The sequence below is a fragment of the Ostrinia nubilalis genome, chromosome 2, assembly GCF_963855985.1.
Source record: "Ostrinia nubilalis chromosome 2, ilOstNubi1.1, whole genome shotgun sequence".
NCBI lineage: Eukaryota > Metazoa > Arthropoda > Insecta > Lepidoptera > Crambidae > Ostrinia > Ostrinia nubilalis.
The window spans coordinates 18303964-18364911 of NC_087089.1; the positions used below are offsets into that span (position 1 = coordinate 18303964).

Sequence of the window (60948 nt, forward strand, 5' to 3'; positions counted from 1 at the left end):
GCCATAATCTCTACGCTTGGCAGGCGGGTTGGAGATCGCAGTTTAAAAGATTGATGTTTTTCAGAGAGCGCTGCTGCCCATTCTCTGTTTGATGTGTAGTCCCTAAGTCGCCTCTTGCGACACCCTCAATTATATTGTAGCAGTAATAATATCGAGTATTACATACTGTGATAAATTAAGAAGCTGACTAAGAAGCTGAAGTAATTTCTGAGAAAGGTGGTTCATACTAATAGAGTCATAACATTATAAAATGTTTTCTTTCAGGTACTGATTGGCGATGGCAGAGCAGGAGTTGTGAGCAGTCAAGACTACGGTAGCGTCACTGCACAGGTAAGTGGCTTATATATTTGTAAAACATTGTAATTTTTACGTGTTCTTTTCAGGGATTTTTATCATCTTCATCTATTTGCAATCAAGTCTAAAATCTAAGCTTGACCGTCGTGCAATGGAACCCGACGTGACATAATTGAGTAGGTTAAAAATGTCACGAAATTCTCAGTGATATTAGAAACATAATATTTTTCAGGAATTAAAATTTTCAATAATTTCAATAAATTCTAAAATAGGCAATGGCTAACTATATTTCATCAGAAGCAAATTGAAAGAGTAATGCAAAGCACAGGGTAAAAAATGTGATGAATACTTTTTGTAGTGATGATCACATAAGTAGATATTATGTTTTATGTAGGAGACCTATCACGTGAGCCGTGAAGTGGAGTATCGTAATAGGCGTAGCGTGTAGTAACATCCAGAAAGCACGGAAGCTCCGCTTGTCGCGACAAGATCGGGATAATGGCGGATATCAGTGCTTGATCGCTAATGCAATTAGTTTTAAGATCGCGCTCTCCTTCTCAAGATCAAGATGTTAAAGGTTCATTTTATCACAATTTTATTGAATTGGCAAATGCATTATACCTATTCGTTCTGCTGCTTTATTTATACATACATAATACATGCTTTATTTATCTTTGCATTACTTCCATGTTATTGTATTAAGGGAGGATACGACCAAACAAGAGTAAATATTAATCTCAGAATAAATCGTCAGTTTTGATATATTTCCCATATTGAAACTGTCAGTTATACCAGGAGTTATTCTCAGATAAAAGTTTGGTCGAATCGGGCCTAATTTAATTATTTTTTTACTTTGAAATGCACATTTTTACATACTAAACTAATGTTGATTGGAGTCCACTTTTTCGTTATCACAAATGACACTTTAAGCTTTGTTATGTTAAAACAAAACAAAACTAACTTCTAACGTAATTAAAAGCTGTAGGTACTTATCCTTCTAAAATAAATAACTTGAGAGATAGCTTATTGAATGCCTGAATGTCTTCCACCAGACACCAGTAGTCTAATTGAGGTGTAATTAATTACCAATGCAGTTGTAATTGGTTCCCGTAGCGCTCGCGGCTACGGCGTAGACGCTACACGCTACGGGTTCCAAGCGCTGACCTTTATAGGCCGCCCTACTTTGTATGTAGGCTACGGAGGCGTTAGGATGATAGGCACATGTGAAGCTCGCTGGAACAAAGGCAGATGTTACAATTATGTATGGGTTCGTTTCTTCTCGGTTGTTTCTGGTAGCTATTTATTACATCATTAATTTTGACTTTATTTTAAATTTATCTTTGCATCTTTTATTCCACAACCTTTAAATACCCCAGTGAGTTTGTCCCGACAAACTTGACCTTCACTGGTTGGTCAAGCTGTAGATCCTGGCTACACAGGATTTGCAGCGGTGGGAACGAGAGGTGGGAATAGTCCCGTAACCTTTAAATACAATATCTTTGTACTCGTGTCTGAATTTTCAAATACGAGTATAAATGATAATGTTCTGATAACTAGGCTTGAAATTGGCTACTACGTACGTTCGTAGAGATATTGAAATATTTGATACACTTCAAAAACTTCGTATTTGCTGTGAGCTAAAGTAAAGCTTCATCGATGCAATAGAGTATTGTCGACTTTAGACACTTTATGCTCTTTTTTCTTCGTTTGTTTCTTAGATTTTTTTTTCAAAAAATAGGTATATAGTGAACACTACGATCTTTGTCCACAAGTACTTTACCATAATCTCACGGTGTAGATGGGAAGTGGCAGTCCCATTGCTGGCATGAGTGCTGCGCCCGCGCGTATAACTTGCTCTTGATTGCGCTCGCATCCTCCGCTTAATTGGTGCTTCGTGTTAAACGGCACTGTCTGGTATAAATATTTTATATGGGACTCATAAAGTGCGTGCGGTGGTCAGGCAAAGAGGCGTATAGCCTTTGGTAGACATGACTACGAGTAGGCACATGTAGTATCAGCCTATGGTGGAGTTATATCTTTTTGGTTGCTTGAGACAGCAGCTAACATAAAAACGTTTCCGGAAGCTCCAAATTCCAAACATTATGCTATAGCACAATGCTGCAACATTGTTGTAATCAATTCTACTCTTGTACGCAGACGCTTGAGCGAACATGCTTTTTGTAGCAATATGTATGTATATTGCGTTTTAGCAGAACTGCAAAAATTCTGCATCATATTCTTGGTTCCGAAAAAAATGTGCTTTTAGTGAGCTGCTTGTTATAACTTTGTATGTGGCTGATAATATTATTATACCTATAGCTGATCTTCTATGTGAAACTAACAAGTTTAATCTGAACTCTAGCGCGGTGCGTTGGATCTTAAATTAGACAATATTTGGCGCGAAACATAACTTAACCTTCGGCAGGCAACACTTTTTTTGTATACGTAAAAGGCAACAGGGGTGACCAGTCACCCCACAAATATAATTTGAAATAAAATAGCTTTGTTATGAAAAATCAAACTTATTAATGATTAGATCTATTACTTTGTTTCGTTATAAAACTAAAAATGCTTTCATTTAACAGTTTATATGTTTTTAATAAATTAGTTTTTAACATAAAGCACAGTTAAAGCAAATATCTTTTCGATTTTCAGGGCATGAGGGTAGTTGACATTTTATACGAGATTTCATAACTTTTTTGTTCAGTTTTCTTTGACACAGCACTCACCTTGCCTGCTTCTATAACTTTGCTGAAGGTGCACCCTCAGGAGGTCCCTAGTTCATATTTAGAATGCCATGTGTAATTGCCCTATAATTCTCGCATCTCTCGCAAGAGTTACTATATTTCGTCGAGGTGTTTAACTCCAAGGTGATGAAACCAAGAAGACCAAACATGTCTGTTCTTACATAGTAGCACATTTTGTTTCAATTGTGCTAGTAGAACGTCATCGTCGTAACAATTTTCGCTATTGGAAATAAAGTATTCCTCCTCCGACTGAACTGAGATTATCGTCTTCAATTTTAGAAATCTTATTATCATCTGAGCAGCGTTTATCATAGGAATTGACATCAGCAAGTCCATGAAAGTATTTTTCGATTTGATCATCCGAAAACAAAGCCATTTTTACTCCAAAACCAACCATTTACTTTAGCAACACGAAAAAATAAAGTATACGTAAAAGGCAACAGGGGTGATGAGTCACCCCAGCAGTGTCAAAATATCAAAAACATGAACCTAACGCGATTTGTTGACGCATGCAACTGATAGCTCTCCCTCCAATTAGAGAATAGACCAAACGACAGAAAGACACAACAACTGCAACTAAACGTATGAAGACTTTTTTGACCTAGTGGGGTGACTGGTCACCCCTGTTGCCTTCCGAAGGTTAAACTCAATTCGTTTGGTCATAAAAAACACTGCGTGGGTATGCTGTAGGAGGAGGCAATTAACTTTGTACTATTTCAAGTAACCCTCTTCTGAATAAGGCTTGTCTGACTTCGGAGCCGCGGGCCAGACATCGACATCATAATTCATAATTCAGCCTCAACTGCTTCCTTCTTTTTACCGTGTGAAAACTTTGTTACGACTAACTCGGTGACAGTTACGAGTATGAGCTTATAGGTTATCTAGGAGTTTTTTGGTTATCTAGGAGTAGATGAGGAGCTAAATGACTTTATGTAATACTAGCGGCCGCCCGCGACTTCGTACACGTGGATCCCGTTTTACCCCCTTAGGGGTGGAGCCTGCATGCCAAATTTCAGCCCGATCCGTCCAGTGGTTTGGGCTGTGCGTTGATAGATCACTATGTCAGTCAGTCAGTCACCTTTGAGCTATACAGGGTGTTACTTTGCATTCTTGCCATATTTACAGAGGTAACTATATTACTGATACTGAACACAAATCCGTAAAAAAAAAATGCCCGAAAATTTTATTTTTTAATCTTGAATATTTTATTTTATCGACAATCTGTTAAACACATCACTAATTATCGTAACGCATGCACATCACTTGTTGGCGATGGTGATGAAGACTTTTTTACTTTTTATTGTATTTTTAAATATCTATTGCAATCTATTGTCTTTAAAATATCTTATGTAAATAACTGAGAAATCCATCAATCACAAATCACGTTATAAATAATACAAAAATGACTGAAGTGTATTCAAACAACGAATAATTTATCAAAATGGTGCTTGGAGTGTCTGCAAGACGTCTTAGACGACATGCTTGATGACGTACCCATAGCGTTACACCAAATGCTCTACTACCAGCAGGATGGTGCTTCCCCACAATAAGGACGTCAAGTGCTCGAATAATACGTTTGGTGAACAGTGGATTGGACGAGGGGGTCCAGTAGCTTGGCCACCACGACCCTCGGACCTAACACCAATGGACTAAGAGTGACTTGAAACGAGTGGTATGCGCAGAAGTGATAAACAGTGTAAACGTGTTACATGAAAGGATTGTTTCAGCGAAACTGTGAGACAAAACGTTTATGTGTTATGAAAACTAAAGCGAAATACCAACGCTTCGCCGTGCTAGACTGTGCCTTCATCGGAACGGAGGACACTTTGAACATTTGCTTCGCAGTACGTAAACTTTGTAAGTAGGAACTTATAAATAAATAATTAATTGTGAATAAGGTGATTTCATTTCATACTTAATTTATTAATTTGCAAAAATAGGGAACAATGTTATAAATTAATTAAAACCCTAATAATTATTACGTATTTTTGACGGTCATAAGCCCGTAAAGTAGAAAGGAAAATCTGAAATCAACTGAAGAGTATTTTAAAATAATTATTATGACTGGATAAAAAGGCTGGTACCCAGAGCCATAAAACATCACAGATTTATAAGAACTAGGCCACGCCCTCTAGGTTTATTCCAATTGCACCTGTAGAACGTGCGAGACAAAATTGGTTTATTCCAATTTGTACTGAAAAACCAAATTTACTAAAAACTTAGTGTACTTTCTTTATGGGAGTCTCTTGTTTATCTTAAATAATAGGTATTGTTCCCTACTTTTATCTCTGTGAATATGGCAAGAATGCAAAGTAACACGGTGTATATGTATATTTAGATTATTTCATACTCATTCAGAAAAACAACTTACTTCAAAACTACTAGACATCTAGTCTAATAGGATGACTAATATCGATGTTAATAATAAAGCCGAGTTAATCTAACAAAATTGTTTGTAACAAGTATTTAATTAAACAGTTACTATCACAAAACATGGGTATTATGTCAAGTTTAAAATTGGCTGGCAGTTGTTATACTTGTATTACCAAGATAAATAATTGCATTATGTTTGCGAAAACTTTGTATTACCGCAAAATAGTATTTAATTTTCTTTATGATACACAGTCTCATTTTCAGTTTGTGAAATTCGTAAATCTTTGTACTCAAACCTTCACATACATCACAATAATACATGTCATATGTTTTTTTTTGATTGGGTAAAGTCTCTTTCACATAAGCCCATTGTCTTACGTCTATTTCTCCTTACAGTTAGAGTACAATAGTGTTGTTGTTTGTACAGGAACATGTTTTATTTAGGCTTTGATTTGAGCTTGCTCCAGAAGTACTCCTATACTCGTACCTTCACTCTACGCTACAGAGCAGTTTTAATAAGTTCCTAAACACTAAAACCCAAGCACCACCATTTCATTGGCAACATACACATCGCGGATGTAGTCCACGCGGCCGATCTGTGCCAGTGGCCCACTTTCCATCGCGCCGTCTCGCTCGCACGCCCGCCGCGCGCGCAGAGGTTATTGCCAAGGTTATGGGTTATGCCTTTATTGTCTCTGATCGAGTGTCAAGTGGAAAGAAATGGTTTGAGCGAAAGTTGAGCTGGTTTTTGCGGGCTTTATTTAATGAAGTTAGGTGACTGCCGGCTAAGAAGCGTGATGGTTAGTTAAATGTACGGTGATACCTTTCGCGAGTATTATAGTTTTTCTTGTCTGTTAAAACTTTGAGCCTAAATGACTACCTTTCCACATTAATCTTATCTGATCTTTAAAACCTTAAAAACTGAAACACAATAATGATCTATTAAGACCAGACATATTTATTAAGGAGGTAATTGTTAGGATATTTTTACATAGATGAGAAGTATGATTGTGTGCATAACATGATCATCCTGATTATCTTTATTATGTAGGCTTTCAAGATAATAATTACTTAATAAAACTTAGCCTAGCTGAGAGAGTAAAGATAAGACTTGAATATGTACATATCTATGTACCTAATCTTCCATTGTAATCCAGTACAGTAAAACCAAGCCTAAAGGATGTAATTGATCCCACTTTCACCCCCACCCCCAGTAGCCTACGCCGGCGATCATCAGTCACTATCGCCTGATGCTCGGGCATGACGATTAATCTCAGCCCAATCTGGGACGAGGAAAGGTCAGGAACAGGCGGGTTGCGATTTCTCCTACAAATTATATTTTGGTATGCTACATGTAAAGCTGTGCTGGAAACTGTGATTAATATTGTTGTGCGATGGTAAAGTAATTTGGGACTTCTGTAAGGAGAAGTTTAAGCCCATAATAATAGATTACAACAAGCCAGTTTAAATTATTTAATAATTAGTTAACGAGACATCACAATTTTTATGCAAAATAGTACTTATTGCGTCTACTGTGATGAATAATTTTGATCATCTGTAAACTTTTTTACAATATTTCCTAACATGTTTATTAATTTAGTATTCTGTGGTATTTCTAAAATCTTTTCAAACCTTAGCAGTAGTATCCTGATGTGAGGCAACATCTCTGAAGATTAATATTCTGTATTTTTTAAGCATAATACTTGACTTGGGTTAAGCCTAAGACAGTGACTTTTTCAAGTGAAAAGTCATGTTCAAAGTATTTAAGTGGATCTGACATAAACACAGTGTATTACTAAACTTCTACTCATATCCTACTCAGCTAAAATACTGTCCAGCGCTATACCATTAAAGTGTCCATTTACCTGACATTGACATTGACATTAAGTAACACGTCGTACACTCAGCTGCGAATTGGCCATCAGTCGCAGTAGGTCACGTTCAAGTGTACGCGCCTTAAGACTTGCTATGTTTAATACTTACGCGATAGGTTATTTCGATGGCAACACCATCAATCCTCTATTGAATATTGCCATTTTGCACTTCAATACATGAAAAGACATCAACGCGTCAGACACAGAAGAACATCTTCCATTACAAACATTGTTTATTTATAAACCCACTTAATACTACCGACATTACAGATTAACTATAAGGCATATACGAGTAGTACAAGCATCAGTATATTGTGTAATTAATTACTTGTTTACCTACTATCTTATACATCATATTATTATGATCGTATTATTATGCCTAGTCGTATGCTCTGAAATTGCACTCAATTCTAAAACTCGTGACAATGCTTAGATTTGAATATCTACCTGAACGTAAATTCAGAGCCACGCCTTTACAGTAATAAGAGCTTGCGGGAGTCGAACCCACAAAACCCCAGCTTTAAGTTCAATAACAAGTTTTACCGAAAAAAGTTTTCGTTCCGGTTAATCGTCAGTCATTGACAGTGACATGAAGTTCACACACATACGGCGGGTCGCGGGCTGGTTATCAGGCGCGGTGGAAAGGTCACGTGCAAGTTCGCGGATGAAGGGCGAGGCGTGTGCGCGCGCAGGGCCGGCTCAAGGAAGAAAGTACGGACAGCAATGCAGTTAATCTGCAATATCTTAGTTTTTTTGCAATATTTTTTTCTTAGTAAGCTTTCTTGCATCCAGGCATTGGCCTTGAATGAGCGGTGCAGGACCGGTCTTTGTGGAAATCCTTGGGGGAGGCTTTTGTCCAGCAGTGGACGTCTTTCGGCTGAAACGAACGAATATGCTGGTGTTACAAGTGGATTCACCATAATAGTTCAGTGGCAGGATTCGGCCAGTCAGACATAGACACGATGGGGCTAATTCTCTCTTCTTTTCGGGCAATATTGCAAAACATTTCAAAATCTAACGTTGTATTTTACGATGTGATGCTGATTGTCCATGGTGCATTTCAAAACAAATAAGAATCTAATTTTACACTTAATTGAAAAAGTAATTTAGCTATCAAGGTTAAAATGAAATGCTTTGGGATTCAATGTGCCTTGGAATCTTTTATCCAATTGGACCAAGTGGCATCGACGTTTAAACATTCATTTCAAAACATACATAATTTACCAACGTACTGAGAAACTATCAACTTAATCGCTTTATAATTCAGATGAGCCTGTTCTCGATTACATCTAATAATCAATCCATAGGACTACTGATTAAATTTCTAGCTTTGCTAATCTGAAATTGTGTTTGTAATTTAATAACTATAATTATTATTGGCAAAAGACTTGTGCTAAATTAATACATACTACTAGAATAGTTAACGTGTCGTAACATATCGTTGTCGTGTTTCATGTCAGTTATACAACAAGCCTTTGTAGTTTGTTGACTGTACACGATTGTAGTATACTAGCGACCGCCCGCGACTTCGTGTGCGTCGATCCCGTTTTACCCCCTTAGGGGTTGAATTTTGCAAAATCCCGTTTTAGTAAGCACCTACGTTCTAAAAGGAACTACCATGCAAAAATTGAGACTTCTAGTACTTGTAGTTTGTAAGATTTAGTGATGACCGACTCACAGTGACCTTTCGTTTATTTAATTGTATAGGTACATTGCTAGTAAAACCCTATCTGAGTAAGTACCTATTACTGCAGCGACAATGACTAACTTCACTACTATCACTGTCGCAGCACACAGCATCGTATCCAACTTTTGACAACCCTGGCCGCGAGCATTTCACTTGATCTTCGCTGCAAAGGTCGCCCTGACCTTTCTTCATTCACATTCGAAGTTTGTGGGAGTGACCCCTTAATAAACTGTGTATTATAAATCTTGCAATGCAAATGCCACCATGCGCATTTGCAAACCTTTCAATTTGACTTTCTTTGTAAGATTATTTTATATTATTCTTGTTTTATAAAGTGCAGATTATTATTGTTGGTAAATGATGGCACAGTCTTTGCAAGATATGATTATAAATCCACGCCATTTCTAAGGACTTATATCAACAAGAATCCATTGGCTGTACTAGTACTCTATCTTTACTCAACCTTTGATCAGTTCTTGAGGCAGGCGGTCGTAGCAGGGAGCGCTAGTCAATGTTCGTCTTCATTCACGATTCTTTCATTGACTGTCAGTAGTGTCAATACTTCATGATTTGTTGTTCCTTGGACTAACAAAGATAGAACAGGCTACAGTTGATTCTACCTTGTATCTGTTTTAATTTCTGTCTATTTCTATGTTAACTTTATTCTTACCTTACATTACACAGAAATTAAAAAAAAAAACGAGTATTTCAAAGCATATTTGAGTAGTTTTGGAATCAATGTGCTACGTGATATACCGGGCCTCATTCTATTGTGTCTGAGAATTATTCAAAAATTCACATAATAATTTACTTAATATCCGTTGTATCGCAGTCCGTTTAAGTTTCATCGGCGCACGCCATCAACTAGGATCACTAATTTCATAATTTAGTAAGCCATTAACGTTATCACCATTCAATTATCTTGTATTGAAATTAAATAACTTTTAATATTCATTCATATAAAAAAGCGGTGCACTTTGACTTACTCTATTATTAATTTTATGTGCAATTATACGAAGGAAGTCCTATGATGTAGGTTGCAGTCGTACGATAATCTCATATTTTTAAAATATGGGTGAAAAACATCTATCTATTACGTTTTATAGTTGATAAATATTAAGGGCCAGTTTGTGGAAATCCGTGACTCAATGTAATAATTAAAATTACTTTTTTAAAAATAACTGCAGCAAATAGCATTTACCAACTACTCTAGGAACCTGCAGAGCAAAATACAATATGTAGGTTGCGCCACCTGCCCCACACTAATAACATACGATCATGTTTAGACCTTCGACGCGATTTAACACCCAATAAAGAGCATCCTTTCTAATAGGGATGTTTCCTGGGTCAAAAAGCAAGAGTTTTAATTAGTCCGTCAGTTAACTTATCAAAAAATACTCTACACGTATTTTTCACTTTTTCAAACTAATGAAAATTTAAAGAGATAAAGCGCGCCAAAGTTCATAAGAAGAGGCCCGTGACGTCAATGCTTGCACAAAAGTGCCGCACGTTGTGACGTCGTGCGGAACTTCAACGCACCATAACTATGTAATTATTTGTTAGATTGACAAATAAAAATATATGTGTCCAATATTTTTTGATATTATACATGACGGACTAAAAAAATTTTTTTAGGAAACTAGCCTATTACTTGGAATAATTGGTTGATTACGATTTTTACGAGATCAATATTTTCCAATTAATATACCTAACACAACGGTTCCGAGTGGTCCATAGATTAACAAAAGATAAAAAATGCACCATAGCAATTTCTTCCAATGGTCAATCTTCTTTGCCTGGCCCATTCCCATTTTATTTGGGGTCGGTCCTCCGCGTCATGCGTCTCCAGGCGACTCGGTCTTGGGTCGTCTCGCTGTTTATTTGGACTTCTTTAAGGTTCTTATTTACTATGGACATCCATATTATAATTCTTCCAATGGTCAATATTATGGCAAAACTACTCCTAAGCAACCTAGGCTATAGTAGATCAATATCGATGTAGAGTTACTGTTTGCTCCCCTATGGCGGTTCATAAAGTCTTACAACAGAGCTGTTACTGTCCATACGATCTGAAAGTAGACCTGTTTGATCCCAATATTCAATCTGATATAATATACACCGTAGTATATTATCAGTTATTGCTATGCCACTCGTATATTTATTGTTGCTCCGTTTGACCTGTGGAAATTCATGAGCCTACGCATTTACTGATTTCAAAATGTAACTTGCAATACCGTTAATAAGAACAGTTAATATTAACCTAACCTGCCTTAATAAAATTAATTTCTGTGCTCGTAAGTTCGTTAATAGGTTTCCTGAAATTTTCTTAATTTTTCTTTCCGTAAGATCCTTTTTCAAAGTATTAGAAAAATTAATTGAAATTGGTAGTTATTCTCAAGTTATAGCGTGACCAAGGGAATCAGGAGTTCATTTATTTAACCGATTGCCTCCTAGCCTGGTGCTTGATCAGCTCTCCAAAGCCGTCCAAATTGGGATCTTCTACCGAGTCTGTAACAACTGAGGTCACAACCCTGGTTCAGGCTTAATGAGCCGCCCATAGGCGTCTGACGTGGCTCAATCGGATAGACGCGGCTTAACGTGCACTCCGAAGCACGAAGTTGGGATGGTCACGAAGATTACATCTTTTACTTGGAGTCATGGGTGTTTATTAAAATCTGATACGTAGTTACTGTGATACGAGCTCGTATTTTGATTGGTCTACCAGTGAGCAGTAGATACTTAGTTTGTATTTTGTTATTTCACCAAAACTCTTTAATTTCTTATAACTTACCAACTGCTACAGTACTTACCATTGTTAAATGACACTGCGATCGCTCCTCAAACTCGTCGAGTGTTCTATCTGGCGTATAAACAAACCTTGGCTACACAACTAACACTGTAGACTTGACACATTTTCCCATTAATTTTTATTAATTATTAAGCCTCTTTATTTTTTTTACATCATTTTGTAGAATTATTTTGAAATGTATAATATAGGTGCGTTTACAATTTATTTGCACTTTCAATTCAATCAATCTTTTAAATTGACTAAATTAATTAATTAACTGAATTCATACGAAGTTAAGCAAAGTAGTATTTAAATACTTAACATTCAGAATTCATTCTACTAAATGACTTTTTTTTTACATCTACTAGCTACACGCAGGTTGAAGGTTTGAATATCTAGTATTTTACGAGATTATTTTAGCATGTCAATCTGTAATTCATTCAAGTAATTACAATATTACTGATCCATCTTTACAATCTCATGCAATATCTGAACTTTTTGTCCTAAGTTCGCACAGTGCGCGATCGCTGCGCTGTTGTCGCTGGTGAAATCAAACCTCTCTATGTAAGTGGGTTGGTGAAAGAATCTGCGGTAGCGTGCGCAAAACAACTGGCAGTGCCCAGTTTTTGTCTGACGCTACTGTCGCGTAGGTTCAAGTCATCGTGGAACGAGTTTTTTATGACGCTAAAGTGGTACAGGGGAAATGAAAACTCAAGTTTTATGGTATCTCTAATTTTTAATATTTATATCAAAGATGCATGTCATGATGGTGTCGTTTCTAGTTTCCATGTGTTCTTCAAGAGAAGGTGCCCGTATTGCTTGTACTCATTCGCTTGAAAATTAGCCTTTTAAAACTTACACTAAATAAAAACGCCAAGAAGTAAACTAAACTAAAACTATGTATACTAAAGCTTGAAAAAAATCGAATTGCCTAAGGTGAGAATCGGATTTTTATTAAGTTATTTAAAATTTAGATCGAGAGGCGACTCAAAAAAGTACTTATTGAAAGGCATGTCATAAATGACTTCGACATAATCTTTTAATAATAACTATAAAAATGGATGCCTAACCTAAAAAACAAAGGTTAAACACGGTCTGCAAATAATTTTTTTTTTTTTTTTTTTTTTTTTTATGCATAACAAGGCAGGTATTTGACCACAATCGCACCTGATGTTAAGTGGGATGCGGTCTAGGTAGTCTAATTTGCTTCGGTGTCAATTACATAAAGCGTCTGTTTAAATGACAACCGTTGCTAACTAAGTACTTAATTAGCAATCATTTGAAATTAATTAATTCGCTGTTTTGCAATTTTTTGCTAACCATACTACGGCTAGCTTGAGTGAGTAGTGTTTAACACTTGGAGAATGCATGAACATAAAAGAGTTATTATTTTATAAAAATGTACCATGTACAGATATATTTTTTTCAAAACATGCAATGAGTTCTAGTCTTTTAACCTTTTTTACATTATTTCATATTAAAAAAGCGCTAATCTCTTCTTCTGATTCATAAACAAACAAAAATAATAAACAATTATTTGCGTGTGTTTTGTTTCTATCATTTATACTGACGTTTGAAATTATGAACAAATGTAACACTTTTTAATTGATAAAACTAACATAATATATCTGAGCCGGGTTATATTTCAGCAAATATAAGTGGTTCAGTTGACAAAACGGTCGTAATCGTCTCAAATGAAGTGGGTAACTCTTAGTGACGAGCGAGTAGAAAGTGACGACGCTTTGTGTGTGTGCGTCGCGCGTCGGGTACGCCACTGGCTTCATTAGATATACGTACTACTAACGCCTCTGAGATCTTGTAGGTAGAATAGAGAGTTCCTAAGTTCGATGTCCAAGAGCAGCATACAGTGGCAAAAAGCTTTCTGGTGCTTTCAGGTACAAGCCTTCAGTTTCAGTCAGCCAAGTTTTCAGTTATAAATCCTTTGTTAACTATGGTATATTTCAGAGGGATGAATGTAGAATCGTTTTTAAGTCTTCACTGAAATGTAAAGGAGTCAGAGAGTTGCTATTCACAGGGTGTAGGTTCCTTTGTGTGTTTATTATCTGTTTGGCTATGACATATTTAGACTTGAATCCACCTGAAAAGATATCTCGTGCTTTTGAGGGCACGTTAGTACATCTCTCATCTTTCACGCAATAAAAGGACAACTGTTAATGATTCTAAAAATAATGACAACGGTTTAGGTAACATAATGCAGGCTTTTTTCCGTCGTAGTATCGCTGAAATCTATAGTACAATACTAGTAATATCACAAGGTCGCCAATGTTTACCTTACCCGAGAAAGCGCGTTCGCAAAAAGCCGCGTGCGCACTATGTCAATTTTCACATCCGACTTTCATCCGCTTGTGTGAACTCGGCTCTCTCACTGTGTTCGCACCTTTGTTCGCGATCGACTGTGACCCAGTTGTGCCATTTTTAGAAACGCGTGTGAACCTACGAAGGACGGGCCTAAACGTTTGTTATTGTTTAGAAAAACACATGACACCTGTTGATTGAGGAGGTTATTAAAGATGATATCGCTTTATTTGGGTTAAGCACTAATTAGAGGCATTAAAACTCTCCCAAGTTTATTACTCACCTTTATTTTTATCATCAAGATGGCAGGCTACTTCAGGCTACATAAGTAGTTTTACCACTTTTATCCTATGAAAGGCGTCTTTAAAATGTTTAAAACTGTATTCAGGCTCTGATCTATGTGAGATGGGAGTATGAACTTCAGTAAAAATGATCCAAATTATAAAGATAGTATCGCTAATCCTAACAATTTAGATAATTATTCAATTTATTCATTGGCTCAGCCGTCGGCACTTGGATTAAACATTTTCCAAGCATTACAAACGACGTCTTCCTCTGCTTTCCGCTTAAATCAACATTTCATGTACACAAATAACACTAAAAGAATACTTACTTTCACAAAAAACAGGCTAGGAGGAAAAACTATCAAGAATAGCCGTCGTCGCAGAGCTACATACAATGATGCTGACATACATTTAAACAAGTTGTTTATTTTTAGCTAGTGTCTTACTTTTTGACATTTTAAAACGAACATTGTTTCAATAAAAACAAAACAATTTAGATAAACCAATAAAACAAAAGAAGTATCGTTAACAAAAATCTCGTTTATTTTACATTAATTTACAATGTACTTAGAATGGATTGAAAAAAACCTCTAAAAATATAACATTTTCTCCTTACATTAATTGTAACATATCCGAGGGTTACGTAGTTTTCTACGTGAAAGGATTTACAGTACGAATAATTACAATAATATTACAATTAAAAATAAATACTTAGTCTAACGCCTAACAGCTAGCAAAAGGTACTTTTGGGGTCCAACTACGCACGAGTGAGACACGCCGCGGGTAAAACACTCCACCTTGACACAATGAAGAAAGCAAGAACTTATATAAATGTCTGAAAGAAAAACTGAAAATTTCCAATCAGATTTAACGAAGTAAAATAATAGAATTAGTTATTTATTTTTAAAGGAAGGTGGGTCAAAACAATTTAATTTGGGTGATTTTTGCCATCACCGTTCCTAATAAAATACCAGCGTTTTACAACCGCGCGTTTTCTCACATCGTACATGGCGACCGTTCTTACCTCACGGCTATAAACGGGCGTTTAGCCGCCGCGTTTTTAAAACTACGCAAATAAACATGAAATGGAATGTACAAGCTTTAAATAAGGCGAAGACTCGTGAAATGCATTAGTTGGAAATAAAAGCGATGAACATGAAGTAGGTGTTAATGTCATGGTTTGAGAATAAAGATTTTTGTGATGATAATTGTGATATCATGATTTCATTAATCAATACTACAATATTGATGATTACTTAATACATATCGCTATCGACTATACTATACATAGATACAAACTTTCAGTAAAAGTCTAAAAAAATAACGCACCGTATTTTGGTGCATGGATTTAAAATTTGTTATTACCTACCTATATTTCTACCGATCGGTACGTGTACAATTGATTAAATACTGTCCTAATTGTCTGACAGCGGTTGTGCAACAGCGGATTGGTACTATTAGTGCGCTGAATTTTATTTTTTTTCCGTCCGCTTCCCGGACGCGAGTTCCGCCGCTCGCGTGCGCCCGCGCATCGCGAAGGATCGTACAGCGCGCTCATTAAACAAATGGGCGATCTTGGCGTACGTATTTTGGAGTTTCCTACACCTCATAAATAAACGTTACTCTTACAGTTTGATACGTTCACAGTACAGTACAGTACAGTTCGGTAAATTCGATCCCTGAAAAACCCTGCACGCGATTCTACCTAACTCGTATTTGATCGTCTTATAAATAAATTATGGTGCAAAGGTATCCATCTTTTAATTAAAATTGCATATTTTTTTGCCATAGCAGTCTAGAGACATGCCTGTGAATGAGGATTTCCATTTCATTTTCCGCATTGGAAAAATTGACATGATAAAAAATGGTATAAATGAAGACTATTCGCACACCCCACACGGCACATAGCTCGTAGAGCTGATGGCCGCTGGGGCAGGAAGGTTCTTGAGTGGCGACCACGAGTCGGAAGACGTAGCGTGGGCAGGCCTCCCACTAGGTGGACCGACGATCTGGTGAAGCTCGCGGGAGGTGCCTGGATGCGAGCGGCGCAGGACCGGTCTTTGTGGAAATCCTTGAGGGAGGCCTTTGTCCAGGAGTGGACGTCTTTCGGCTGAAAACGAACGAAAACTATTCGGTTGTGTATGTATGTAGTTTCATAATAACCAAATAATATTTTCATTTAGTCAGGCACACGGGTATCGAATATTTTGAGTAATATAATGAAACACTTTAAAAGTAACGCCTACTAATGATTTCGGTGGAACAGTATCAATAAGTCAAATTGTAGTTTAAATCAATAACCGCCCATAAACACTTATCATGAAAAATGCCTCATCATTGAAAATTGCGTGACAGAGAAGCCATAACATAAATGTGTGAACACAATATAAATCTTTTAAAATTCTATTTACCTATTTTTACAAAAGGTAACATTTTCAGGATCGCTAACGGACAATGCAACTTTGTTGTAGCTAATTGCTCGAAACACATTCGTTTGTTTGTGTAATATTTGTGACTGTAATTTCATTTATCAATAGATTAATTATTAAAATAGCTAAATATTATGACAGTTACTAATATGAAAATATGAAGATGAACTTGAAGAACGATTGTTAATATGAAGTTATTAGTATTATAAATTATTATGGAAGAGTATTAGTTGTTATTCGATTTGACGAACAAAATGTTCAAAGTTTCAATTTAGCCTCATTTGCTTTGTCATCTTTGTTTCGCTAACATTAATTAAGTACTTAATAATATACAATTATAAGACTATATGATAATTTGACTATAAGTAGGTAATCGGAGTAACCATTCACATACAAAATATAAATAAAAATATTAAGATATATTCGTTCATGCTTTGAGAGCCTCTAAACGCGCGCAGTATTCTTACACACGCGCTTTAGTTGGCAAATGAGTACAATTAATTTAAGACATACGAAGTATGAAGATACTTAAAACCTAACCAGACGGATTAATCTATACAATAATAATAAAACGGAATGAAATACTCTAGTCACAATCGACCGCATCCATCACACAACAACATTTTGTAAACAATTATCTACATCAAAATAAGTCTGAAGATACTTAAAACTAGTTAACATTGCACTTGTCCTTAGGAATGTTATACTAAGGGTTATTAAAAATAATAATATCTGAACATCGCTCTTAACTTAGTTAGAAGACAATGAAACAAACACGACACACGTATCCTACATGAGATTCTACACAGTGAGATGCTTCTCAGCGACAACGTTCACACACACAACTAAATCTATAGAAATGCTTCGTTTGAGCTAGCGAGGAGCCTCGTCCTCTAGTCCCTGCCGATCCTCTTGTGGATCTGCTGGTGCTTGATGAGGTGCGCCTTCTGCCGGAACGCCTTCGCGCACACGTCGCAGCGGAACGGCTTCTCGCCCGTGTGCGTCCGCAGGTGCACCTTGATGTTGGACTTGTTCAGGAATCCCCTATTGCAGATGCCACAGCGGTGCACGGGCTTCTCCTTGCCCAGCAGCCCGCTAAGCTCCGCGGCCGTCGCCGACGGGAACGACAGCGAGCTACCGTGAATACTTCCCCCGTTGCTTGTTTGTTTCGTCTTCACTCCTCTCCTTTTACTTTTACTTACAGGAGTCACGGTGGTAGTGTGCGCGTGCGGATAGCCTAGTAACCTTTCTGGACTGCACAACCCTTCTGGTTTCAAGCCGAGTGCGTAATGAGAGGCATACCGCCCGTTCAAAATGCCGCCCACCCCGTCTGTTGTCGACACCGCATTTCCGGGTGGCGACGATGTCGATATAACGTCCATTCCGTAGCTGGTTGAGCTCGGAGCCTCTTGCTTGACAGGTGGCCCATTCTGTAACCGATTTTGTAGCAAAGGCATGTAACCGTGTGTAAGCAGCGACTGGAGCGTCGAGCCCGCCTGATTCAGATTCTTCTGTAGAAACTCTTGGCTTTTAACAAAGTCCTGCCCCGATTTGCAAGAGAATTCGAGGCCGTGATGGCTCTGCGACTGTGGCGGGGGCGACGTCGGCAAGACGAATTCGTTGAGATCGTGCGGCACGATTTTGTCGCCGTGCTGATTGCAGGCGCCGGCGATCCACGCGTCGATGTCCATCCAGCTGTCTCGCGAGTCATTCCGCTCGGGGTCCTCGGGCTGGGAGGGGACGGTGGTGTCTGCGATGGCGGAGCCGATGATGGCCGCGATGTCTTCTATCGAGCTGATGTCGTACATCTCCTGTTTGGGACCTTCCTCGAATAGCTTAGCGGGGGGCGAGCACGACGCGGCGCAGGAGTCGGCGGCTGACGTGGTCTCCGCGAAGGGTTTAGTGTCAGTTTCTAGGAAAGGTTTGACGTCTTCCAAATCGGGTGGTTCCGCGTCGGCGGCGCAGGTGGAGGAGCTGACGACGTCATGGTCGCCGTAGCCGCTCTGGGTGGGGTAGTTGTTGTTTTCTTCGGGCAGGCGTTGCGCGATAGCGTGGAAGTGGTGGCCGGAGATGCCGTTGATGGAGAGGTGCCCGGTGTAGCCGGTGAAGGGGGGGAGGGGTTTGAGTTCCGCGAGGGGGGGCGGCGCGAGGAGGGAGTCGAGGAGTTCGTGGCAGGTGGGCGGGGGCGAGGCCGCGTCCTTGGGGTCGAGCCAGCAGGAGCCGAGCATGAGCTCGTCGCCGGCGCCCGCGACGCCCGCGCACTTCATGCCGCGCCTCACCGACACGCCGGAGCCGAGCGACAGCCCACCACCGCCATACTTGGAGGCCGCCACCCTGGCGCGCTATCTGCAACAACCAGACGAGCTCGTTAGCATACTGTCGCTGGGAAACTAAGTTAATTGGTGGAAGACAGTGGCGATCCTATTGTATTACAAATCTTTACATATTGTATGAAAAAAAGTATCTCCTATCCTTTGAGCTACGCAACGAATTGTGACAGTAATTTTTAAAAAATAATTCCAAATCGGAAGAAAATTGTAGAAAAAGTTTAAAAAAAATTTTTCGTTTCAAATCAGTTTTTTGCTAGAATTTATTCGTTCGTTCGTTCGTTTCAGCCGAAAGACGTCCACTGCTGGACAAAGGCCTCCCCCAAGGATTTCCACAAAGACCGGTCCTGCGCCGCTTGCATCCAGGTACCTCCCGCGACCTTCACCAGATCGTTGGTCCACCTAGTGGGAGGCCTGCCCACGCTACGTCTTCCAGCTCGTCCAGAATTTATTAGTAAAATGAAATAGTTTTTCACGCAAATCAACGAGTAAATGTGACTACCTACCTACTCTTAAGACTACTAATAACCATCGTCTTTGCCTTATTTTTTATTTGAATTAGCATAAAAGTTTATTTATTTGTAATAAAAAGCATCCATTGTTGTATCAATGCATTATTTGGTGTTAAACGTATCTATTGCATTTTCTATGCAAACTAGGTTGACTCTATTTATAGTTGCTATTGGTACTACAGGTACATTACGCAAATTGTCATGTAAAAAATTGTCTTATCAATCGAAACACTTTAGTTAGCTAACACCGAATTATTATACGTAGCAGCAACGCAATCAAAGGCACCGCACAAACGTTTCCATTTTGACGGCGCGCGCGCCGCCTCGCTTGACTAGCTATCGGTGTCTATATACCAACCGCGTTATTTTATTTCTGCTTGTTTACAAGGCCTACGCCTGTTGTGCAAAACTCATTTTTGATTAATTAAAATTGGGTTTGAAAACAACAAATGCCACGATTTTGGACACCTTGTAGATAAGAGTTTGGCTTTTTTATCTCAGAGTACTCGGATTAAATTACAGATGAGATACAAATGACAATGATACTATGCAGTGGTTTTCAGTCTTTTCTGGACCGGTTTGTATAATCGGAACCCTTGAACTTGAATTATGAAACTTGATTGAATTTAAATCTGTTGTATAATTAGATGCGTATGGTCGTAAGTCTGAAGTCATAGTTGTCGCGGCCGACTTGATAGAATCAATTAAGACAGGGGCCGTTAACTTTTAATAACTCCATATTCAAGTGTATCATTACTAAATATTAAAATAACATATAACAAAGAAAATTGCCGATGGATAGACAGATAGCACAAGTGCTCAACGATCTACTTATGTATGTACGAGTACATGCACAATTAACCGAGTTACTCGAGTGCCTGACCGTGTTCTTTCTAACGATGCGCCGCAAAATTATAATGAAATCACCGTATGAAATACCTACATTACATTGTTCAGTACATGCTTGAAGGGCGGATTTGAATGATGCCTGATGCATATGCAACGGACCCCCGCTGAGGAGTCGCCCATCAAAATATACACGCCATTTATAAGAAAACGTTTCTTATTAACATACACAAATAATAAGTGTCATATAATATCAATCTTTTGTGTTCGGTTATTATCAAAAATAGCGATAATAAATTAGTCTTTTAAGTAATAAACTGCATTTTTAAACTTTGAACCTCCTTTCGACATCGAGGCAAAAAGCGACCGACCACGCACTCAGTTGGCCAACGCGGGCACGCAATAAATTGCAATAATCTTGTAAAAAATACTATTAAGATATAGATTTGTTTCGGCTACCAAGAGCGTGGCCTTGGTTGGGATTTTCGCAAAGTGTGAATAAAGGTTGATTGCTCGGGTCGACGGCCGGGTGACGAAACCCGCCGAAAAAATAATAAGTTGCAAATAGCCAGTCGGGATTGCGATTTGAACGTGCTCGGAGACAACAATAATACCGTTTTTTTCGTTGCTGGTATGTTTGGCAAAGCGGTGTTTTGTAAGGTGCCAACAAATAGGCTTTAAGGCCTAATGTTTTTGTAAAGCAGCGGTTTTTTACAAATTTTAAGTGCTTATTAGGAAAATGCTTATTAATATTATTATATTAACTTTAAGTAGTACAGTACCTACTAGAATTAGTATTCATTGTGTTTCCAATTAATAAGATTAAGTAGTGTTAAACAAACCTGTAATATTATATTTATTAGAGTATCACGCTAGTACATATTTCTTTTGCGGAATAAATAAATTTTATTTAGGCAGGCAATTTTCATAACAGTATGAAGTTAATAATTATGTTTTTATGATAACATGCTTAAGGCAGAGTCTAATAAATTAATTTGCACATTAAAGGTGAACATAAAAATGTAGTATTCGATGAAGATACTTGATAAACGATTTATAATTCGTGTTGCGTACGTTCTACAACAGATAGTATTTAAGTTACTAAGTTACTACTTAAACAGTTAATCCTTAATCGTTTCAGAATAAAATAGAGTTCAAATTGATTCATAAAAAACACATTTTGGGGTATAATCTGTGAATTTCGTGGCCAGCTCATTAGCGTGTCGTTGTCGACAATTGTTTCCACAATCCGCCGAAAATGACAATTTCTTTTGATTTTGTGGGCCACTGTCATTCGCTCTGCTGGTCGCAGTGAAAGTTGTTATGGGCAATAGGCATCTTCATATTTAGAGTGGACAGATGTTGGGCGGCATTAGTGTCAAAGCACAAAGAGTTTATTTTTGACTTTGACGCGTGCACTTGGCAGAAAGTGTAACATCGAAGCGTCCTGCCAACTTTGTAACTGCTCGTAACGCATTGAAACGCTTTTTATGAATACTGAAGACTATAAATAATCCCTTAAATTGTAAATGAAGAACATTTTATTCAATGCATATGGCGTATCAATATTGCTACCTAAGGGCATTTAAATTTTTTTTCTTGACCCAACTTTTTATCACTTTTAGGAATCGAGAAAGAAAACATTTTGTTTGTTTTGTTAGTGCGTATGATTATTCTATTAGTCTTTCTTATTTTATCTTTAGAAAATGTGCTATAAAATTGAGTTTGTCCCTTTAAAATAGGATCTAAGTAGAATCTGCATGAGGCTTTTCTTCTTTGTTACTTGCAGCAGCATTTCATTCATAAAAGATACAACGTCTGACTTTATAGAAATTCGTATCTACAAAATAACCTTGTGGTTGTCTTAAGTTTGAAAAATATTTTCCTAACTTCTGTTATCCCTATCTTCAAAGTGTCCCACAATGTCTAAGGCTGAGTTGCACCACCTTTTTTTAACTGTAACTATAACGATAACCGGTGCTTTTGTATGAAGTTTGACTTTTGACGTTTGTTAAAGTTTGTAAGATGGCACAACCTAGCCTTTAGCAGTCATAACATAATCAAAATTTTCATTGTTTTTGGATCATAAGATAAGGTTCAAAATATGGTGGGAACTATATTCCCGCTGCCTTTTAAAGGGTTAGGGGAAAGTTCCAAAATTTTTCCTAATGTTTCCTTCCCTCGAGGCTCGCGACACGCGGCTAAAGGCTAATGACTCGCGCGTCAAGGGCGTGCGTACGCGCAGCTGCTCCGGCGCGTGTCTCGCAGCCGTTGATTCGAAACAGTTCCATTAATAAGGATAGGGAAACTAATTAAATATGAGCAAAGATAGGGGAAATTTGATACTAAGGCTGGGTTGCACCATTTTTCATACCAAAATATTAAAAGTGACTTTAGATCAATGGTTCTGAACCGGTGGTCCACAGACCACTGGCGGTCCCTAGAGGTATTCCAAAAGGTCCACGAAGACATCGTAATAAGTGATGTGACGTGATGAGTCGAATCAACACAACTCAAACGGCGCACAGTGGACGAGAAATCGACCTCCCCCTTCATAGGATTTTGAAAAAAATATGTGGTCCCTGACAAGACAGAAATTTGGTAAAATGGTCCCTCGTGACATAAAGGTTAAGAACCACTGCTTTAGATGAAGTAATTGCTTACTTCTGAAATATATTGTGGTAACGATGGACAACTACGGAACCCTACACTGCGCGTGGCACGACACGCACTTGGCCAATTTTTTATGCATAACAAGGCAGGTATTCGACCACAATCGCATCTGATGTTAAGTGGGATGCAGTCTGTAAGTACCTATTCACTCTCGCCTTGAAAAGGCCCGGATTAAAGTCTTCAGGAAAGACAGCAGCAGCGAATTTCAGTCCCTAGCTGTTCGCATTATAAAAGAGTCATCATCAACTATTTTACTTTAACTTTGACAAACGTCAAAATTCTTTTAAACTCCATACAAAAATCACCGGTTATCGTTATAGTTACGGTCAAAGTTAGGTGGTGCAACTTGTACCATGTACCTATCCGATTTACTACACATGTATTCTGTGATTGATAAAAAGTTTCCATTTTATTTAGTCTATTTTAAAAGGACCTAGTAAAAATATAAGCTTTTAAAATTATTAACGGGATATTAATGTAAATTACAACTTGGTCAGCATATGACTATGTAAGAGATATGTAAGAATACGTTAGGTCGTCAAATCTCTCACATTCGTAGTTATTAACATAAAAATACGGTACTAATCTCTACATGTCTGTAAGTTTCATTAGCATATTCAACTGAAAAGAGCCAGTAACGTGAATTAACGTGAAAGTATATTTGTCATACGGGTGACGATAACAACAAACGGTGTATGTTAATGATTACAGAAATGGAAAAGTGACGAGGTGTTTTATTTTTATACTGTTGTCAACATATACACAGAGGTATACACAGACTTTACATAAAGGACTCGTTACATTTTTTTTTAAATTTTTTTTTATGCATAACAAGGCAGGTATTTGACCACAATCGCACCTGATGTTAAGTGGGATGCAGTGCATAGAACCTTTTCTGTTACCTTAAATAACAAAATCAATTATTTTCGTTTTTCTCGAGAAGTCAAGACGTCTGACGCGTTGAAGTCTTTTGAGTGGACGGACATATTATCTTTACTTTATCTTTATCTTTGGGCTGATATTTAATGCTTCTTACGTGAGGTAACTTTGAAGACTACATACAAAAAAGATTTTTTTTAAATAAATAATAATTCCTAAAATTTTTATACCTTTTGCAATATAAAAGATAAAAAACATGAAAATTTGGAGTTCCTCACAAAAGCATACCACATTGCTTTTTTATATCAACATGATAATGGTTAATGGTTCGGTTATACTAGATCACGGATCCGGTCTGTTTCGACCTGGTAAATTATTTTTAGCCGCGTTAGGTATGTTTTCCTCAAAACATCACTTTAAAAAGATATTTATTTTTCTTTTTGAAAGCATTAATTATGCAATATATTTTTATTACCATACCACTACTTATTTGTAATGTTTCTCATTTTCTGTCTAATCTGTGAAACAAGTAATTTCAAGCGCGATAACTTCAACAACATTGTAATCGTTAACGTGATTCGACGCGGACTTGACCTGGAATCTTATTTAAATACAAGTTCCAGGAAATTGAGTTCATTAATGTATCAAAATTCGCCTTATCGCAATCCACAGCCTAACGGACCGCGAAAAGTGTATCAAAAATAAAAACCAGCCTTGAGGTAGGTTTAGAACTGGACTGTCTAAGTAATCGTCAAACAGAAGCGGACATCGCCATTGTCATGAATCAGCACCGTGAAAATCGAAAACCAGATCGGCTGCCACGCGAATTGCGACCGTAAAACTGTAGGTCAAGGTTGGGAATGTAGTGAAAAGTTGGCGGCGGTTACGACCTGCCGGCGCCCGCGCACGCTTTACGCCACTGACACACTTCCGCGTGCGTACCGTTAGCCGGCCCCGTTTCGCTGCAGTCGTCTCTTTCACTCTCGACGGCCGGCTACCTCTGTCTCGCTCTGCGCGCGACAAATTTTCGATGCGGGGCCCGCGTGTGGGATGGCCTAAAAAATAAATTCGTGATACGATTTTTTAGGTACGAGGGGAGGGGTTGTGTGTCAGTGGGCCGTGGTATATGTTAATGGTCTTTGATTTTCTATATGGATAGATTATCATAGATGTATCTATCAATTACTATTGATCGTCTTTCGCGGATTTTTATTTATGTGGTAGAATTTTGCATAGGATTCAATAATATTTTCACACCGTAGGAAGAGGCATCTTATTTTTTCCTGTATGAAAATGCAATTATGTAGTTTTAAATAACATCATTAATTTTAATGGAGATTCGATTGACACTCGTCAATCAAAACTCTTTGGCAGATGTTGTCAAGCTCAATAAATTTCTTATTATTTATACTCACATAGCAAAATAACATATTGCAGGTACAATTTACATAATGTTTTTTTTTAGTAAATGGCGGTTATTGCTTATTGCACTACCTTAGAAATATGTATAACACCTTATTCTTTCTTCTTGTATTTCCCGTTATTAATACATACCTACATACATTTACCGACCACATTTTTACGAAATCCCAATACCAAATGATTCCGTTTTGTAACCGTTCCTTATCTAAAATGCCTAATAAAGATTTGAAAGACTACGGTTTTGTGTTCGCCGAGTTTATGGCGTAAACGCCATTTACACGAGTTTAAATGGTCGGTCATTTCGACCAGAAAACAAAGCAGTAAAACCTACTGCAGGGCGGCGTTTCAAAGGACTATAACAGTTACAAAAAATACAATACACAATTTGAATATCCAAAAGTATTGTTCTATTTTATGACCTAGGTTAAAGTGCTGGAATTTGAGTGTTGTACAGTTATTATTTACCTCCGCTCTGCTCGTTTGGTCCTTCTAATTGCCTGATATAAAAGTGTTTGTCTGTCAGGCAGGGGTACCGTTACCAACGGGTTTTGGGAGTGGTATGCACAAGTTTGACTCGAGTCAGGTGTGGGAAACTATTGGCTTCGTTTTGGGAGAGCTTTGTGATGACATTTGCTAATAAACATGTTAACGGAAGCCGTTGGAATTTGAGATTTGAATCTGAAGATCTGTAGATTGCTAAATGGATGTTTTTATTGCATGTTGATAGTCTATTATCTGTTGCTTTAAAGGAATACAACTCGATCATTATAATAAAACTAGTGGTAGTTTAAAAATTATTGCCGATCTGAAATTATTAAGTGGTGACGTGTATATTAAAATTTACTATGTAAGTAGGTAATACCATAAATATTCATGAAGCAACAAAATGTTAATGGTCATTGGATAATATACGAAGTCTGTTTTTCCATACTATAATAATTAAGTGTCCTTGCAATAAGTCATGCAGGATCTTGCATTGTGCATTCTATTATGCTCCTTTCATTTGCATTAAAATAACCAGTTTTTGTATTGAAACAAAAGGAAATTGAACAATTTAACTGGAATAGATATTCGTTTAACTCAAAAGGGTAAAAATGCAAATTTTATTTGTTATTCTTTCTATTCTACTCTCTGAGTCGGTTTTGACATTGTTTAGACTCAAATGCAAATTATTACATTGTTTTACTTTGTTTAGCCCAAACAAATACTCATTGATTTTTTCTGATTTGGATTCTTTTAGGCAGACCCATCCAAAAATCCTTTTTAAAAAAGAACACATTGGATTTGAGGCACTCATGTTCAAGTGTCTAATTCTATGTGTCTATTAGAAAGGCCCTTTAAAATAGAATATTATGTTATCCCATTTTTGCTACCCTGCAATGACTACGAATAGGTATTAATAGATAAGGAGCAGACAAGAAGAAAGAGCGCTACGTTACTAAGTATGTCTACCACAACCCTGGCAATCTTTTAAGAAATGGAATGGAAAGCTACAAAATTAATCCTGGCTTTTAAAAATCCATGAAACCATCTTACGTCATCTCAAAATTAAAACAAAAAATTAAATCACGAGCATTATCATCCCAAAATCAGCATAGCTTTAACAGGTTACATCTCCCGATGTTCCCAGTAATCTGCCCGGGTCGTTGCCCGTGTTTTCGGGACGTGTACAGTTAGGGTCGACGCTCGGAGCCCGACCTCCCGTCGCGGCCTTGGGCGACTCCCGCGCATAAGAATGGGACTCCTGTTACGTAACGCTTTGATTTGGTGCGCGTGGATTGGACGTTGCGAATGTTAGACGTCACTTGGTTTATACGGTATTGATACATTTATTTGTATTCGTTAGGAGTCGCTTGAAGCTATTGGTTACTTTACAACATGAATCAAAATCAAAAATATTTATTCAGTTTAGACCACGAGTGGCACTTATGAAATGTTTAAAAAGCTTCATAATAACGTTTTTTAATCTACAATAAAGGATACAGCTTACTTATTATGCTTATAACGAATAAAAGCAAAAAATGCATTAGAAATACATGTGAAATGTAGTTATTATACTTTTTGTGTACATTTAATTCACACATTGAGTGTTTTAATCATGAAGCTTTTAAAATATCGTCACTGTACCGTATTAATGAAAAATAAGTTACATTTTGCTCCCGTATCCCTTTAAAATATAGTCATTTAAAAATCCATTTCTCACGGGACTTGTTTTAAAAAGATAAAGGAGGTAGCACCTCAAGTATTTTCATTTAAATAGCTTTTTAAGGTTCCAACAAGTGACCAGTTAAGGCTTATTCCATGCCACTACCTCATTAGGATCTCGAGTTTAACTTGTGGACAATATTTACGAGTACAAAAAGGTCATTTCACCTGACTCTCGCACACATATTGACTTTAAAAGAATAGGTTTCTATGTGTGCGCGCGTTGTATGATGATGTTCTGTGTTGTAGATTGATATATTCGCATCAAATAACTACAATAGTATGAAAATATCTTGCAGTCAATAGTTTGTAGACATGCAATAATGTCATGATACTAGCAATAAAATCTTTACAAAAACTGACATACGTACAAAACAGTCATAACTATGCATGCATTATTTAGATCAAAAACAACATAGACAATATTTCAACCGAACTGATAAAAACTGAATACTATTTTAATATTTGGGTCTGTTCTCATTTGAATATCGTAACATCTGAAATAACATGTTGTTTTTTAATTGAAACAAGTGAAATGAGTACAAAAACATGACATTTTCCTTATCTGATATTAAAATTGACCGCATGATCGTAGCGCGAGCCTACACGCGTCTATCAATGTGTGCGGTATGTGTACTATGAGCTGTATCTGTGAGTCCTCTGTGTGCAGTGACGCACGCGCCGCTAGACCGCTCGTGACGTAGCGACACTCCCGCGTCTAAAGGATGTTTTATTTCACGTTTTTTACTTGTTTTATTTCAGTCCGCGGCCGTTCACCGCGTGAACTTGAGGGTTTATTTTTATCTCGTATGATATGAATGGGCGTGCGCGATTTGCGGGGGTTTGATAACGTTGGCTTTTTATAGTTTGATACTTTAAGATATGTAGAGCATTGGGAATTGTATTTTATATTGAATAATTTTTGATTTAAAGCAAATTATTTGTGATAACTGTAGCAATTAATACTGTATTAACAGTAAATAATAAATAAAATAAATAAATAAAAGTTTATTTAACAACTTTAACATTTTTTACATTGCTTACATTGCATTGTTGTACATACATTTCCTTAAAGACCCGTTTAATGCTAAGGTTGTACCGACATACGCTTCAGTCCATAAAGTAACTGAGATTTCTACGCTAGGCTAAGCCTGTCATGTAGACAATCTTTTGTCACAAGTTAACAAAATTATTTATATCATATGCGACCTCAACTGTCAGTCCACAACGAAAAAGAAAATAAATGAAAATTATAATATTTATGCATAATTGGACCGTGTTTGTGTGTGTGTGTGTGTGTGTGTGTGTGTGTGTGTGTGTGTGTGTGTGTGCGTGCGCGAACGTACTTTGTTGTATACATATAGGTAAGAAGGTAAGATAATATATTTAAGCCTATTAGCCCTACGAAGTCTAAGTCTTGGGATCGGAGTGTTCCACGTAATAGGCTTATTATACAGAAGTTTTTAGCAATTTTTCTATGTCCTCGTAAGAAAGTGTGCCCAGCCAGTCCGATACGGTTTTCTTTAATTCTATTTTGGAACAATGCTTGATACAGCATTGTGTCTGAACCTTGTTGTAGATATATGGGTGTAAGAAGTTGCTGTATTTTCTGATAAATGCGCTTTTGATAGTGGGGACCGGTACCTTAAATACTCGTTTTGAGAGCATAACTTTGTAATTATCAGATTTTACAACCGAAAAATGTACACTCATTACTGCTCTGAGCACAAACAGCCCACGAACAGTGAGAAACCCACTTTCTTGGTATAAGTCACGGGTAGGGTATCTTACAGGTTTACCAAGTAAAACCTTGATCACGGATCGCTGTGCTCTCTCTAGTGACATCATATTGGTCGATGTCGCCCCACCCCAAGTAGCAATGCAGTACGTTATTATGGACTGGCATAAGGCAACATAGACTGTCTTTAGGAGACTAATGTCAGCTGCTGTTCGCAAATTTTTAATGATGTAAATAATTTTGCGAACCCTTTTAGCAGTTACATCAATATGCGCTTTGAACGATAGCTTCTCGTCCAGGACCAAACCTAGATATTTTATTGTCGGAGATCTGGTGATGCCGCCACAAGAACAGGGTTGTTGAGGTTGCCTATTTCTACACTCGTGAATCGTAATGTCAGTGAGAGAGGGCGAGGAAGTCAGGGTCTTGTAGAAACAGAGAAATTTAGTTTTTTGTACGTTAAGAGTTAACAGATTGTTTTGCAGCCAGGTGGTGATTACTTTCATCCCCTCCTCTACGCGTTCCACGACTCTATTCCAGGTAGTATCATGGAAAATAATCGCTGTGTCGTCGGCGTAGCAGATAGTCTCGGCATTCACTAGGTCGGAGGATATGATATCATTGATATAGAGGGTAAAAAGCGTCGGGCCGAGAATGCTACCCTGCGGAACCCCATATTCCACTAGGCTGGCTGTACTTTGGTGTTCCCCGATTCTGACACACTGACTACGGCCGGTTAAGTAACTCTGAAACCAATTAAGCGGAGTGCCCCGAATACCCATTTTTTCTAGTTTTTCGATAAGTATATACGTTGACACAGTATCAAATGCCTTTGCGAGGTCGAGGAACACTCCTATGCAGGGCCTTTTATTGTCAAGGTTTTCTGTGATTATACTAGTTAACAGAGATACCGCCCCTTCAGTGGACCTACCTTGCCTGAAGCCAAATTGCCTTTCAGAGATCAGCCTGTTGCTTTCAATAAATTTTATAAGACGCTTGCTTACTAGTCTCTCCAAGATTTTAGAGAAAGCACCCAATAAGGAAATCGGTCTGTAGCTGTTCGGTTCAGTTTTGTCGCCAGACTTATAGATGGGAGCAACAGCTGCTACTTTCCATTGATCGGGGAATATTCCCTCAGATAGACTTAAGTTACAGATAGCTGTAAGAGGAGTTATTAAGTGGTTTTTCACTACTTTTAATAGCCTATTTGATACACCATCTAGGCCGGGTGCACTATCTATTTTAAGATTTATTATTATGGACTCGATTTCGGCCACATCAGTAGGTTCCAAGAACAACGATTGGACAGGTGCACCTTGCAATGAAACCTTGGCTGCTAATGACTTTTGAGTTTCATTTGTGTTTGTAAGTATTTTCTCTGCCAAACATTTACCGATAGTTGAAAAGAATTCATTGCAGTGGTTCAGAGATTTCTCTGTTGTGTCTTTAATTTTTATAAGTGCTTGAGATTTTTCTTTAGTTTTGTTTGTGTGTGTTATAGTCCTAATCGATTTCCAGAGTTTTTTTGGAGAATTTTTGTTTTTTTCTAGTTCTAATGATTCGTGTTCATGTTTGAGTTTTCTTAAAAGATCAGTATAAAAATTTCTGTAGCGGGTAAAAATTTTTCTTTTTATTTGATCATGAGGGTTGTTCTTCGCCTGTGCGTGTAGCTTGTCCCTATGTTTGGAGCACCTAACAAGGCCAGGTGTAATCCATGGCTTAAGCAAAACCTTTGATCGACTAACCTTAACTTTAGAAGTGTTGTTTTCAACAATACCAAGTATTTTCTCTGAAAATGCGGCGGCGGCAGCATTTACCGAATTGTTATTAACTACATTATGCCAGTTCACTTTGCTTAGTTCTAATTCTATAGCAGCAAAGTTTAATTTATTCACTGTATGTCGATGGCTTTTATTCGGCGTTTTTAATCTTATTGCTGTTATAATTAGATCATGATCCGTTATACTCGTCCTGCATATCACTGATACTGATTGAAATTTAGAAGTTATGTTAATGTGATCCAGACAAGCACTGTTTCGAGTTGGTTTTGTGATCGTAGGGACAAGGCCAAGCTCCGCAAGAACACACAAATAAGTTGCGCTAGATTCTGAAACATTTTCTGAGCATATATTAATATTTATATCACCCGCCATTATTACGCAAGGCGAGTGTTTTATGGCATTCACAATAGGAACAAGTGACGAAATGAATGGGCAAATATTTTCAAAAGATGGTGATCGATATACAGCCAGTAGAGTAGTACTGTGTTTAATGTTAATCTGTAGACAATTAGCCTCAATCAAATCTGGCTCCGTGACTTCAGGCATCAGGTGGTTTTTTACATATGTTACTACCCCTCCTGCTTTATTTATATACTTGTGTGTTCTAAAAGATAGATAGCCATTCATTTGTGGAATTACAGAATGCTCATGTATCCAACATTCAGTAAGCACTATAATGTCGATAGATATGCTTAATCTTTGCAAAATTACCAGAAATTGATTAAAGTTTTGCTGTATACTTCTAATATTCAGACTAAGTACTTTAAGATTATAATAATTCGAGATGTGTGTTTTGCATGCTTCTAGAGAATCTACAGTGTGGCAGGGGATTTCAATGGAATCCAGCTCCTGTAATATATCTAAGTCAGCCATTTTCAAATGAAAAGCCGTCAATATAATGATTTATAATTGAGCTGGATCCTCCCTGCCACATTTTATAGATTGCACTTGACACGTCGATTGTGTGGTGAGGTGTTGACTTGTTTAGGTGTGTATGATGTTGATGTGTGTAGTGATGAGAGTTATGTTTGTTTGATTGTGGGTCCAAAGAGAAAACTAATAATGAAAAGAAAAAAGATAACATAAAACATGAGGTAATAAAAATATGCATATTATTTTCAGAGGTAAACCTGTCAGCCCGAGGACTGATGCTGCTCATTTTTGCTTTTTTGCAAAAGTCTCTGAATGTCTTCATGCCTCCTGATTGTAAATATTTCCTCTCCCTTCCCCTCGCGCCTTTTGACGAAGATAGTTCCGTCCCTAGTCCAGCAGTGCTTGTATCCCACACTTTTGAATTCGGTTCTGCAGGTCCGAAATAACTGTCTATTAACTTGTGTGAGTCTTTCATTAATGTAGATGTTTCGTTCCGGTCCATCAATGTTGATGTTTTTGGAGGTTAGGCGACGTGTTTTGACTGCTCTGAAAAACCTGTCACGCGTCGCGCGCCGGATAAACCGTACTACTATAGGTCGCGGTGTTTGGGGTAAGTTGGGTTTAGCCGGTCCTACTCGGTTAGCGAAGTCAATGTCTGCTTCTTCCAGTTTTATCCCAGCCGCGTTAGCCAGCGACGTTATGATGCAGTGAGCATTTTCGTCAGTAGTCTCAGCGAGTCCTTGGATTTCTACATCTTTCCTCAACATACCTTGATACTGGTTGTTGAGTTTTTCCTGCAGGATTTCAACTTCGATTTTCAGGTCTGTCATGCCCGCCGCGCGGCCCTCCACGGCCTCAAGCCGAGCCTCTTGAGCTGAGATCTTGGTGGTAATGTCATCCAGCCTTTCTTCACATTTAGTCAGCGCGCAGATAACAGACTTGAATTCAGACTTCATGGACGAGACCTCTTCCCTCAAGAGACGGATTTCCTGGGTAAGTTCCGAGAGTGAGTTTGTGGTGCTCGTTGATGTACTGGTAGTTGGACTTGTGTTTCTGGGCTTCCTTATTGTGACGTTATCTGTTGATCGTACAGGTGTAGCCGAATTATCTCCCACTCTTTTAATAGTGCTGCGGCAGTCCGGGCAGATCCAGGTTTCATTCGGTTCGGTGTTTTTGAAGTTTACACAAAGGTGGTGAAAAACATTTTTGCAATTTATGCTCGTGCATGATACATATTTACTGTCCCTCATGTTGTTTTTGCATCCAGCGCAGTTCAACGCACGTCCAGACTTCATTTCTGCAATCCTTTTACTATGTTATGCAGCGATAATACAGCGACACGTATCGCTAGGCAGGCGGTACGGTGGTAGCGGGCGAAGCGGTCGACGAGCAGCGCGGTGACTCACAGCAGCGACGGCCCGCAAGTGATTGTCGAGCAGTCAACGATAATTTTAAATTCTTGTGAATAATTTTGTCTAAAACTTCACTATTTTGGGATTTTTTTTTACTGTTTTTTCCGGAATTTTATAGAAAAGGGTTTAGTCTACACTATTAACACATTAGACTTAAACGATGCGCACTTTTTCCTATCATTTTGCACAAACAAACACGGATAATAACGACGGAGTTGTGTTGTTGTTGACGGTCGCGCGACGAATACCTTTAATGTTAATTTATTTATTTAAAATTTTTATTGCACACATAATAAACAGTGGTACCTACAACAGGCGAGCTTAATGCCATGTGGCATTCTCTTCCAGCTAACCAGAAAATTAACCAGAAATTGTTGTAAAATGACACAAGATAAGTTATCATTGGATTCTCAAATTAAACGGTCGGTACCATAGTACGGAAAAAGTGGTCTCTTTTTCCCATAATTTCTTTTAAATAAGAAAATAAGGTAATCTAATAATCATTTACAATAATAAATTGTTCGACAACACCCTATATCGCGGAGGGCAGCCGGCGTCCGACCGAGTCAAGGTGGCACTGGCAGTACAGTTAGCCATTGTGTTGCGCCGCGTCTCACTCGAAAGTAAATCACGTACTCTTGTCGGTACAGACCTAGGATAAGGTTATGCTAATGCCTGCAGGAATTATTGTTCTGCTGCGCGCGCCGCCCGCCCGAGATAGGACTGGTTTTGATATTGACCAACTTTGGCTGTAAAGCGGTTAATGATACGGACGCAAAATATTGTGTTTACTAACTACGTACCTATTTTAGTAATCAAAGCTGGTATTTTCATAATGTGACCTTTATTTTAAATCCTGTGATGTTATTATTCAAGATAAACGATCGTATCTCGGTAACTTAATCTTTGTAAAATGACATGTTTCCAGATTTATGTAAATCTGTTATAAACTATTAAATAAATATACAAACTAAAGGAGCAAGTGTTTAGATTTTTAAATTGAGATACCTCTTTCGTGTATTCGTGCATAGGCTCTAAAATTTGACAGTCTTAATTACTATTATTTATAGTGAAAGAAAAAAATATTTATACTCAGGAATCTGTAAACAGTACCTTACAATAAAAAGGATAGTATTAGTTCCTATATGTAGAGTGGCAGAGATTAAACAATCCGTAAACTTTCGAATCGTAAACATAACGTCACCAATTTGCAGTATTATTCATCCCGCAAGCACTCCGCATACCTCACGGTTCCGAAGATGAGCCGAAACTTGTGACGGGAGTTATTAACGACGCTAATTAGCGCTCGGGGTCGGCGACCTCCGTAATTGTGGTTTCGGTGGGGTGCGCAGGAGCAGGTGGATTACGATTACTACTAGGAAATGCGTGCGGTGTCAATGAGGACTTTTGTGAGATTTATTGAGGTTAACCTAGCTTTAACGGTAAATATGACGATAACCGGTGCTTTTTGTATGAAGTTTGACATAAAAAAATAGCACTTAACCTATTATATAAGCATGTATAATATTGTCTAAAATGGTGTATGTCTTGTTGGTGTTAATAAATAAATAAATAAATAACATAAATAAAAAAAACTCATAAAGCTCATTTATTTTTGCAAATAGGCTTTTAAAAAGCACTTTTATACGTCCCAATATTAACCCTACCACTGCTTCGGGACAATAAATGGGCCAGTGCTGAGAAGAAGCAGCGCAAGAAACTCAGTCACTATTGATTTTTGACGTTTGTCAAAGTTAAATTAAGATGGTGCAATCCAGCCTTTAGCATGTTTATGAGAAGTAATACAAGTTCAAAGTAACGTTTATAAGATCTAATTACTATCACAGCGGCAATAAAAATAAATATACAATTAATAAGTCAAATAATTGATTAAAGTTACGGTAAAATACCCGCCTTTTACTGCATAAACTAAAACTCGATTAGTTTTTAGAAGGTTTAACTAGAAGCATGCCCGGGCTTTGCTAATAATAAAATAATACCGTACGAAATTACAACTAGGAACGTTTTATTTTAAACTGTGATAGCCATTTAATGTTTGATAGATAGAAGATTAGGTGAAAAGTTGAGCGAAATTAGAGATGACAGGCAACTATTTTTGTTATAAACCAATATTTATGATATTGATCATAAATTTTAGTGGCACAAGAGATGAAGCATTTAATATTTAATTAGGATTTATAGTTCTTTAAATATTAATAAACCTGGCCGTAAATTTTAGAAAGTCTTGATATCAAAAATTATGTTCATATTTTTTTCCGACGTTTATTGTCTTTGTTAATTTTGACCTCGTCTTTATGCTAAAAAAGCCGATAGGTTTAAATGCCCTATACCGGATGTTCATCTCGTAACGAATGGTTATGTGTAGGATTGTGAATGTGTAACAAAACTTTTACTTGGCAAATAGAAAAGTCTCCAAATCGTATTTCTAGGGACTTGAATAATATGCCATTTGTTTGCCCAATGACTTGACAACTTTTACATTTCGCGTCCAATCGCTAATACGGTCGTCTAGTCTGTAACTTTTCACTACATTTTCTGATGTCAAAGTAAGTACTTTGAAAAATTTTCAGAAAAAGAAAGTTCATGATGCAGCATGAGATCGTTTTAGTAAGCACTTAATGTTATGTAGAGAGTCAGAGAAATGCATCGCAGCAAAATTGGCAATAAATTGTCATGCAGTAGCGAAAAAATTCAAGTGGTGGTTGTTATAATTCCGCTAGAAATTTCAGCCGAATATACCTATACGTACTCGTACGTTCTAATGTTATTTAATTAGGAGTAGTAATTAGAAACATGAAATGATAAATAATATTATTATACTTAGATGAGTAAATTATTTGTTTTGTCTTATTTTCCTTCGAAAGACTTTAACGCGTTACGCTCAGACAGTACAACGTATCTTTTTGACATTTTATAAGTTTTTAACAAGCGAATTAGCTTAAAAACAGTTAAATGTAAATTTTTATAACAGCCTAAGATTAAAAATGTACCTACACTAGAACTGTTTTGTTGTAAGATTATTTTACGAAATAAAGAAATTTTGAAATTGAAAATTGAAACACTCTTATACGGTACAAAACTTATGAGACAATAATCATGCATGACACATTTACCTGCATGTTCAACAAATTAACAATGTTATACATTTTTTATAATAAATATACATTCGCCAAAGCATTTATGCAACAAAAAATATTACGAATTACATAAATGTAAATAAATTTAATAAAGATAAATAAATAAATAAATAAAAATGTTTGCTATAACTTTGAAATGGTAAAGAAAATGTAAATTAGTTTATACGATACGATATAAATACGATAAAAGCTAGCGCTCGTTTGTCCCACATTATTCGCGACGCTTTAAAGTCAAGGCTGCATCGAAGACGCACGCACTAATGATCCGTTGTAGTAGCTGCCTATCCATTATAATGTTTATGTGTACACGCCATGTGTGTGTACTCGTGCACACACGGTGTGTATGTGTTTACCACTTTCTTTTGCGCACGTCTAGCGGGTTGGTGGAGCTTAGTTCTCGAGCATAAAGACTTGTTTGCAGCTTTATTATACGATTTAGAAATCGTTTTATGTTTTGTTGTACAGGAATGAAACGTTTATAGTAATTATTGTTGCCTACTTTTAAGTACGTTGCAAAGCTAATAGTCTTAAATTCTGATGGCAAAAAACATTCCAAACATCAATGGTTCTCATTAAACCTACTCGTATGAAAAGGATGTGGATTTGCTTGTATATTGTTATGTATACGAGTATGTACAAAAGTAAGACTTGCATGAAATTCCTTATAAAAATATTTACCAAGTAACGTCAAAAATCATTTCGTAACCTTTACAAGTTGAAAAATTTCAAGCTGAAGACCTTAGAAAGCTTATCTTGACAGAAGAGGGGAGTAAGAAAGTTAGGAAACTTTGGCCTGAAAAAATTATAATGAAATATACTTTTACAACAAATTAGTGTTTAAAGGCTTTCATATAACTTTACAAATAACTCTGTAAGTTAACTGAGTAGGTACATTCATTTGCGGTATAATAGCAACGACAACTGATGTTTAAACATTGATCTACAACATAATAGGCGAGATCTATAATCGAGCAGCAGTGAAATCGATCACGAGTCGAACTCGCCCCAAATGATAAACTCGTCATCGCTAACCGCCGATGACAAACTACGTCGAGATTAATTGCGAAGATCGATCGCATCGATCTATTGGAGATAGGGCTGCCATGACTGAGGGATTAGAAATAACTTTTAGCCAAAAATATTTCGAAATACTATTATGAGAATAGTAAATAATTTTATCCTCTAAAGATAGCAAATATCACTCGAAAGTAAATATTTTTATCAATTATTTAGTTAAGTTAATTACATAATAATAAATGTATTTACTTATAAAATTATATTTAAATTTCACAAAGCTCAGGCGCTGCGTACTTTGAATGGTTTTCAAGGAAGAAATTAAAAAATAACTGTCCATGAGTTCGATACACTTGTGCCTCATTTAAATTCTTTTTAATTTATAGTTCTTGCAACTCATGAAGGCGACTGAGCTTTACTTGTGTGTGTACGTGTACATGCACATAAAGATAGTGTAATGTCTATCAAAACTTTTGAAAAACGAATAGCAGCACCACACAATGTGTCGCCTTCGTGAATTGCAACAACTATATCTGATTGGATTGGAACAAATCCGACCAAAGACGCTTTATGACCACACAAACACAATGTCACAAACCAAAAATTAGTAAATTACGACTGCGATGTTTAATGGAAATATTATTAAGACTTTTTGGACAGTGGGGCAGCCCTAGAGCGTCGGCGGATCTGTAGACCTCATTGGTGGCGCGATGCAATAAAGATAAACCGGCCGGTAGTCGGAGAGTTACGGTGATGTTTATAGCTATACGCGCGCCCTGGTTCTCTTCGCCTGATTGGAAACGCGAATTAATGGCCATTGAGTGTCGAGGTATTGTGGCGAGGGCTAGAGCAGATCTGGTATTCAATCTGTTGACCTGGTTTTGAGAATTGTTGTCATTTGTTTTATTTTTGTTTATTAAGCCATTTTTGAACACTGTGTTATTTTGATTGGATTTCAAATAAGATTCGGGAAACTCCTTATCTATGATGGTTATTGTCTGGGGTATGCTCAAAAGATTTGTAAATACATATTTTAATTAACTTCAGACCTGATTGACCAGTTGTTGATGCTTGTTATTTAATTATTCATGTTTTAATAATGTATGTTGTTTTTGTTTCAGATCAAAAGTGCTTGGTAAGTGCTAGTATGTAATTTATTTCTAAATATTTTAATAAAGTTAATATTCAATAATTTTTCATATAACATAACATTTTTTGTTTGCAATTACATCAAAGCTGCATCGTAATGATTGCGGAATGAATTCGCTACAATTTTTCCGCGTCTCAATTTTGCTGCACAGTGCGTCGCTCCCCGCGATATATCAGCCGAAAATTTCGCGTGAGAAAAATCACGGAGCATAAAAAATATAATTATAGGCTTTATAAAAACCAATAGCATAACGGTCGCGGCGGAATGCTCTGGCCACTATTTTTGTTGCCGTCACCGTTACTGGCTGGTGATAGAGTCGAGGAATTTGGGCGGACGCGTCATCGAATTTTACACATTGGGCAAGATTGCGAAATTTTACGGAAAAGATATAAATTAAATTAAAGGATAGTAATTTTAAATAGGCACCTAATTACAGTCGAAATGTGTATTACAATGTACTATTTTTTTCTTCTTCAACCAAAAAAATATAGGTGGTGATGTACTATCATTTAAAAGCATGTAATATGTCTCTCTGTTCGCATACTCACAATATTTGGCAAATAACTAATAAAAATAATCATAATACCTAGTTTCAAATAGTTTAAATTTGGCATTTCATATTCTTAAACATCAACATTCAATCAAAAATAATAATATTAAATACGAGTATTCAATGAAAAGTTTTGTTAGTCTGCTCATTCACTGCAGCGAGCCTACTCCGAACGTGATTTGCAAATTTCCAGATCTCCTGTCTTTGTCACTCAGGGTAACATGTAATGTGAGTGACCGAGATATAGTCCAAATTTCGGACAGTGCGTTGTGTACGCACAAGTGTCTGAAACGTTATCTGTGACGTCACTCATTAGGCGCGGGCGCACGCACCGCATACAAACACGTAACGGAGCCTACTCTAAATCCTATGTAATTGGGCGGCCATTCGGTACTGTTAGCGAAATATTTGGACGATGGGCCAATTTAGAAGATGACGGCTTTTTTAGTTTCATGAAGAATATTTCTTTTTTATTGAATTCCAATGAAAATTGAAAAACAATTGATTTTTCATAATTATGTTCAAAAGGACTCAGGATTGCAAGATTATCCTCGAAAAGATTCATGTAGTAAAAGTTTAATGATCCCTATTATTCATTTTTAATTGGTCAAAGATAACAATAACAACAATCTCCGTAGTAGGTATGATAATTGTTATACTAGTACCTAGGTACATACGTTTGAATTTTTTAACTATAAAAATCGATTCCTATGTGCTATTCGGTCATTTTCAAGTTTTTCAACTTTAAGTACATATTTAAATTCAATTCGAATTTCATCTATTACAACAACGGTATTCTGAATGAAATATTAGAGCCATAAAACCTACCGTTAATGAGTTCTGATCACGTACTAACATTTAAACTCCTATATTTAAATGACTACATATTTAGTTTTAAAATTAATGCCAGGAGACATACTGTATACCTGTATTATCATGACATTTTGTTCTGCAAATAAACTTATTTGATTTGATTTGATTTGACAAATATCTGTGAGTAATACCTAATTTCGTCCTTGTCTTACAACCGCAATACCGTTTAGTAATGTAGGTAACGTCACGACGTGCGCAGTCGCACGTGCAAAAGTCGCGCATCAATGAGGGTTTTCGCGAATGAGAGATCCGCTAGATGGCGGGACGTGGATGTGGGGTCTGACTGCTGCGTGATTGGTGGATTTTGACATATCTGTCAATGTAATGTCAAAAATGACCAATCATGCAGCATTTGGACCTCGCGTCTACGTATTGCCATCTGGCGGATTTTTCATTCGCGAAAACCCTCATTGAGGAAGCTTTTTGGGGTCCTTTCAAGTCTCTCACTTGTTAAAAAAATCTCTTAAGTGAAATAATGTTTAGCTCATCAACAATATCCTGCTATTTATAAAGCAGCGTTGTTGCGAAATGATAACAATAGTTCAACTACCCTGAAAAACGAGTTCGAGCTTTAATCATTTCAGTACTCAAGCGGAAAGTGGGTAAGTTTTTCTGATTACCGCAAATCTTAATGGCTATAATTGTTTTCATTCAGCTAACTAAGCTACGTTGATCAGTATAACTGAACTGCTAAGTCATAACGTCGGCGCTCCAAAGTGCATTTTAAGTTTAAGGCTTCTTTCATATCGCACCGAGCGTCCATGGTAAAACATTTTTCCATAAGCGCCGGAGCGCGTCCTGAACAGGTTTGTCCCGAGGGTAACGGTACTCGAGGCCTCAATCGGGCTTTTTGGAAACGACGATATCTCGGAATTGAGATAGCGACCGTATTTATAATGTTCATTAAGTTGTTAGGGGTTGATTGGGCCGGTTATTATATTAACAAGAAATGATTAAATTCAATTTGCAAGTGGGTATTTCGAAAATTTTATGAAAAATATAATTATGGAAACCAACAGGAAAATTACGGATCATAATATTGATCCAAAAAATAGATGCCATTGTAAGGAAGCCCTTTAAAAATATAAGTACTAGGCCGGTTTTTTATTACGTATTGAGGTCAATCTAAAATGCGCCGCATTCTTCTCAGAATCCGAATAAAATTAGCAAAACCCTAAATACAGGAGCGAGACCCAATTCAGCATCCTGCTGCGGCCGGATCCGATGACGCAACGGAGAAAGTCTCTCACCCGGATCAGATCCCCGCTACGGAATCCGCGAGCTTTGGCGTGACTAATGTTTGTAAAACTGCAAGATACTACAAATTATGTATTGTTTCAACGGAATTACTAAGATTTTCTGTGAAACATTTTAAGTTCAAAGTGCTAAAACTAGCGTTTTTTTATCAATTTAAATATGTCTGTTTTTGCTTTTTTATCAATTTGAATATGTCTGACACAGAAGTCATAATTAGTTTTTGATTGATTGTCTAAAAAACAATTAAGATCATCATTCACCAACGGTTGTTGTTAAAGATCCACCTTCGTTCTCTACGTATAGAAGATATTAATCTTAACATTTAATTTCAGCAAATAGGCGCCTTGATCGAACTTGATACTTTGCAATTGTTAGGTATCTATTCAAACCACAACGCTTGGTTAAGTATCAAAGCCGAAGAACAGTTCGGTAGTTCACAACCCACACAAAAAAGGCAATTCATCAACAAGTGTCAAAGGCGTCGATCCATCACCAACCATCGAAAACAATAATAACATGGACACGACTCGCGAATGCCGAAACACTAATTAAGAACTGTGAATCAGTCGTATACAGTTATCTTTTCACTTTCCGAGACCCCCCTTCGGTCATTTGCCCCCCTGTGCGCCATTTCTCCCCACCTTGCCCCTCAGATGAGCCTGTAGAGTTGTGGCCCCGAAACCTAGATTCACAAGTGCGCCTACGTGCTAGTTTTTGTATTAAGATTTTTGTGGTTCAGATACTTGGATGGTTTGGTCGTTTGGACCAATGCTAGTAGATTTTTTTATTGATCGGATTTCGATTGAAAACAGATTCAACCACATCATCAATGACTAACATCAATATTAGCTTTTTCTGCATATCACGGAATTTTTTTGCATAGATGAGTTTTCATAGATGTATACCACCAAATGAATCTTGTAAAAAATTTACCGTTTACTCATTTCGATTTGTACCTCGTACCGCACTGCCGCTAATTTATTTAAAAGGCAATATTTTTAGTGAATTCTTTGATTTTAATTTAAATACGTAGATTATCACAACAGGACGACTATTTTTATCAAACTATCATTTAGGCTGAGTTACACCACCTAACTTTAACGGTAAATATAACGATAACCGGTGCTTTTTGTATGGAGTTTGACAGATTTTTGACGTTTGTCAAAGTTAAAATAAGATGGTGCAACCCAGCCTTAATCTTTATATTTCGTAATAAAAGTTATCATGTTGAGCTTAACTGTAAAATGTTTAATACGACTTAAAGCTACAATACATCGTCAAGGAATCCGCTGGGAATAAACCACGCGCTCTTAATCCCATCTTATAAAGCTGTCTAACTGTATTAGATTCCTTGTGCGCAAGCGCCGGATTACGTCCTTTTGAATAATTTAACTGAACACCAAAGACATTTTTATTAATTCGAACATTCCACCCATAAACGAATATAATTTGTGTTTAACTTACATGATCTTCAACGTCATAGCCACCACCAAAATTGATGTATTACCTGTATAACAGAAAAAAAACACATGAGAACAAGAATAATTGTAATTATCAAAGTTTTTACTTGCCTAGTGGATTTTACCTGCCTTGCTCGCACTTATTGCATGTTATGTAAGCTATAAATTACTGTATTTTATTGAAAAAGAGACCGACAAAGGTGACTGAGTTTCTTCCGCCACTTCACACACAGCCCATTTATGTTGTCCCGAAGTAGTGGTAGGGCAAGCTATATTTGGGACGTGTATAAGTGCCCTAAAAAGGGCCTGTAGGTATGTACTGAATAAACTATTTGAATTTGAATTTAATCTTAGCATTATTAGTTCTATAGCTAGATTGTTAAACTTTCTTAAAATATAAAAAATCATATCAATCATTAAAATACCTTTAATAATATGATTTGGTATAGTTACGGTGAATATTAATGTTACCATCGAGCTCATGTATATTGACCGATATTTCGGACAAAAGGCAATTGGTAGTTTTAACACGGTAGTGGGCGGTAATAATAAAACTTGTAAGCGTAACAAACAATCTCATAAAACTACTTTAAATACATTTTAAGACTACCGACTGAAGCAAGTGTCATGATACAAAGTAGTTAAACTTAAAATCTATCGGATATTATTTTTAAAAGAGTCAATGTTTTTGACAATAAATATTTGATATACAGGGTGTTTGGCGCATCGTGTGCCAAAATTATTTGGCGGATAGAATGGGTCATTTCCTATATTTTCAGCCCCCATAACACGTTCCATGCCAGGCGGCTACTTTTATATGAATTTTTTTAGTAATTTCACCAAAATACCCAAATCGCATCATTTAATTTCGATTTAAAAAAAACTACTAGGCGTAGCCTCAAAGTAAATATTTTGTTTTAACGTGCATTGATGTAAGGTTGCATCAAATCAAAATTTACTGGCAAATATCATCAAGTTTTTTTTAATTCAGCTTTAAAGTTTTCCGAAAAGTTAAAAATGGACTGAACAATCAAGTTTACATGGCTATAATAAAAAAATTAAAAGAGATAGCGATCTTCGGATTTTATCAAAACTTCTTTAGTCTATCCCCATTCAAACGGTATACTAATCTTGTTTAAATAATAACAACAACTTCACAAATTCCTTAAATTAGTGCATTGACTCTACTCGGACTGATATTAAAATTTTGAATTTTGAACCTTTTTTTTTACTTTACAATAAGTTCGAAGCAGGTAAAAACTTCACAAAATATTTACTTTGAGGCTACGCCTAGTAGTTTTTTTTTAAATTGAAATTAAATGATGCGATTTGGGTATTTTGGTGAAATTACTAAAAATTAATATAAAAGTAGCCGCCTGGCATGGAACGTGTTATGGGGACGGAAAATATAGGAAATGACCCATTCTATCCGCCAAATCATTTTGGCACACGATGCCCCAAACACCCTGTATAATTAAAGTATAGACACTCCGGCACCGGAGACTATTGGAACGTATAAATACTTGGCATACTTTTATATTTTATTACATCTTTTTACCTTTAGTTATAAATTGTACAAGTTATAAGCCAATAGAAGATCGATGATGCGATTCAAAAGATAACAATGATTTATTAGCATAGAACACCTTTATGAAGTTTTTCGTTGTTTAAGTATCTCACATCCGTCATACTTCATGTGACCAGTATCGGGCGGATTAATCTGCTTAATGTGGTGAATAAATTACGCTTATTAGCGCGTACTTTCTCCGCGCGCGCGCAATGGAGCGCGGAATAATAGCGTTTGTTGCGCGGCTTTGGGCGGAATACGCCCTTAACTTTCTCAGTGTGCTTCGCTGTCGCAAGTGCTTGTCAAAGTTATTGTTTTAATTGGAATTGTGTATTATGATTTGAATTACTAAGCCTCATTTCACTAAATGAAAGAATTGTAGTTTTTTTTAATCCATTGAAATACATGTTTTCATAATACTTTGTGGTGTTTGTGCCAGCCTGAGTGATAAAACACAAATTTGCTTTGTATGTAAATACAAGACAAATTAATATTACAAAGGCTATAGTTTTGGATTTTTCTGATCCTGAAAAAGATACTGAAAAATATTATCTACTCAATGACCTTCCTAGAGCCAAGTAATGTATGTTTTCAATCTGAAAAACTATATCACGCGATCAAATAAAGCCTATAATCGAACCTAAAAGGCTATTCGTCGGTTCCCATCGTCCGTCCGCACCGTTGTCCCCGCGACGTCACGCGCTAACAGTACCGCGCGTAGCACGTGGGGTACCGCTGGGGCACGCCTGAGCGCGCGCAGCTATGCGTTTTGACAGTTACCAACCTACTCGGGTGCCGCCCGAATCTGTTGACCGGTGCGCGTGAGATGAGCATGTGTAATTGATTGAGATTTTTTAACGATGAAGAAAATTTCGAAATAAACAATCAATTACATAAACGGATTTTGATCTGCATCACTAGTCAGACTGATCTTGTTGTTTACTACAAAAAGCAAACAATAACATGACCGGTAATTTAATTACGTGTATTGCAACATATATACAAACGGCTATTGCAAAGAAGCATCTTATTCCGGGCGACTGTGTCTTCGGTATCATTTTATTTAAATTCATAACTCATCTTTGACAAGACTAAATAATTCATTAGATTGTTGTGTACGGAACAAAAGTTTTCAATCGTTGTAAAAACTGTCTGAAATACTGAAATTAACAGATAAGATAGGTACTCGTAATAGGAGATTGGTGATTGAAAATGACTTACCTAGATCTTTGTCATTTATAGAACGCCTTATGCGAATAATTGTTGTATCAATACAATATTTTGAAAATTATAAATAACTTGAAAAAATCGAACTGCCTAAGGCGGGAATTGAACCCAATTCAATTCAAGTTCAATTTCCGCCTTAGGCAGTTCGTTTTTTTCAAGTTATTTATAATTTTCAAATTAGTTTGAGATGCGACTCTTAACACTAAAAATTAAATAACAATACAATATTGTACTTTGTTATTAATTTGTACATACCTAGTTTTATTAAAAATGACATGAATTAAAATAATTAAGCTACTGAAGCTGCAGTCGCTAGGAATATGATGCTTCTTTATACAAATAATCAATAGACAACAGAATGCATAAACTGCACTATAGTGATCATACACAGTTCCCCGCGTCCTTGTTGCGCGGTGTCCGGAGCGCGCTAACTGCACAATGCTATGCGTTCGCTATGGTGGACGGAACCTCGTTCGGTTCTGAAGCGCCGACATAGGTCCGGTTTGGTTTTGGTTTATGACTTCAGCGGAGAGGCACAACCAGTTGGTTGTTCACATATGAGGTACTAGCTTTCCGCCCGCGGCTTCGCCCGCGTGGAATTTTGTCTGTCACAGAAAAACTTTATCGCGCGCGTCCCTGTTTCAAAAACCGGGATAAAAACTATCCTATGTTCTTTCCCGGGACTCAAACTATCTGTATGCCAAATTTCATCAAAATCGGTTGCGAGGTTTAAGCGGGAAAGCGTAACAGACAGACAGACAGACAGAGTTACTTTCGCATTTATAATATTAGTTGGGATTTAATTCAACGAAAATCTGCCACGATTGTGACGAGACTCAAGTAATAAAAAAAAACATTATTTTATCCTCGCTTTAGTGGTATTTTTTATAGGTATTGGCATTTCGTCAGAACAGTAATTAAAACTAGGCATGTTTAAACAAATAACATATTATATTACACATACAGATACAGGCCAAGAGCTTCCTCGTTGTGGATAATAAAAAAATTTAGTTAAACAAAGTGATGTTAATTTCAATTTGTTATTTATTTAGGGCATTTAACCTTTTTGGTGTATGTTTCTAGTGTGTGCGTTCATTACCTCTTGAAAATTAAACTAACGGCAAGCTCTTGACTTTTTATAACTTCCTACCTATATTAAGTTCAAAAACCTTAAAAACTTGAAAACCCGTTCAATTCTTTTGCGTTAAAGAGTTACAAAAACCATCCACCCTTTAAATTCAAAACATATTAGCAGTTTAATAGTACGCAAGCATACATATTTTAAATGTCAATTTTGTTTTACAATGCACAAGAATGATTAAAAACGATATGATAGGAATCTTAAGAACCTGCGCCTAAAACGCGCCTAAGGCCATAAATACGTGTGAGTTCAGAGCCGTCCGCGCTCGGACAAGGACCTCGAAAAAGCAGCGCCTACACTGCCGACAACGTTTAAAAATAACAAGATTTATACTTCAAATTATTAATTTATTTTGTTGTCAATCAATACAGTTTTTAAATATGACTACTCAAAATAAAAAAGACTATATTAAATACTGTATTAATAGCGTTTCAGATGCCTTGCAAAGTTTTAGAATTTAGTTTAAAAATTACAAAATGTTTTCGGGATACATTTTTATTTTTAATTCGTTATCTGAAACATTAGTTTGGATCTTGTATACATTTCCCAAACAGGACAAATTGTTTATACGTTGGTTTCATTATGAAATTATTTAATCAAACTTGCAATAGTTTGTATTTCCATTTTGTTCTTCTGCTTTTTGATAAATCAAGGCGTAGCGTGTGCACTATCCTTTACAAAGGTTCCTGGCCCTCTCAATGAAATGTAGGTCAAGTTTATTGACAAATCAGGACGTTGACGTCGTGCGTCTCGCTCTAACGTGTATCGACGTCTCGTTCCTTTAATCCACAGCCTCCCGGTATTTGTGGAGTTGGATCTCGTTTATAAATAAAGTTGCACGATTGTTAGGTCGATAAGAATATCTTATTGCTCGATTGCAGAAATGAGAGAAATAGTTTTAGATATGGAGGATAAAAGAAGATATTTTTGTATAAGTTTTTTGTAGTATTCAAAAAGCTCTTATAAACGTCTCTTAGCTTTTAAGCTTATCTATCAGTGCTCCAGGAGAATAATGTAGGTCAATATTGAGAATGTTCTGTTCTGTTGTTAGTTTATATAGTTCATGAAGCTTTATCCAAAGTTTGTTTTTATTTATTACGTAAAGTGTGTTCTGCAGGTGGAAATTTAACCAAAAAATTTTTACTTCATTTGAAAAAATTAAAGTTAGAATGCTTCTTTGTCTCATTACATTTTTTTCAAAAGTTTATTATTAAGTAATACCATAACCCGTTATATCCTTAGATATTTACCCTATCATTATGTTTAACAATACCACACAATCAGGTGTTTATTCAGGCTAGTTGGTAAAGGACCGGATATCGTTTTAATAAACGCCGGAAGTAAGAACCATGATGTAATTCGACGCCTCTCATCCTTAGAGATGTAGGGCTCAATTTTTTCTTGTGCATAAAAAGTGTGGGAGTTTTGAGGATTTGTAAACGGTTATTTGGAGGATGTGATTAAAGGGTTAAGTCAATAACTAACAGTGAGGCAGTAGCTAGTATAGACTTGGCTGAGTTGCACCACCTAACTTTGACCGTAACTATGACGATAACCGGTGTTTTTTGTATGGAGTTTGACAGATTTTTGATGTTTGTCAAAGTTAAAGTAAGATGGTGCAACCCGGCCTTAGTTTTACATGTTGACAGTTTTTGTTATAATTGCCGATTAATGAAAAGAAACAAGGAAACTGGGTAACTACGGGCGTTAATTTTTTTTGCAAAAACTTTATGATAAACTGCTCAATTTCTCTTAGAACACTTAAAAAAATGTTTGGTTACTGCTTACACAACAAAAATGACCACCGAACACTTTGGTTATGAGGAACAAAATGTTGTGTAAATTAAACAAATAATTCTGTAGTGAGCTAGACTTAGTTTGGTTATAGTTAACACTTAGTTCGGTGGTCACTTTTGTTGTGTAAACAGTACCCAAACTTTTTTTCAGTGAATGTGAGGCTTGCGCATTTCTTTTTTCTATAGTATTTGTATTAAATTTCCTAATACCCTAATGCTCATGTCAATGGCTGATTGGTCTCGATTGTCGCGTGTTGCAATTGTACTCGTAACATTGTTGTTAGTTGCCAGAGTAATTGCACTCGTGCTGCGACAGGCTACAAGTAGACACGAGTGTCACAACTAGTTAAGATATTGTTATTGAGATTATACTCGTACCTACGAATCTATCAATGTTGGTTTAATGTCAATCACAGATAGATTATTTATTTTTAAGAATATTTTATAAATGGAATTAGAAAATATTTTTTCAGACATTATTTAAACGTTATAATAAAAATGAATGAAATTCAGAAATAAAATGGTTTAGTTATGTGGTAACAATGTAACTGTATATTGTTTTAAACTTTCATATTACTGACGGGATTGCTATGTAAACTCAAAATTTAGGTACATGGTAGCAATCCCGTCAGTAATAATAATAATGTAACTGTATATCTATGATATAATATTTACAGTAACATTTAGAGATTACTAAGTGAAAACAATAACATTTTTAATATGCAAGAAAGTATTGAATACGACATCAATTAACTTGATATTTTTTGTGCCTTTTGACTGCTCTAACCCTTTGCCACAATCAAAGCACCACTAACCTACAAACCCTTCCAAAAAATCCACAAAAAAACCTCATTGCAGGTACGCTCCCACACAAAGTGCACATGTCGTTTTTTTCTTTTCGCGTTCCAAATTCAAATATTGACTGATTGAAGGGTTCAAGGCGCATCTGTCGAAGCTCCTTTATCGGGGGAAAGTCTTGCGATGGGAAAGCTCTGGAGAGCTTATTCGGCAACATGTGTCCATTGTTCACCCACATGTGTTATTCGATTTCAATACTGTCTTCGTAAGGTGTTATTAGTTTTTGTTGTTCGGAACCCGAATTTTTGTGTTTATTATGTAACGAAACACTTTTGTTCGATTTGAGGAAGCATTTTTGTAAAAACATGAGTCGAAAATTTTTGGAGAGCGGCCTCCATATAAAAGACATCAACGACATCTGAAGCGTTTATCATTATTTCTCTTCACATAATATAATAACTTTAAGCATGTTTCATTATTAAAATAATTTTACTAGCGTAAAAAGGAAAATTATAACAATTTGCAATCTTGATCATTGGCTATTGTAACTCGCATTTTCCTTGACAACATGGATACTATGCATGATTTAATGCAAAATATACATACTGAAACTATAACCCTCATTTAAAATCAACCAATCATGTCCGATTAGAAAATATAGGTCAAGTCAAAGGCACTCTCTAGGCTGGAATTAGGTCTAGACCGGTGGGAGGGGGAGGGGCGGTGACAGATCGGCGGCTTTCTCTTACGCACGCCGCGAGACGGAGCCCCGTGACGTGAGACTATGACTCGTATATTATGTGGAAGCCAGTTTTCCTTTTTGCATGTTTGCGAATTTGTTGAGCTACGAATATTAATTTTCCTGATGTCAATCGTTAAAATAAAATAAAGAAATGAACAGCACTTTCTTTTTCCCTATTGTTTAATTATTATTTATTTATACAATTTTGTGCAATATTAACAGTTGTTGGTTTATGTTTTGCGCAATGTCGGAAATATTTGTACACACAGAAAGCAACGGTAATGGTTGATTTATAATACAACTATTATTCAATTCGTTTAGTGGAATTTAACTGCGTTATTAAACAACATTGCTAAGAAACGAAAAACAAAAGAGTATTTTTCTGTGCAGTGATGTGGATCAGAGGCGTATATCCGTCTGAAATTGTTTCAGTATTTCAGTATTATTAGCTAGAAATATATTGCTTGTTTGGCTAGATGTTTCGATCGTGGATCTACACGACCTTCCATTTCGCAAGCCGCCGGCAGCGACTGCGATCAGCTGACGATCCGCTTTCTCCAGCGGCCAATGTCCGCGGCTCGTTGCCATTCGCGGTGCGTGCGCGCGCGTTGTATGTGGACGTTTGTTTTGGCGAGCGACGCTGGCCGGGTTTGCGAGTGCGAAAGATAAGGATGCGGTTGATATCGACTTATCATAGGTTTCGTTTTGATAACGATATCAGACCGTATCCGTTTTTTTTTAAAAGGTAGTCTACATTGATATGTGAGGACATCTTTGCTAATTTAGTTTTTTCTTTCACAAAAAAAAATGCTGAGAACAAAACTGTAATTATCACTCATGGTTATAAATTTAAAATATCAAAATGAATACAAGCCGTTATGGATGCATGAACTTAGCACAAAAAATGATGTCTATACATATTAGCAAATGTTAACATCGATTGCTCCCTTCGATTGTGTTAACTCATTTTTTGTTAGCTTCATCTTTAAACATATTTCGATACTTTTTCCTTGACTCAAAAAATGGTGTTATTCACTAATTAGCATTAGCGGAGTCACCGGCCATTACATAAACGACTGCTTAGCTATGAGCCGTGATTCAGCCGGGTGTGGTAACTTAGCATCGGCAGCAGCGTCCTTGCTGACTGGGAAACACCGAGGTTGGTTTGCATGACCCAAAATAATAATATAATAGTTCCGGAAATATGAATAAGATGTTCAAAATAATCGCTAAAAATGTCATGCATGTTGATTTCACAAACGTTATTATTTTTAGACTAGTGCCATTTGATATCTTTATAATACTTTAACTTCAATCAATGTCGGCTATTTGTTGTCGTGGATGTACTTATGTAATAATAAAGATATTAATTATAATTATTAATTAATTTGTATTGGAGGGTTCTAGATTGTTACCTATTTTTATAATAAATATGAATAGGATATTGAATATTCCCCTACCGCTCAGTAACACACACGCTTGATTTTTTCTAGAATATACTTAGTGAATGGACGTCACGTTATTGAATATTATTGATATTCTGATAAAACATGTAATAAATCTACTCTGACTAATAAGCGCTGCTAAGCAGAATAATGCATTTATTTTCTCTTTCTATTCTAATGATATAAAATTGGACAAAGAAAACAAAACGAATGATTATAAAACTACCGAAGAACGATTATTAGTACGGATACTTGATCAAAGTTTCATGTCATAAAGGAAAACTCTCCTTTACCTATGATAAATTAATATTGAACAAAAGAAAACAAAACACTGTGTAGTTTTATAACTACTGACCAATGTTTATCAATAAGGGTACGCGATCAAAAATTCATGAATCGCAAATCTATAATTAACTTTTAAAAAAAATAAAACCGACTTCAAATGCGTGAACACAAAAAAAAACTAAAAATTGAAAATATTGCGTATAAAAAAGTTCACCCCCAATTTTCCACCCTTGGGGGTGAAATATTTTCTTCAAATTCGCATGAAACCACCCTTTTGATAATACCTATTCAACAAAAAAATAATCGTTCAAATTGATTTATAATCGGCGGAGATATTATTGCGTATAAAAAAGTTCATCCCCAATTTTCCACCCTTGGGGGTTGTTTTTTCTATTATTAAATTTAAATAGGACCACCCTTGAGGTATTACCTATACGCCGAAAAAAGATTTGTTCAAATCGGTTCATAATTGGCGGAGTTATCGCGTAACAAACATAGAAAAAAAAAACATACGGGTCGAATTGAGAACCTCCTCCTTTTTTGAAGTCGGTTGAAAATAGAGAAATCTCCGCTATGCACTTGACATTGGCTGGCATGGTCATTGCCGCGCGCATCTCCGCAGTGAAAGTTGCGCGCCCCCCCCTCCCCCCTCCCTCGTATATGTGTCACTTAGACCTTTGCCGTTCTAGATCTGACGCTACTTTCATTTTATTTTTGATTCGCTATTCTCTTTGGTTGTTAGTTACGGTAATGGCGATCGTTTCATTTAGGTTACATTAACTTGTGTACTAGATGCTTTTTGTGAATTGTTTTGTCCAATCTTTGGTGAACGGTACATTTTACGATTAAAGTAAGTAAAGCGAGCTTTTTCTCAATTTGCAAAGTAATTTCACACGATATACTTACCTACCTACTTTCATTGTAAATCGAGATTAAGGATGGTGTTACTTATTCAATCTCAAACACTGTTAGCGAACCCGTGGTAGTTTTAAGTTATAGGTAGGTACTGAGTCTTTTTGCAGAAATTTCCCATAAATAATAAATCAATGAAAATTAAGATAATTTCAGAATGCTTCTATCTACAAAACGCCTGAGTCTGTGGAGTTACTGTGGAAATTTCTAAACAATATTCTAGTTTGTCGGTTAACGTTCAACTGAAGCCTATGTTCATTCAGTTTAGCAGTGTATGACTAGGGACTGAAAATAGAATCGAGTGCATAGATGCGTTTTCAATAATATTGAGAGTACATGCTTTGGAGTTGTAATATGCATGCCTGTTCAATAGAACTAAGAAAATTAAAAGAATAAATGGAATTCATATTTAGTACTTCAGATAAAAAAATATTTGTTTAAAAATCCAGATTTTTAAAGTTAACAAGTTTTTATTATTCTTAGTTATGCACGGCGCTCTTGATAAATTACTTAATGTGTCACGTGTCATGTTCATGCGAAAAGTAAAAATATAATCGAAGTTATGTAATATGATAGATAGTTGACAACTAAATAAAGAAGAATTGGATTAAAGGCATCGTTCAGCTGGAAATCATAACAAATTAATATGCTAGGGAATGAAATGATGGCGATGTTGAAATAAATATGTAACTTAACGTAATTAGAAGCAAGAAAACAATGCTTTTGAAAAACTTTGCGTGAAATAGGTACATAGCTAAAGGTGCATAACACGGCGGTAATTTAAGTTTCACTTTGCATCCAATGAAGATGTTTCCATTTTATTTTCATCCTTCACGCTTTTATTTTAATTAAGGTGTTAACTGACAATTTCAATATATTTAAACTCTTTATTTTTGTACGGTAAGAGCTGTGATGTTTTCTTAAGTTGTATTTAATTAGCAAAGCTTGCAGATAATCTAAATTAAAATATCCAGCATGACAATAGTAGTATAAATTCGTATTGCAAGCCTTAATGCTGTTGACCTCATTACCGGGCCGGATAATCAGTACCGGCCACTCGAGCGGGGTGCTTGTGGTGCTTGTCAGGGATATTGTAATGGACTCGAGCTGTCTTTGTCCGCCTTTATCGGTCTAGGTTTATAGGTCACGCTCATTTGTGTATAATAGTTTCATTATGTTCCGCCATTATAGTTTAAAGCAACATCTGTATGTTTCACAGAAGCCCGCTATCTGATTGCATATCAGATAGCCATTGTATAATGCGACACGATTATTTTAAAGCGCGAAGTATATTTTTGATATCTTAGTGTTTATCAATAAAGTAGGTGTTTAATTATGTTTGATTGTAGACATCGATACATACAAAACGATCCTATGCATGTAAGTTAATAAATTACAACACTAGTTAAAGCTGTTTGAAGATTCCAAGCTTAGTATTTTGAAGTAAAGATCGTTATAAAAGGTAGATACGTTTATTATCGGGTAATTATCGCCAAGGAAAACATTTGAATAGAATATTGGGCACTTTACGGTGTCATGTGTCACTAATCTGCAACCTTCCACCAAATAACAGTATTTTAACCAATACATCACAAAGGTTGATGATGCATAGGTTTTAAACTTATTTGTCGTTCGACTTTGACCTCTAATCCGTTACGATAAGCATGTTCACAAAGACAGAATGATTCATAAGGCTGGATCGCGTTGGGCAACGGTGGGTGGAGTGCGGAACCATTGACGAGAGTGCTCAGGGTCTACTCCGGCAACTGATTTAGATACAACAGTGATATCTGTCTCTTTCATATAAATCAGCGTCGCAGGCTGAGTGAGAGAGATAAAGTCAAATGGGAATAGTTTTGCAATGTAGAATGGTAGATCCTTTGGATGTAGGTTGTAAATTGTGCGCTAGGTTTCAGGTTAAGGTGCCGGCATAGATTGCGTTCTAAGGTCTATTTTATTTACAACACGATCTGGGACCGAGCACGTGGGCACCGATTAGGTATACTTGACAAACTAAGTTATGTTAGACAAGATATTTAAGGCAATTATTCAAGTTCAAATTAAGATTTCATGTTGATATTGTACAGCATGCAATACAATTAAAGGTAATGTAATCATTAATAAACTGAACTTGTAGTTATCAGGCAGTTTGTATCTTGATCTTTATCTCAATCAGTTTGAGATAAAGACAGGTCACGTTGTGACATTTATACAATACTAAAAAGCCTAATTTTATTATGATTACAAAACCAAATAAAATTAAGTTTCACACAATGTAATTATAATATGTTAAAATCTAAATGTAACATAATTTAGACCATAAAAAGTGTAAATAAAATATATATGCGCCAACACTATGAAATAAAACAAGCAACAATCAAACCAATAATTGGCTTTTGCAAAAAAATTGTTGCGAAAAGAATATCTTGCAAAATCCGTCGTAAACTTTACAAATACTTACCGAGCAATTCTGTAGCAAGAAATAGAGCGGTGTTCGTGTATTGTCAAATCCGAAACATTATTATAATGGTCCACTTGCAACCGTCCGATTGTCAAACTGGAGAACTATTTCGGCAACTGTCAAACACTGGGATGCCTTCAACAGCGCACAAAGAGAGCCGGGGTCGGATAGCAAGAGAGACGGGATCGGGACTAGAAACAAGAAGAAGTACTCTGAGCACGCAGGCGATAGAAGGGCAACTAATTCTGTTAGTCTACTCACCTCTAGAGGTAACTTTGGACGCCGGTAATCATGAATTGCGCGTAATTAGGTGTCATTATTAATTGCAATTGGCAAGTGGTAAATTAGTTTTTGTAAAATGTATTGCATTTACTAATTATGGTTTGCTATAAACCTATCACTAGCGAATTAATTAATTCAATATGACATCTTTATAATTTTTGCAATATTTTATTCATGACTTTACTATTATTATTATTATAGTTGGACCATAATATTATATTATATTATGGTCCAACTTAGATATACTTTGATAAAAAGTCGCATAAATATTTAGCTGATAAGTAGTTATAATGTTAATGATAAGCTTTTTTATTAGTTAAAAACATACAAATAACGTTCTAAATTGTTATTAATATCGTCTTTAATTATTGGAATTCAATGAATTAGTCCTTATGAGATAATGAAATTTCAAGAAACGTGTAAAACAAAGAAATAGCCATTAATTCGTGTCGTCGCGGTAAGTGGGCGCCGTTAAAACTGTAAAAAAACCAGTTGGACGACCTTCTAGTTATCAGCCAAAAACTGACTCGCGCGCATACTGATATACACGGGAAGACCCAGTTTTCCGATTAAGTTTACAATAAACATATCGGTAATTCTAGATACCGGTACTCGGCATTGTTTATTTAGAGATTCTACTCAGAGAACATGCAGTTAGTAAATAAAGTATTGGTTATTAGTAAAAATTAAGAAAAGAAAAAGGAAAAGATGTGATTGGCATAAATAAAGTATCTTAAAAAATATTCGTTCGAATATTTACAAAGAGGGTAGAAAGACTATTGAGAAAATATAAAAATAGAAAAAAATAAAAAAACTGGCTTCCGTAGTGCTTCCACTGCGTCCACAAAACACTGTCACGTCACTTATAAATGCCAATTACAAACATTTCCCAAAAACACCGCGTGTGCTCCGTATTTCTTTGATTTTGAAATGGAACAACGTTGTGTTTTGATTTTTGAATTTGGAACGTACACTGAATTTTCGAGCGTCACTGTGATCTCAACAGTCCGATGTATGTAATGTTAGGGCGGTCACACACTGCACTCCCGAGGCGGGCGGTTGCCGCGCGGTTCGTCGACTGACTGCGCCGCTTGCGCACCCCACTTACTTCCCACCAAAAATTTTCTACCACCACTGTGCGGCAGGGCGGGCGCAGCGCGGGCCGCAGCGGGCGCGCGCGTGACGTCACCGTAGCCTACATGCGCCGAGCTGCGCGCTCTGTGGAAATACGAGTTGCGTTTATTCGTAGCCTTGCGATTTTGTTTAGTTTAATTACGATTTATAACATTAATATTGATGATCGTGGTCATAAAATTATTTCCTTAACTAGGTGCTACATATTTTTGCATTATTTTACAACATTTTAACTTGTGAATAAAGTTGCTTTTTCAGAGTATTGCAAATTGGGTCAAAAAACAATGAGGAAGATGAGTGTAATTATTTTATAATGTAAAAAGATGAAACATAAAATATAAAAAATATTAGTGAAAGAATTTTTTCGATATCTCAAAAACTGAATTTTCTATGGGCATTCAAAGTTGGATGTTTTAAAAATCAACTCGCACTTGACCATTTAGCGCGTGACGTCACACCGCCCGTTACCTCCGCCGGGATGGCATTGCTCCTTCGCGCGCTCATAGACTCGTACAGTCATTTCGAGTTTTATAGAATTATGGAGTAAAAAATACCATGCAGATATTGTATAGTAACCCTTTTATACTAATACAATGGTTAGTGCCCCAGAAAATTACTTTTAAAGCTAAGAAAAGCTGATAAATACATAAATGGTGTAAGTTAACGAAAAGGGAGAAAGCGTTATCTACAAAAACCAGTCGATATTATTGCAAAGATCATTTTAATGCGAGTACCTACCTAAAGACAAAACACCTACCATTGTATATTTTTCATTACAAATTTTTTATAAAGTATTTTAGTGACATTTTATTTGAAACAGTAGAAAAAAAATAGAGAAACAAAACACGAGGCACGCACGCAGATGGGTTACTTAAAAAGTAAATTGAATCCTTTGAAACTTTAAAGACAATAAGACAATACTAAAAACTCTCTACCTACTTTAGCCCTTGTTATTATGTTATGTTTTATGGTGGTAAAATAATGTTGTCGCTTCTTTGAGTTATCGATAAAAATCTATACGAACAAAATGTATTAACACATACTTTTCATTCTTGTGACAATCCGCCTGTAGAAGTCAAAGAGATAATAATACTCTAGAATAGAGTTATCGTCATCATCATCGTCATCTCAGCCACAGGACGTCCACTGCTGAACATAGAACCTCCTTCAATAACTTCCACATAATATCGCACAGTTGGTAGAGGCCTGCATCCAGCGCCTCCCTGCTATCTTTATCAGGTCGTCGGTCCACCTTGTGGGTGGACGTCCTACGCTGTGTTTTCCGGTACGTGGCCTCCACTCCAGAACCTTTCTGCCTGGGGCAGAGCTGCGGCAGGTTATACAGAAAACTAAGGAAGGAGTATAACTTGCCACTATGCTTGACGTTCGTGGAATATGAGAAGAAGGCCTTCGATTCGATCGAAACTTGGGCAGTGCTGCAGTCTCTCCAGCGGTGCCATATTAATTATCGCTACCGTTGCTGACGATATTGTGGTCATGGCACTCATGGCAGAGTTGCTGGAAGACCTCGGCACAATGCTCAAAGTCCTTAATCGAATATATCGGAACAGGTAGGCATTCGGATGAATACGAACAAAATGAAGCTTATGTCGAACTGCGCCCTACTCAGTTTCGTTTCGGAGCTTGATTCTCGCGATTGTTGACAAGTATTGTCTACCTTAGACAAACGATTAATAGCCCGACGGATTAGCAAGCTGAAATGGCAATGGGCAGCTAGGGCACGTAGCGTAGTACGCCGAATAGAGTTATCTGCAATAGAAATAAAGACGAGAGATACGAAGATTCAAGTAGAACAGAAAAAGAAAGACGTAACAGACTCAAACTATAAAAATCAGGAAAAACGTTGACGACCCTCGATAGAGTTAGAAACCAGTTTTAACTGTGACAAAACAGACTGTACCTTACTTCCGATTCATGATCGTACACTGATTCCATAGAAAGTTACAAAGTGTATACTAATAACTTTTTAAAGTGAACAAAAAAAATCATCAAGCCCGATGGACTGATCTTTGTGTCAGATGGTTATGGTGGTAGTACTACTGACACATATATTTTTGATACTGCCTTGTATAGTTCATATCTTTGACTTTAATAAATTTTAGCTGAGATCCAACTTGCACAACAGTTTTGGTTTCCTCCAATAGCACGCTACTTCGGTACAAGCGGGATCTTCACTACGTCTATACATATAACCTTAAAACCAATTAATGCCATTGTATGTTTGCATTCTTCATTGCTTGCTGCACAAACTCCGCATTCCAGATTTTCCAATTTATTCGTTATCTTCAGCACAAACAAATGTACAATGATATGCCGTAGCTCTAACTTTGTGTTCAGGTGTAGTAACTCTTGTTTTTACTGTACACTGCGGATATAGTCTTTTCAAATGAACTTACCCTACGAGTATTACATTATGTCCATAATTCGATAGTTGGATAGTTAGTCTATAACACGACTGGACGTGATCGTCCAACTCTGTAAAAATAAAATATTAAGACATAACGTTGCTAAATTATTGATGGGTATTATTTTTTATCGATAACCCACAGCAATCTGACTGACAGCACTAGTACTTTTACTTTTAAACTAGATAGAACTTTTATAATCTACCTCAAATACTACAAAAAGCGTAAATACTAAATACTCAATTATTTATTGCATCCATAATAATAGGTTCACTTACCTTGCAAGTTTTAGCACTTGGATTTCTGCAATAATATAGGTACTTTGCATGTTTTCTGAAAGTATCCGCAACCATAAGTAAATCTACTTTCGGAAGATTATTTGGTTGGCATCAGATACGGTTAATATAAATAAAAAATGTATCGAAATGAACGAAAATAAGTTTACAGAGCGCAGCTAGCACCCGCGCCGCCCGTCCGTCGTTGCCCAACGAGCGGTGTGACGTCATCGCCCGTATTCCAGGGGTGCTATCAGTTTTCGCGCGTTCCCATATTGATTTGCTTATAAAATATTCAATTTTCGTGATATCAACAAAATTTTTTCACAGTTAGTCTTATTTTAGCTTAAAGTTTTTGTTAGGGCTGAAAAAGGGGAATAAATTTTGATTTACATCTTCCTCATTATATGAATTATTTTGGAGTTCTTGTTTCTTTTTAGTAGATTCTTAAATTGGTCGTAAAAGTAAATATTTTTTTCCTCGTTTGTATCCGTAATATTTATGTATTAAAAATTAACAAACTTTTAAACAACACACTTAAATCGTCCAAGTAAACATAAAATTGAATGCGGCGCATTTCTCCTCGAGTTGGTCGCCCCTGCCGGCTGCTATCTCCGGTCTGCGTGCACGCACACAGAGGCGCGCCTCGCCCACATAGAGCGCGGCAGGCCTACAGACCTACAAACGACTTTCACGCAAACTAACACCTACCTCTTTCACTTAAGCACCATTTCACCTTGCACTCCCACCGTTCGGTATTTGCCTGTTCACGGTAAGTAGGTCAACCAATGATTTTCTTTACAGTCCCTACTGTGGTCCTCGTTTAGGTTATAGCCGATAATGTTAAGGTCATTGAAGGCAGTTAGATTCATTGAGTTTAGGAGTTATGCAGCTGCCATGAAGGATGTGAATGACTAACATTGAAGTACCGGTTTAAGGTTTTTAGGTCCAATTCGACGGACGGTATTCAAATATAGCGTCGGTTTGCGGTCGCCCTAATTATTGTAATAACTTGCTAGCAAGTTCATTCTTACTGAAACCGCTACATGAAAGTCTGATATGAAATAAATAAACACGTTTACAAGCAAGTAGAATTAAAATAATGAAATATTTATTGGACCACTCCATAGGTTCCATTCATGTGTTTTTTATATCTTCTTAATTTATATGAAGATTTAAATCATAAGATAATTAATTTTAGTTTTCTGACAGCACATAATCTTCTCCACTGTATCATCTTAAGTTTTTGCTAAAAAAGGAATTAATAACCGACCTTGTTAATTAAATACTGGCACAGCATTAAAATACAGCAAAGTAAATAATGAATGCGTAAATAGTAAATTATAAGTGGAAAAAATACAGTTTGTCAGCAATAGCTCATTTTATCACCGTTACACAAATTAATGCTAACAAGATCTTAAGCAAACTGCTAATAGGTAAGCTAACAGTTCTATGAAGTGTCGAAAAAATATATTTAAAATACGTTTATTTAAAAGTTTTTAATAAATATAAAGGTATTTTATTACATTTTAGCA

The 60948-nt window shown here is 36.6% G+C and overlaps 1 protein-coding gene and 2 long non-coding RNA genes across 5 annotated transcripts; all 3 read right to left on the bottom strand.

The window, feature by feature from the left end:
- Positions 1–16208: 16208 nt before the first annotated feature.
- On the bottom strand, positions 16209–18975 carry LOC135085730 (ichor; the record flags this gene model as incomplete). Its single annotated transcript, XM_063980531.1, has 1 exon — positions 16209–18975. A coding segment is annotated over one exon (1290 nt), but the record flags the coding sequence as incomplete, so codon positions are not given.
- A 1-nt stretch (position 18976) lies between these two features.
- LOC135085493 (uncharacterized) lies at positions 18977–56650 on the bottom strand. 3 transcript variants are annotated; one of them, XR_010260132.1, is made up of 4 exons: positions 56398–56650; positions 55297–55487; positions 42927–42969; positions 18977–19138 (listed from the first exon to the last, which is right to left on the bottom strand). It is a non-coding gene; the product is annotated as an uncharacterized LOC135085493 (long non-coding RNA). The 3 variants fall into 3 exon arrangements; XR_010260134.1 differs by having other exon boundaries at positions 18978–19138; positions 56551–56650; XR_010260133.1 differs by lacking the exon at positions 42927–42969 and having other exon boundaries at positions 18980–19138.
- A 1926-nt stretch (positions 56651–58576) lies between these two features.
- On the bottom strand, positions 58577–59816 carry LOC135087171 (uncharacterized). Its single transcript, XR_010260693.1, has 2 exons — positions 59417–59816; positions 58577–59208 (listed from the first exon to the last, which is right to left on the bottom strand). It is a non-coding gene; the product is annotated as an uncharacterized LOC135087171 (long non-coding RNA).
- Between the last annotated feature and the right edge of the window lie 1132 nt (positions 59817–60948).